The sequence below is a fragment of the Coregonus clupeaformis genome, unplaced genomic scaffold (genome assembly GCF_020615455.1).
Source record: "Coregonus clupeaformis isolate EN_2021a unplaced genomic scaffold, ASM2061545v1 scaf0369, whole genome shotgun sequence".
In the NCBI taxonomy this organism is placed as follows: Eukaryota; Metazoa; Chordata; class Actinopteri; order Salmoniformes; family Salmonidae; genus Coregonus; species Coregonus clupeaformis.
This window is the reverse complement of record NW_025533824.1, coordinates 216,849-288,937: the sequence shown is the minus strand read 5'-3', so window position 1 is coordinate 288,937 and position 72,089 is coordinate 216,849. Positions and strand designations below refer to the sequence as shown.

The 72,089-nt window shown below is 46.3% G+C and overlaps 1 protein-coding gene across 1 annotated transcript; it reads left to right on the top strand.

Annotated features, from left to right (window-relative positions):
* Positions 1-29,782: 29,782 nt before the first annotated feature.
* Positions 29,783-64,985, top strand: LOC121558378. Its single transcript, XM_041871774.2, has 6 exons — positions 29,783-29,940; positions 59,574-59,770; positions 62,160-62,314; positions 62,560-63,023; positions 63,169-63,377; positions 64,174-64,985. The coding sequence occupies exons 1-6, from the start codon at positions 29,925-29,927 to the stop codon at positions 64,390-64,392; spliced, it is 1,260 nt and encodes a 419-aa protein (XP_041727708.1). The 5' UTR covers positions 29,783-29,924; the 3' UTR covers positions 64,393-64,985.
* The last annotated feature ends 7,104 nt before the right edge of the window (positions 64,986-72,089 follow it).

The following is a 72,089-nucleotide window of genomic DNA, read 5'->3' as shown; positions in this document are numbered from 1 at the left end:
GTAGGAGGAAGCCCATGTAATGCTTTGTAGGTTAGCAGTAAAACCTTGAAATCAGCCCTAGCCTTAACAAGAAGCCAGTGTGAGGCTAGTACTGGAGTAATATGATCAAATGTTTTGGTTCTAGTCAAGATTCTAGCAGCCGTTTTTAGCACTAACTGAAGTGTATTTAGTGCTTTATCCGGGTAGCCGGAGAGTAGACCATTGCAGTAATCAAATCTAGAAGTGACCAAAGCATGCATTAGCAAGCATCATTTTTGGACGAAAAGTTTCTGATTTTTGCAATGTTACGAAGATGGAAAAAAGCTTTCCTTTAAATAATCTTGATATGTTCGTCAAAAGAGAGATCAAGGTCCAGAGTAACGCCGAGGTCCTTCACAGTTTTATTTGAGACGACTGTACAACCATCAAGATGAATTGTCAGATCCAACATCAGATCACTATGTTTCTTGGGACCTAGAACTAGCATCTCTGTCACAAATGCCACCATCCACTTCCTTATGTCTGAAACACAGGCTTCCAGGGTAGGCAATTTTGGGGCTATTTGTACAGCCGTGTCATCCGCATAGCAGTGAAAGTTGACATTGTGTTTCCGAATGACATCACCAAGAGGTAGAATATATAACGAAAACAATGGTGGTTCTAAAACAGAAATTGAGGAACACAGAAACTTACTCAGAGGACAAACTATCCAGAGATTAACTGATACCTTTCCGACAGATAAGACCTAAACCAGGCAAGAACTTGTCCATGTAGACCAAGTTTGGTACATCCAGAGGATAGGTAGCAGTTTATTATGTTCAACATAGGAGGGCCAAGACCAGGAAGTAGCTCTTTCGGTAATTTGTTGGAATAGGGTCCAGTATGCAGCTTGAAGGTTTAGAGGCCATGACTATTTTCATGAATGTGTCAAGCGAGACAGGATTAAAAAACGTGAGTGTCTCCATTGGTCCTAGGTCCTGGCAGTTCTCTGCAGTTCTCTGCAGACTCAGGACAACTGCGCTTTGGAGAAATATGCAGATTTCAAAGAGGAGTCCGTAATTTGCTTTCTAATGACCATGATCTTTTCATCAAAGAAGTTCATGAATTCATCACTGCTGAAGTGAAAGCCATCCTCTTTTGGGAAATGCTGCTGTTTAGTTAGCTTTGCAACAGTATACATTTTTGGGGGGGGATTGTTCTTATTTTCCTCAATTAGGTTGGAAAAATGGGATGATCGAGCAGCAGTGAGGGCTCTTCGATATTGCACGGTACTGTCTTTCCAAGCTAGTCGGAAGACTTACATTTTGGTGGATTTCCATTTCCGTTAATTTCTTGTGACAAATCTTTTTTGTTTTTAGGGGTGCGACTGCATCTAGGGTATTACGCAAGGTTACATTTTGATCCTCAGTTAGGTGGTTAACCAATTTTTTGTACTCCAACGTCCTTGGGTAGGTGGAGGGAGTCTGGAAGGGCATCTAGGAATCTTTGGGTTGTCTGAGAATTTATAGCAAGGCTTTTGATGATCCTTGGTTGGGGTCTGGGCAGATTATTTGTGGCAATTGCAAACGTAATAAGATGATGGTCCAATAGTCCACGATTATGAGGAAAAACATTTAGATTCACAATTTTTATTGCACGGGGCAAAACTAGATCCAGGGTATGACTGTAGCAATGAGTAGGTACGGAGACATGTTGGACAAAACCCACTGAGTCGATGATGGCGCCGAAAGCCTTTTGGAGTGGGTCTGTGGACTTTTCCATGTGAATATTGAAGTCACCAAAACATATTATCTGCCATGACTGCAAGGTCCGGTAGGAATTCAGGGAATTCAGTGAGGGACGATGTTATGGATAATGTTCTAGTACATATGTTATGAAATGATTAGGGTAAAACAGAATTAACATGATTGACACTTTGTAATCCAGATGCATGCCTGGATAGTGACTATAGTCAATACATTGTGTAACTGTCCTTTAACGTACGTATGTATATTATTTATCACGCCACCAATATAATGAGATAAGAGGCAAAGGCCCCACCTAGAGAAACGACACGTAGACCTTGAAAGTAAACAGTACGTGCCACTTGGACTTTGAAAGCTAATGGTGGCATGGCACTGAAAGATGTTAATAATTTAAATAAAGAGGAGTAACTATGTACTTTGTATAAGCATGAAACTGTATAAAAGCAGAGCTCCGAGTCAGGGCAGGCAGTTGCTCCATGGACCAGCTCAGCTTTGTTTCGTTGTAATAACGTATATTCTGAATTCACAGGCTCCGGTTTCTGAGAGATATTATTGAGTTAAATATATCTACCACAATGTATACGGTGCAGGAGGCCAGTAAACAGTAGCTATAAAAAATGATTGAAAAGGCTGAATAGAATTCATGACTAGAATCTCAAAAGATGAAAACGCAGATATTTTTGGGGGGTGAATTTACATTTGTTGTCGTAAATGTTAGCAACACCTCAGCATTTGCGGGATGTGCAGGGGATATGGTCACTAGTGTAACCAGGAGGAGAGGCCTCATTTAACACAGTAAATTCATCAGGCTTGAGACATGTTTCAGTCAGGCCAATCACATCAATATTATTATCAGTTAATAGTTAATTGACTATCACTGCCTTGGAAGTAAGGGATCTAACATTAAGTAGCCCTATTTTGAGACGTGAGATATCACAATCTCTTTCAGTAGTGACAGGAATGGAGGAGGTCTTTATTCCAGTGAAGATTGCTAAGGCGAACACCGCCATGTTTAGTTTTGCTCAACCTAGATTGAGGCACAGACACGATCTCAGTGGGGATAGCCAAGCTGACTACACTGACTGTGCTAGTGGCAGACTCCACTAAGCTAGCAGGCTTGCTAATAGCCTACTGCCTGGCCTGCACCCTATCTCATAGTGGAGCTAGAGGAGTTAGAGCCCTGTCTATGTTGATAGATGAGATGAGAGCACCCCTCCAGCTAGAATGGAGTCCGTCACTCTTCAGCAGGCCTGGTCCTGTTTGTGGGTGAGTCCCAGAAAGAGGGCCAATTATCTAAAAATTATATCCTTGGGAGGTGCAGAAAACAGTTTTCAACCAGAAATTGAGTTGTGAGACTGTGCTGTACAGCTCATCACTCCCCCTAACTGCTGATGTTGCGCTTGGTTGACTCTGACTGTTTCATTCTAACATCGTTGGTGCCGGCGTGGATAACAATATCCCTATACTCTCTACGCTCGCTTGTTGTAGCCTTAGCCAGCACCCTCTTCAGATTAGCCTTTACGTCGGTAGCCCTGCCCCCTGGTAAACAGTGTATGATCGCTGGATGATTCTTTTTAAGTCTAATATTGCACGTTATGGAGAAGACAATAACTAGGGTTTTCAATTTGTCAGAGCTAATGGTGGGAGGCTTCGGCGGCTCAGAACACATAACAGGTGGAGGAGAGACGGGAGAACAGGTTCAAAGTTTCTGTCGGCTGAATGACTGACACCAGTTGAGCTTGCCGACAACATTTCTTTCCAGAAGCCTTGAGAAAATTGTCCGGCGGTGGGGACTGTGCGGATGAATTTATATTACTATCTGTACTTACTGGTGGCACAGGCGCTGTTTCATCCTTTCCTACACTTAAATTGCCCTTGCCTAACAATTGCATCTGAAGCTGGGCTTGCAGCACGGCTATCCTCACCATAAGGCAATAGTTCTCCTGCATTTTATGAGTACAGCGACTGCAATTAGATGGCGTAGTGTTAATGTTACTACTTAGCTTTTTCGGCTGGTGGAGGTCCTGTAGAACCATGTCTAGATAAAGCATCCGGGGTGAAAAAGTTGAATGAAAAAAGTTGAGCGAGGAAAAAAACTAAGACGTTGGTAAATGTGTTAAATGCAGATTTTGATTAAACGGTTATTAAAACTAAAAACCGAAATGTTTCGCAGGTAGCCAAGTAGCAACAAACAGCACAGCAGCACGGAGACAAGTCCGGAAGTTGTGACTTAGGTGTGATCGAGGCATAACAGACGGTATAATATAAATCATACAAATACTGAGCTATATTGTATGAATAATAAAAAAAGGGAAATTATATTTTATACTAATACAATTGCTCAGAGAAATAGATTTTGTTTAAAAAGTAACTTAATATTTTTCTTAAAAAGATAGGTGTCAAAATTATTGGTATCCCTGTTTTCAATACCTTTTAATACCTCACCAATACCTTTTAATACCTCACCTATCGGCACTGAGCCTGTCGTATATGATGAATGGTGGTCATTATTGCTGTCAACAAGGAGTCCGCTTATGCTGCATCGTATTAGAGGCTTTTATTAAAATCACGAGGTTTACAGCATAAGTACAGACCCGCGGTGTCCGGAGAACGGCTCCTCCGATTGCTATGGCCGTTCTGACGTCTCATCGTTTAACCCCTATTTATAAACAATGCAAAAAGAGGGGTGGCTCCCTCTTCTGGCCAATCACCAGTTTACAACACACTTCCTGTCTATTATATGTGACATTATACTAAACATTGCCTTTTGATACTAACATAACCAACATTCCATTTCTTCATGAAAAACATTTAACAAAGGCATAATCTTCAGATACGATATTCCCCCCTTCGAGACGAACTAAACGTCTCGAAACCAAACAGAATAGGATTATGACTAGTAACAATTTATCTTATTGAGTATCTTTAACCTTAAACCAAACACATTCTCCTCTAGAGTGTAAATACCTTTCTATGAAATACCTGTTTATGAAGTGTGAATACATTACTATCTTTATGAAGTGTGAATACATTACTATGAAATATGAAGAAATCTCTATGGAGTGTAAGAGCGAAAAACTGTCCGGCAGCCATCTTTTCAGATATCCATCCATCAATCAAGACAGTAAAATTCTCTCACGGTCCCTCTGCCCCAGGCAACCACCGTCGGTACTCCAGATAACCTCATAACCCATGTAAATGCACTTGAAAGTATGATGCAATTAAATACACATGTAAGCCCCTGCAAACAAAATCCTATCCAATAACATCCATTGTACGGCTGGTCAACCCATAGGACCGTACAATGAATCTCTCCCTTCCTAGCCTCTCTGTCCCTAAACATTCACGAAATAAACAAAAACATCTAGGATCCTCCCATGTATTCAATAACATCAAACATCATTCTACAAAAATTAATCCCTAAGGCTATGACACAATTATGTATTACACATGTCTATATTTCATTGCAGACACTGGAATGTAGTCCCCTCTTCCAATGGACTTGTTGATGATGGAATCAGCCACACCCTCCTTGTTTCATCTCCTCCAGTCATATTGTCCCTTCATATTGTCTTTGTTTGAGTCACATGTTCCCCCAAATGCTTCTGGAATGAAAAGAAAAGAAACGACCAAACAGTATCCTTTGCAAAACAACCACTTTCAAATTAAACCTCAATTTCACCTAAGAATTTAAAAAATGATATATAAATGATGTATGAATCACATTATCCATTCCCCCCTTTGATTCATAAATCATACTAAAAATCATACTAATATTGAAAAAACAATTTGAAAAATCATCAAATAATCCAAAATGATATTTATCCATCAGTTCCACTTGTCCATCTTTATCCAGATCAGGAACAGTCAACACCGGCATCTGAGTGTTGTCTCCAGGCATCACTCTCCAACCTATCTCAATATCATAGCTCTCTCCAAGGTCAGTAACAAATTACAAACATCACACAGTGCTATCAAAGCTGCCATTAAAATGCAACCCATCACTGCCCCTACTGGCCTAACTGATCTTGCAACCAAATCCTCTCAGATCTCCCAAACACATCCCTTATAATGCATCTATAACCCCAGTGATATTATCTGAACTATCTGGACTCAAAGTATAACTAATATTTATCAATATGATCTTCCCAAATGTTACACCATACCATGAATGAAGTCCCCCCTTCTCCCTTAGACTTACCCTTCAATGATAGGCTTGAAGACTATGACATGTAGCCATGTCACCCTTTTAACCCTAGATTTAGCTGTGTCCGGTGCTATCCCTCTTATAATAGTAGAAACCTCATATGGAAGCTTCAACGTTGACATGTAACCAAATCCTGTCCATCCCTAATGTAAGAATATAGATGCTTTATCACCCCCAAACCCCTAAATATCTCTAAAATTCCCCATAGTCACATTGTCAGTCAAAAGCTAATCGTTTAACCATCAAAGTCCTGCTTTTCTACTACCTGGTACATAAAAAGTTACATTATATTTGTCCTCTCTAACCTTATGTTCGTGCTTATCTAAAGTCATCATATAACATCACAATCTGATATTCCCATAAACATACCCCTTATATCCTATGTTCTATAAAACAACTTTTAGCCCTCAATGTTTCACCTGAATACTTCAGGGTTCCGTTGTTACCTGATTTCCTTTCCATCTAACAAATGCACCCAAATTAATTCACTTAACCCAATTCCACCTACCCCTAGGCTTGAACCACTGTTCTGACAACGACATTATTTTATCTGTCAATGACTGTTGCTGATACCACAGTCATGACAAAGCATAAGACTGAACCATACCTGATAGAGGCCGCGCGACCGTCTAACATGTCTGGTACTGGAATTCCCAACAGCCATGGACCCTCAAGATTCCTCACTGATCTTACAGAATGAGTTAATCTATCTCTAATTTCCACAACAGAAGAACAAGCGGTACTGATCAGATACCTCTCCCTGTCTGTCATCAAAATCAAAGATCTCATCCTGTCCTCCATGATGAATCTATATTCTCTCTACTACTATCTGTTCTCCTATTTTAACCCCATTCGTACTATCATTGACAGCACTCTCCATCCGTAACATAACCCATGAGTCTAAAATTCCCCATTTAATTTCAGAAAAGTTGTTGTCGATGTCATACTCCCTCTTTTGCTATTGCCATCGTATCACTAATCCCTTCCAAAGTTACCATTAAAGTATTTGACTTAATTGCTGTATCAACCCTAATTACTTCTAGTGCAAAAGTTCCCATTATCCTCTGTGTATTATCTACTGTTGGAGTGACTACTGTAATCTACTCTTCCTGACCTCCTTTGGTGACTGTGGAACTTCAACCGATTTCAAATCTTCCATCATAAGCGTCACTTTACGAATTACATAGCCCTTTAACCCATAATTCTTAACCGGAACAACTTCTAATGCTTGCACTAGATAAGTATACATATATTCTCCCTGACCTTTCTCTGTAACATTACGCAACATAAGTGAACAGTCACTCCTAACATCTTCCACTTCATATCGTTGTACAAACTATCCCTCCTTTGACTAGGTGCAACAGCTTCTACTCCTGGTCCTGATAACAATACTTATTCTCCATAATTATCTCTCCATATGGGAGGAACGTCCCCATCCTAATCCCTAATAAGTATTCTTTCCCTAACATTGGTGCTGTATTGGTTCCCTTATAACCAAATGCGATATATTTATGGCTTTAATAACTATCAATGTTGAAAGAATTGCTTCTCTCTGTTGTTCTAATAAACTGAAGTGTGTGACGTCACGAGAGGCTACACAGCTTTCAGCGGGGTTGCTCAAGTAGTGCAAGGAGACAAGGTTCAAACAAAACAAGGATTTTATTATAGGTCTTGGGAAATTAACGAAAATATAACAAAATTCTGTTCTCTTGTGGCTCTTTAAGGGTTAACAGTTCAGGGATGTCTCTTCCACATCCAAAGTCATAATTCTCACTCGCTCAGATAACTTTTCCCCAGCCTTACTGTAGTCCACGTTGCAGCTAGTGGCCAACCCAGCAAAAAGTCCTTCCAAATGTCTCTCACGTATTTCCACAGGTGCATATATCCAAAGGTGAGTATTTCCCAAAGGTAAGTATCTCCAAATCCGTATATTCCTCATGGAAGTGGACGTGCAGCACTCTTGTCCTCCAGAGAGCCCAGGTTGGAGACTGTGTCTCTTCCCTTCCCAAACCTTCAGCACATCAGCTCCTCATTTGTTTCAGCTGCGTGGGAAGATTGGCCATAGAGGGGTGGAGTTCCCGACCATACCAGCAGATGGAGCCATAGCTGTCTGGGTTTGCAGCCACCTCAGGGGGATGTAACGTCCCTCCAGGACACAGCCTCTCGTGACATCACACATCCCCCTCCTCGGGACCGACGTCCTCGTCGGGGTAAAGGCAGCGAAGAAGGCATCACGCCGGGAGAGGGCGTCCGCATTGCCGTGGTGCTTGCCAGCCCTGTGGACAACAGAAAAGTTAAACGGTTGCAAGCTCAAAAACCATCTGGTTACTCTACTGTTTGATTCCTTGTTCTTGGCCATCCACTGCAGAGGGGCGTGATCAGATACCACCATGAAACGTCGGCCCAGGAGATAGAACCGAAGGGACTCCAGGGCCCAGACTACAGCCAGACATTCTTTCTCCACCGTTGAATAGTTCTTCTCTCTTGGAAGTAACTTTCTGCTTAGGTAGAGAATGGGATGTTCTTCACCGTCATGTGCCTGGGTGAGGACAGCACCCAGTCCCACCTCCGAAGCATCCGCTTGGACAATGAATTCCTTCTTGAAGTCTGGTGCCACCAGGATCGGACTGGAGCAGAGTGCTCGCTTCAGGTTGAGGAAAGCCGCCTCCGCCGCAGGGTTCCACTTCACCATTCGTGAGTGGCGTTTGGTCGTCAGCTCCGTCAACGGTGCAGCTATGGTAGCAAAATCTGCAATAAAGCGTCTATAGTAGCCAGCGAGGCCCAAAAATGACCTTACTTGCTTCTTGGTGATGGGCTGCGGCCAGTCCTGTATGGCCCGCAGTTTGGCTTCCTGTGGTTTGACCAACCCCCGCCCAATGGTGTACCCCAGGTAGTTTGTCTCACTGAAGGCCAGCTTGCACTTCTTCGGGTTTGCCGTGAGCCCTGCTTCCCTGAGCGAATCCAGCACCGCTTGTACCCGGGGTATGTGGCTGGCCCAATCCGGACTTTGTATAACAACATCATCCAAATAAGCCGCTGCGTACCTCTTGTGGGGCGCAAGGACTCGATCCATCAGGCGTTGGAACGTGGCAGGTGCCCCGTGGAGACCAAACGGAAGTCGGGTATACTGGTAGAGCCCCTCCGGGGTGGCAAAGGCTGTCTTCTCCTTAGACGCCGGGGTCAGGGACACCTGCCAGTAGCCTTTTGTGAGATCAAGAGTGGTTAGGAAACGAGCATGCCCCAAGGAGTCTATTAAATCATCGACACGAGGCATTGGGTATGCATCAAATTCAGACACTTCATTCAACTTTCGATAGTCATTACAAAATCGTACTGAACCGTCTGGCTTGGGAACTAGTACGATGGGACTTGCCCAGGCACTGTGGGACTCTTCGATTACTCCCAACTCCCGCATCTTCCTTACCTCCTTCTGTATAACCACTTTACGAGCCTCTGGCACGCGGTACGGGCGCTGGTTTACCGTTTGGCCAGGCATGGTGCGGATCTCATGTTGGACCACCTCTGTGTGACCGGGAAGGGAGGAGAAGACATCCTGGTTCTGCTCCACGAGTTCCAGGGCCATCTGTCGTTGATGTGGGGACAGATTTGGACCCAGCTGAACCTCTTCTCGCGCCGGTTCCTTGGTCTCTGTGGGGGGTAGACAGCTGAACAGCGCCTCTCTGGCGTGCCACTTCTTTAAAAGGTTAACATGATAAATCTGCTCAGTTTTTCTTTTATCTGGTTGCCTCACCTTGTAGTTTACTTCTCCCATGCGTTCAATGACCTCATATGGTCCTTGCCAGGTTGCCAGGAATTTACACTCAACGGTTGGCACCAGGACCAGCACTCTGTCCCCCGGCTTAAACTCCCTGGGTTGAGCAGATCTGTTGTAGGAGGCTTGCTGTTGCCGCTGACTGGCCTCCAGGTGTTCCCGCATCATGGGATAGATGGCCTTCATTCTCTCCCTCATAGCCCCGACATGGTCGATCAGTGTCCGCTGTTGGCATGGCTGCTCCTCCCAGGCCTCCTTGGCGATGTCGAGCAGTCCTCTGGGTCTGTAGGAAAGCAAGAGCTCAAAGGGTGAAAAACCAGTAGAAGACTGAGGTACCTCTCTCACCGCAAATAATATGTAGGGTAACAGCTGATCCCAGTTGCGCCCATCTTCCCCTACCGCTTTCCGCAGCATGGATTTTAGTGTTTTGTTAAAACGTTCGACTAGGCCATCTGTCTGGGGGTGGTAGACCGAGGTTCTCAGCTGTTTGATTTTCAGTAAAGCACAGAGTTCTTTCATCACCCTGGACATGAATGGAGTCCCTTGGTCCGTCAATATCTCTTTTGGGATTCCCAGACTAGTTGAGAGACGGAACAGCTCCTTGGCGATTTGTCTGGATGTAGCCTTCCTCAGCGGAATGGCCTCCGGGTACCGGGATGCATAGTCCAGAATGACCAGAATGTATTGATGTCCCCTGGAACTTTTCGGTAAGGGCCCGACTATGTCTAATCCAATCCTCTCAAAAGGAGTTTCGATAATGGGCAAGGGAATGAGCGGGTTTCTATATGTGGGCTTTGGCGCAACCTGCTGACACTCAGGGCAACTACGGCAGTAGTTCTCTATCTCTTTGTGTACTCCTGGCCAAAAGAAACGTTGCATGATTCTTTCCTTAGTCTTCTCTACCCCCAAGTGGGCCCCTAGCGGGTGTGTGTGTGCTAGGTTGAGTACTGTGGCCCGATAGGGCTGTGGCACGAGGAGCTGTTCATGCACTTCATCATTTTTCTTGACTATCTGATATACTAACCCCCGGTTTACTGCGAAATGGGGGTAAGTAGGGTTTGTCTTATCACCTAACACTACACCTTCTAATACCTGCACATTTCTTAAGGCATTTGCAAGAGTAGGATCTTGTAATTGAGCCGTACCATACTGGCCTGTGAGAGGGGAAGCTCTTGGGTGCCTGGGACGTCTTCTTCACTGGAGAACGGAGCACTTTCCTGGGCTGCGTTCTCTTCTCCCGTATCCGGACCAGTCTCGGTGTCGGTCGGGGCACCTGCCATCCCTATCAGAGCCCGGGCGGGAGTGAGTAACTCGGAGGATTGCACCGGAGCCTTCCCAGGATGAGTCTTGCCTCTCCGTTTCCGAGGTACTCGGGTTATCCTCTCCTGAGACTCTCTCCAGAGTGGGTAAAAGGCTGGGCAGTCTCGTCCAATTAGGACAGGGACGGGGAGGGAATCAACCACCCCCGCCGTCGTGTGTATGGTTCCCCGTGTGCTGGTCATTGTAAGTTCAGTAATGGGGTATTCTCTGGTGTCCCCATGGACACAGGAAACTGGGAGGACTTTTCCCGGGGTCAGACACGTTGGGCCCACCAAATCCTTACGCACCAGGGTGGCCCGGCTACCAGAATCCAGTAAGGCCTCCACATCATGGTGATTCACAGTTACCGGGCAGGTGGGGGGTCGATCTGGCCCGCCATCTACGACTCCCAAGAGCGAGGCAAAACGGTGTGTGGGTGCTGAGCTGGAGGACTCCGCAGTGGGCATAGGTTCATCGGCTGGTTTCCCACACTGCCAGGAGATATGTCCCATCTCCCCACACCGGTAAAACTGTCGAGTTTCCCCCTCCTGGTGTACTCTTCTTGGACCCGCCTGGTTTCTGGCTCCCCCTGGAGCCGGGATAAGTCCTGACGTGGCTGGGTTCGAGACCTTGGGGTCCTTTGGACGGGTTCTTCCCATTTGTGGTGGGGCCGCACTCCTGGGGTCTTTTCGGGAAGCATTCAGCATCTCCGCTGTGGCCTGGTACTTTTCCACAGCTTCCACGGTCAGATCAGCCGTGGTCAAGGCCTGTTGACTGATGAACCGTTTTGCCTCATAAGGCAGGGCGCGTAGGTAACGATCCACCACAACGGCCTCCACCACCGCCGCTGCTGTATTCCTCTGCGGATCCAGCCATTTCCTTGCGATTCGGACAAGTTCATGCATCTGCGCCCGAGGAGGTTGGTCTGGTTGGAAGGTCCAGCTGTGAAAGCGCTGGGCCATACCAAACTTTGTGAGTCCATATCTGCTGAGGATCTCAGACTTCAGGGCATCATAGTCAGTAACCTGGTCAGGGCCCAGGTCCCGGACAGCATTCAGCGATTCCCCGGTTAGAAAGGGGGCTAACAGACCAACCCACTGTTGCTTGGGCCAGGCTTCCCTAGTGGCCGTGGCCTCAAATGCATGCAGGTATGCCTCAATGTCATCGGTAGCTCCCATCTTAGATATAAAGTCACTTGCCTTTATTGGGCGGGTATTTTGGACCACCCTCTGTCTCTGCAACTGCAATTCCTCTGCCTTCAGAAGGTTGGCTTTCTTTTGCTCCTCCAAGAGAGCCACGTTTGCTTGCATCTGGGCTTGCTGGCCAGCAACAAGGGCTTTCAATATGTCCTCCATTTCAGTCGGCGGGGAGCCTACGGCCAACTTGGAAAACTGGGTGATCAAACCTTCGGTATCCTCCTCTGACATGCACTATTAACGCTTGAGCGTGCCTGTATTCTCCACCATCTGTGACGTCACGAGAGGCTACACAGCTTTCAGCGGGGTTGCTCAAGTAGTGCAAGGAGACAAGGTTCAAACAAAACAAGGATTTTATTATAGGTCTTGGGAAATTAACGAAAATATAACAAAATTCTGTTCTCTTGTGGCTCTTTAAGGGTTAACAGTTCAGGGATGTCTCTTCCACATCCAAAGTCATAATTCTCACTCGCTCAGATAACTTTTCCCCAGCCTTACTGTAGTCCACGTTGCAGCTAGTGGCCAACCCAGCAAAAAGTCCTTCCAAATGTCTCTCACGTATTTCCACAGGTGCATATATCCAAAGGTGAGTATTTCCCAAAGGTAAGTATCTCCAAATCCGTATATTCCTCATGGAAGTGGACGTGCAGCACTCTTGTCCTCCAGAGAGCCCAGGTTGGAGACTGTGTCTCTTCCCTTCCCAAACCTTCAGCTCATCAGCTCCTCATTTGTTTCAGCTGCGTGGGAAGATTGGCCATAGAGGGGTGGAGTTCCCGACCATACCAGCAGATGGAGCCATAGCTGTCTGGGTTTGCAGCCACCTCAGGGGGATGTAACGTCCCTCCAGGACACAGCCTCTCGTGACATCACAAGTGTTAATGTCCTTAGTTACTCCTAGTTTTCCCCAATATAAAAGTTGTCTTTGCTTGTACTTCCATCTATCACCACTAGTGTCACTTTTCCCCCAAATCTCAGTCCTTTCTCTCATCCCTGACTTTCAAACTTTTGATTACACAAAATACACCTATAATGACCTTGATCTTCCTACTCTACAGTGTCCTTCACCATTGTTCTCTCTCTTACTACTACCTTTGAAATTTAGCTTACTGTCTCAGAGTTCCTTCAACCCTAATCTACTCCTAACTTATTTTAATCTAATCTTTTCTCTCATAACATTTACAACTTTTCCCCCTGATTTTCACACAATCCCTTACCACCAAATGTTTAGAATATGTGATTGGGAAAGTTCCCCACCTGCTTCTGACTCATTACACACAGACTTGGCAAACGACTAAACACCTTTTAGCCTAGCCTGAAATCTCTTAGTGTAAGAATGTAACCCAGAATAAACAGTCACCCCTTTTAACTTTTCAGACAGATTGTCTAATAGACAGTCGTCTAGTGTACATTTTATTGTACAATTCAATTTAAACAATGCATCTCTTCCCAACACTGCCATAACAGTATCTTCTAATATTAGTACCTTAAGAGTAATTAACTGTTTTACTACCTCAAATCCCTATCCTAATTCGTTATCAATTAGTGAGATGTTTAACCTCTTTAGGCTGAACCCAGATAAGTTTTCCCCTATTCACTATCACTTCTAATGGTCGGTTGTTTTTACTTCAATTGTTGGCTATTTTCTCTTCTTCTCTAATCGATGCTCTCAGCTGATACCCCCCTTCCGGATATTCTAGGCAATTTAGAATATTTAGGGTTCACCTGGAGAACAGGTGATCTTGAATTGCCCCTGTATCTTCCTTAAAAATGTTATCTTGTTTCCTCCTGACTTGTTGCTGTGGATATGGAACATCTGGTACCCCCCTTTGGCTGGTACAATTGCATTTGATATTGTTCAGTTGAAGCTGTAACAGTGATTGTTGATTTGGTTCATTCTGATTCTTCATAACCAAAACTTATTTTCTCCTTCTCCTTCTCTTGGGATTATTTTCTCAGCAGGTTTTCTTGGTCCTCTTCCTTCTCGTCGTTGACATATCATTATTCTTCAACCTTAGTTCTAAGTTCTGTCCTCGAAATATCATCTTCTTACTAGTGGCCTTTCCTTTGGCCTCACTGTATTATTCTTCTCCTTCAATTCTTGAGATCTTCATCCAGTCGTGTTACTTCTTCTAAATTATTCGCTTTATCCAGGCATGATAAGCATCGGTATATATCTCTATTTCTTCTTTGCTAGTCATTGTAGGATAAAATCCTCTTGAACATAAAGCACCTTCAGTCTCCAACTCTTCATCGCTTTCTTCATCTTTACTTTCATCCGAGATCAAATCTCGTGTATCCTTCTTCCTTCAACTTCCAAACCTCATTCTTCTTTCCTCTCTTGCCAACTTCCTTCTGATCACAGAGTGACCTCTTCTCAATCACTCATCTTCATCATCCTCATCTCCTTCAAGTTCCATCCTCCTTAACCTCCCTCTTTTCTTCCAGACATCTCATTTTCTTCTGGATCTTGGAGTTTTGGATTCACCTTTATCGTCGTTTCTGCTTGTTCTCTATCTATTATTCATCTTCATCTCTGATGCAATAATCACCCTCTTGGATGATCACTGAAAGCTTCCTTCTCATAAGGTGGGTGTCTTTTTGCTGAATCCATATGTGAGAAAGGTGTACTAACATCTGCCATTAGTTTCTCCTAACACTACTTTAGTTAAAGAACTATCCTAATTAGTCAATTTTCCCCTATATCAACCCTTTTATATTCCTTTATTGTGAACTATCTTATTTTAGACTGTATAGCCCATGGCTTCCCCCACTCTAATTCTTTTTTAAATAAATCAATTAAAAATCATGAATAATTAAAACCAATCTTTATTCCTATATCACCAATTTATCAATTAGTGGTGGCTATCTTACCACAACCCATCAAATGCAAGTAAGTTAGTCAACTTCAAAGCAATCCCAAAAACAAAGCCTCTAACCCTACCATTACTCCAATTCCCATAACCCCTTGCTCTATCAGCATCTAATTATCTTAAATTTTACAGAATAATGTCCGTCTTTGATTCCCAACACAACTCCCATCAAACCCCAGTGATACAGAGCCTCCAAAATGCAATTTTATTCAAATCAGTATTTGCCAAGCCTATGTGAAATTGTCATACCACATATTTTGAATTGGAAGATTTTGTAACCTAGCCTGATATCTGATCCTCTGCCTGCGTCACACCTTGTCACGTCATGCACGTCAGTCACACGTTAGCCCCTCCTCTCTCCTGTCGTATCGTATTGCTCCTCTCATGACAGAAAAACAGACACAGAATCACATTTAGTAGTTAGTGCAATCCCTGAGTATTTCCAACCATTCAATATTCGTTCGTTCTACATTATTCACTCTACGACTAAAATCAGAACTAAATAGATCGCTCAAAAACATTTATTTTAATCCGTCATTTAATTATTTAATTCAATTTATTATAATCCGTTACCATATATCTAATTTATAAATTCAATAGATCACAAAACAAGTTTCCTCTTTAACCCAACCGCCGTTTAAACTAGAATGCTCGTGCTAAAATCTATCCTCTTTGTCCGTGTGTTTCTCTGTCTGCTCCTGCAGCTCCCAAATGGGACCTATGACCTTAACCAACCATTTTGTTTTGTAGGCTGAACACAACCGCATGTCGTAGTTTCAGCCCCGTAAAATCATGCACATGCGCACATCCCCTTTAATCCCATGCTTGCCATACAATAGAACGATAGCATTACGCTACAGCGTCACTATTTTATACCTTATAATCACACAATTACACATAACAGAGCTCACATTTGCGTGGAACTTTCAGTTCCACCACATACAAACAAGTTTAAGAGGCTTGAATCCATCGCAGTGGACCTCTAAGGTTCAGATTATCATGTAGCACGCAACACAATTAGCATTTAGCAATTAGCATTTAGCATTAGCCTTTAGCTAACTGCGGCCTACAACATGTAACAAAACCCGCATTGCGTCTTTAATTGATTACTGTTTCGTTTGCCCTAAATTTATTCTGCCGTGGGTATGGCTATTTAAGTGAGCGATCCTCCCCAATGCAGATATCCCGTCGGACAGAGCTGAGCAAGCCATCCCCAAATAAATGTTCAACCAAACCCCAGTCCCAGACTGACCTGCAAAGTCCTAACGCCTTTCCAGGATTTTGTGGCCCACCATGCGGTCGCCTCGTGTGTCACGAGGGCTTATCTAAACCTGCAATGCTCTAAAATTGTATACATATCTGAATTTCCCATTGTCACCCGTTACCAATGAAATCTATCTTAATGCTCTAAATTATCATTGTCACTCGTTACCAATGAAATATAAACTTCTCATTGCCAATCGTTACCAATGAAATATAAACTTCTCATTGCCTATTGTTACCAATGAAATAACATTTTAGCAGACTCCAGTCGACCGCAATAACGCCACCGAGGCAAGGTCATATGGAACATCTCTCCAGTGTACACAAGTCATATCCAATCTAACAAACTCCGAAGCGGTAAGAAAACACTCACCATTTTTTTTTTTTGGCCATGCTTCAGAGCGAGTCAGCCTGGCGATTGACTGAAACAAGGAAGAGACGCAAACCCAGTCCCTGTTTGGGCGCCATTATGTCGTATATGATGAATGGTGGTCATTATTGCTGTCAACAAAGAGTCCGCTTATGCTGCATCGTATTAGAGGCTTTTATTAAAATCACGAGGTTTACAGCATAAGTACAGACCCGCGGTGTCCGGAGAACGGCTCCTCCGATTGCTATGGCCGTTCTGACGTCTCATCGTTTAACCCCTATTTATAAACAATGCAAAAAGAGGGGTGGCTCCCTCTTCTGGCCAATCACCAGTTTACAACACACTTCCTGTCTATTATATGTGACATTATACTAAACATTGCCTTTTGATACTAACATAACCAACATTCCATTTCTTCATGAAAAACATTTAACAAAGGCATAATCTTCAGATACGATAAGCCTTTTTCTAAAATGTTTTGTAAGATTGGAGCACACATTGGGAGGGATCTTAGACCATTCACTCCATACAGAATCTTTCCTTTGTATGCGCTTATTGAATGCCCTCAATTCAAACCACAGGTTTTGAGATGGCGTTCAAGTCCGGAGACTGAGAAGGCCATTGCAAAATGTTGATTTTGTGGTCAATTAACCATGTCTTTGTGGATTTTGACGTGTGCTTGGGGTTATTGTCTTGCTGGAAGATCCACCAAGTTTCAACCTCCTGGCAGAGGCAACCAGGTTTTGGGCCAAAATGTCCTGGTACTGGGTAAAGTTCATGATGCCGTTGACCTTACAAAGGGCCCCAGGAACAGTGGAAGAAAAACAGCCCCAATACATCAATGATCCACCACCATTTTTGTTACAGTAGGTATGGGGTTATTTTCTGCTTATGCATCCTTATTTCAACACCAAACCCACCACTGGTGTGCCTGGCCAAAGAGCTCTATTTCCTGTCATCCAAGTGATGTAAATGCCTGGAGTTGCTAAACAACATTGGCACTTGGATTGGAACCAGTGCTATGGTCAGATGACATGAAAATAGAGCTCTTTGGCCACACACACTGGTGGTGGGTTTGGTGTTGAAATAAGGATGCTGTGCTGCCCCCTCCCAGATATGGAGTCCGCTGGCATCTATGAGATCACATACAACGGCATCATAAAGTGACATTGACATCCGTAAGGACCTGTACGCAAACAATGTCCCCCCAGTACCAGTACCATGACGATCAAGGTAAACTGTTAAAGAATATACCCAGTCTGAAATCAGCCCCCAATCCTACTTAATCCGCTGCAGGTCTGTTGTTGTAATGAGTTAATCTCAGTGTAATTTCCACAAATATATCATTTAGAGCAGGGGTGTCAAACTAATTAAATTAAGCTCCAGAGGCCGGCTGATTCTGGTGTCTACATCAGAGTAGTCAGGAAGAGAGACGTAACAACGGTAGTATCCTGAGACACACCTGTCCATGGACCTGTATGATTCCAGGTGAGGGTGTGTCTGGACTGACCCTTTAGGGGTAAACAGGTATCCCCATCTTCCCTGCACCAGGACACTCTGGGCTCAACCCTGAAGCTCACCACACAGGACACAGTGACAGAGCCAGAGATGGGAGCTCTCCACCAACAGCCATCAGACACAGAAACATCTGGTTTACATGTAATACTATCTGTGAATTAAAACAAACACACTCAAACACAGGGTTTATCAAAATAAAATGCATATTTTCAAATGATCCCAGTAAAACATGGAAATGGATGATTTACAAAGATGGCATCTCATGAGCCTTACCATTGACAATGACATGGATAGATAAATTATTGGACATACATAAGAAGATACTAAATATTGATGAGTCTGAATTAAAACAAACACACTCAGGCCTGAAATAAGGCATACATCCAAAGTTGTGGCAAAATGCCTGAAGGACAACAACGTCAAGGTATTGGAGTGGCCATCACAAAGCCCTGACCTCAATCCTATAGAGAATTTGTGGGCAGAACTGAAAAAGCGTGTGCGAGCAAGGAGGCCTACAAACCTGACTCAGTTACACCAGCTCTGTCAGGAGGAATGGGCCAAAATTCACCCAACTTATTGTGGGAAGCTTGTGGAAGGCTACCCGAAATGTTTGACCCATGTTAAACAATTTAAAGGCAATGCCACCAAATACTAATTGAGTGTATGTAAACTTCTGACCCACTGGGAATGTGATGAAAGAAATAAAAGCTGAAATAAATCATTCTCTCTACTATTATTCTGACATTTCACATTCTTAAAATAAGGTGATGATCCTATCTGACCTAAGACAGGGAATTGTTTACTAGGATTAAATGTCAGGAATTGTGAAAAGCTGAGTTTAAATGTATTTGGCTAAGGTGTATGTAAACTTCCGACTTCAACTGTATGTATGGCAGGACCAAATCGGAGAGATAGGTAGGAGGAAGCCCATGTAATGCTTTGTAGGTTAGCAGTAAAACCTTGAAATCAGCCCTAGCCTTAACAGGAAGCCAGTGTAGAGAGGCTAGCACTGGAGTAATATGATCAAATGTTTTGGTTCTAGTCAAGATTCTAGCAGCCGTGTTTAGCACTAACTGAAGTTTATTTAGTGCTTTATCCGGGTTGCCGGAGAGTAGACCATTGCAGTAGTTGATTCTAGAAGTGACCAAAGCATGGATTAGCAAGCATAATTTTTGGACAAAAAGTTTCTGATTTTTGCAATGTTACGAAGATGGAAAAAAGCTGTCCTTGAAATATTCTTGAAATGTTCGTCAAAGAGAGATCAAGGTCCAGAGTAACGCCGAGGTCCTTCACAGTTTTATTTGAGAAGACTGTACAACCATCAAGATGAATTGTCAGATCCAACATCAGATCTCTTTGTTTCTTGGGACCTAGAACTAGAATCTCTGTTTTGTCTGAGTTTAAAATAAAATAAAATCCCACCATCCACTTCCTTATGTCTGAAACACAGGCTTCCAGGGTAGGCAATTTTGTACAGCTGTGTGTCATCCGCATAGCAGTGAAAGTTGACATTGTGTTTCCGAATGACATCACCAAGAGGTAGAATATATAGCGAAAACAATAGTGGTTCTAAAACAGAACTTGAGGAACACCGAAACTTACTCAGAGGACAAACCATCCACAGAGACGAACTGATATCTTGCCGACAGATAAGACCTAAACCAGGCAAGAACTTGTCCGTGTAGACCAACTTGGGTTTCCAATCTCTCCAAAAGAATGTGGTGATCGATGGTGTCAAAAGCAGCACTAAGGTCTATGAGCATGAGGACAGATGCAGAGCCTTGGTCTGACGCCATTAAAAGGTAATTTACCACCTTCACGAGTGCAGTCTCAGTGATATGATGGGGTCTAAAACCAGACTGAAGCGTTTCGTATACATTATTTGTCTTCAGGAAGGCTGTGAGTTGCTGTGCAACAGCTTCTTTAATTTTTTTACATTTTCCGGGTCAAGGTTTGGCTTTTTCAATAGAGGCTTTATTACTGTTTATTAGTTTGGTACACATCCAGAGGATAGGGAGCCGTTTATTCAACATAGGAGGGCCAAGCACAGGAAGTAGCTCTTTCAGTAGTTTCATTGGAATAGGGTCCAGTATCCAGCTTGAAGGATTAGAGGCCATGAATTTTTTATGAATGTGTCAAGAGATACAGGATTAAAAAACCTGAGTGGCTCCATTGATCCTAGGTCCTGGCAGTTCTCTGCAGACTCAGGACAACTGAGCTTTGGAGAAATATGCAGACTAAAAGAGGAGTCTGTAATTTGCTTTCTAATGATCATGATCTTTTCGTCGAAGAAGTTCATGAATTCATCACTGCTGAAGTGAAAGCCATCCTCTCTTGGGGAATGCTGCTTTTTAGTTAGCTTTGCCACAGTATACATGTTTTGGGGGGGATTGTTCTCATTCTCCTCAGTTAGGTTGGAAAGATAGGCTGATCGAACTACAGTGAGGGCTCTTCCATATTGCACTGTCATTTCTTTCATTTACATTTTACATTTACGTCATTTAGCAGACGCTCTTATCCAGAGCGACTTACAAATTGGTGCATTCACCCTATAGCCAGTGGGATAACCACTTTACATTTTTATTTTTATTTTTTTTATTTTTTTTGGGGGGGGGTAGAAGGATTACTTCATCCTATCCCATGTATTCCTTAAAGAGGTGGGGTTTCAAATGTCTCCGGAAGGTGGTGAGTGACTCCGCTGTCCTGGCGTCGTGAGGGAGCTTGTTCCACCATTGGGGTGCCAGAGCAGTGAACAGTTTTGACTGGGCTGAGCGGGAACTATGCTTCCGCAGAGGAAGGGGAGCCAGCAGGCCAGAGGTGGATGAACGCAGTGCCCTCGTTTGGGTGTAGGGACTGATCAGAGCCTGAAGGTACGGAGGTGCCGTTCCCCTCACAGCTCCATAGGCAAGCACCATGGTCTTGTAACAGATGCGAGCTTCAACTGGAAGACAGTGGAGTGTGCGGAGGAGCGGGGTGACGTGAGAGAACTTGGGAAGGTTGAACACCAGACGGGCTGCGGCATTCTGGATGAGTTGTAGGGGTTTAATGGCACAGGCAGGGAGCCCAGCCAACAGCGAGTTGCAGTAATCCAGACGGGAGATGACAAGTGCCTGGATTAGGACCTGTGCCGCTTCCTGTGTAAGGCAGGGTCGTACTCTCCGAATGTTGTAGAGCATGAACCTGCAGGATCGGGTCACCGCCTTGATGTTAGCGGAGAACGACAGGGTGTTGTCCAGGGTCACGCCAAGGCTCTTCGCACTCTGGGAGGAGGACACAACGGAGTTGTCAACCGTGATGGCGAGATCATGGAACGGGCAGTCCTTCCCGGGAGGAAGAGCAGCTCCGTCTTGCCAAGGTTCAGCTTGAGGTGGTGATCCGTCATCCATACTGATATGTCTGCCAGACATGCAGAGATGCGATTCGCCACCTGGTTATCAGAAGGGGGAAAGGAGAAGATTAGTTGTGTATCGTCAGCGTAGCAATGATAGGAGAGGCCATGTGAGGATATGACAGAGCCAAGTGACTTGGTGTATAGCGAGAATAGGAGAGGGCCTAGAACTGAGCCCTGGGGGACACCAGTGGTGAGAGCACGTGGTGCGGAGACAGCTTCTCGCCACACCACTTGGTAGGAGCGACCGGTCAGGTAGGACGCAATCCAAGAGTGAGCCGCGCCGGAGATGCCCAGCTCGGAGAGGGTGGAGAGGAGGATCTGACGGTTCACAGTATCAAAGGCAGCAGACAGGTCTAGAAGGACAAGAGCAGAGGAGAGAGAGTTAGCTTTAGCAGTGCGGAGAGCCTCCGTGACACAGAGAAGAGCAGTCTCAGTTGAATGACCAGTCCTGAAACCTGACTGGTTTGGATTGGAAAGAAAAGAAAGAAGGGATACTGGTCTGTAGTTGTTGACATCAGAGGGATCGAGTGTTGGTTTTTTGAGAAGGGGAGCAACTCTCGCTCTCTTGAAGACGGAAGGGACATAGCCAGCGGTCAAGGATGAGTTGATCAGCGAGGTGAGGTAGGGGAGAAGGTCACCGGAGATGGTCTGGAGAAGAGAGGAGGGGATGGGGTCAAGCGGGCAGGTTGTTGGGCGGCCTGCAGTCACAAGTCGCGAGATTTTATCTGGAGAGAGAGGGGAGAAAGAAGTCAAAGCATAGGGTAGGGCAGTGTGAGCAGGACCAGCAGTGTCATTAGACTTAACAAACGAGGATCGGATGTCGTCAACCTTCTTTTTCAAAGTGGTTGACGAAGTCATCCACAGAGAGGGAGGAGGGGGGGATTCAGCAGGGAGGAGAATGTGGCAAAGAGCTTCCTAGGGTTAGAGGCAGATGCTTGGAATTTAGAGTGGTAGAAAGTGGCCTTAGCAGCAGAAACAGATGAAGAAAATGTAGAGAGGAGGGAGTGAAAAGATGCCAGGTCCGCAGGGAGTCTAGTTTTCTTCCATTTCCGCTCAGCTGCCCGGAGCTCTGTTCTGTGAGCTCGCAATGAGTCATCAAGCCACGGAGCTGGAGGGGAGGACCGAGCCGGCCGGGAGGATAGGGGACACAGAGAGTCAAAGGATGCAGAAAGGGAGGAGAGGAGGGTTAAGGAGGCAGAATCAGGAGATTGGAGGGAGAAGGATTGAGCAGAGGGAAGAGATGATAGGATGGAAGAGGAGAGAGTAGTGGGAGAGAGAGAGCGAAGGTTGCGGCGGCACATTACCATCTGTGTAGGGGCAGAGTGAGTAGTGTTGGAGGAGAGCGAGAGAGAAAAGGATACAAAGTAGTGGTCGGAGACATGGAGGGGAGTTGCAGTGAGATTAGTAGAAGAGCAGCATCTAGTAAAGATGAGGTCAAGCGTATTGCCTGCCTTGTGAGTAGGGGGGGACGGTGAGAGGGTGAGGTCAAAAGAGGAGAGGAGTGGAAAGAAGGAGGCAGAGAGAAATGAGTCAAATGTAGACGTAGGGAGGTTGAAATCCCCCAAAACTGTGAGGGGTGAGCCATCCTCAGGAAAGGAGCTTATCAAGGCGTCAAGCTCATTGATGAACTCTCCAAGGGAACCTGGAGGGCGATAGATGACAAGGATATTAAGCTTAAATGGGCTAGTGACTGTGACAGCATGGAATTCAAATGAGGAGATAGACAGATGGGTTAGGGGAAAAATTGAGAATGTCCACTTGGGAGAGATGAGGATTCCTGGGGGTATGCGAGAACACATGGTCAGACGAGGAGAGAGCAGTAGGAGTAGCAGTGTTTTCAGTGGTAATCCATGTTTCCGTCAGCGCCAGGAAGTCGAGGGACTGGAGGGTAGCATAGGCTGGGACGAAGTCAGCCTTGTTGGCAGCAGAACGGCAGTTCCAGAGGCTGCCTGAGACCTGGAACTCCAGGTGTGTGGTGCGTGCAGGGACCACCAGGTTAGAGAAGCAGCAGCCACGCGGTGTGAGGCGTTTGTGTAGCCTGTGCGGAGAGGAGAGAACAGGGATAGGCAGAGGCATAGTTGACAGGCTGTAGCAAATGGCTACAATAATGCAGAGGAGATCGGAATAAAATGAACTAAACATCAGGGAAAGGAGAGAGCGGGGCCTCCCTCACCACAACTCCCAAATATAACTCTCCCAACTTCCACCTCAGAGACTATAATTGTTTCACTGAAACACCCGAATAAAACTCTCCCAACTTCCACTTTAGAAATTAGAATTGTTGTAAACTACAGCGGTTCAATGTTTCAAGGAATAGACTCAACTTACTTTATTCAGTTAGCTAACTATGACGCCATAGCTAACTAGTATGCTAGCATCCAATAACACACGTTTTAGCACCAATACTTGGTTACAACAAACTACCAATAGTGTGTTAACACACTAAACAGATAATTCGTGTCCGTGTCTAGTTCCTTTCATAACGCAGCAATAATTAAACGTTGGCTAGCTAGCACAAAGATATTGTATTTAGCTGCTACAGTACTGCTAGCTGGTAGTGTTGGCTAGCTAGCAATGGCTGCTGTGTTGACTTTGTTTGAAAAACGGCGTCGCTGCGAACGAATGTAGCTGGCTAAAATTATATTGTATTTAGTTGCTATAGTACTGCTAGCTGGTAGCATTGGCTAGCTAGCAATGGCTGCTGTGTTGACTTTGTTTCAAAAACGGCGTCGCTGCGAACGAATGTAGCTGGCTAGCTAACCTCGATAGTTACTCTATACTACACCTTTATCTTTGATACAAATACAACTATGTAGCTAGCCAACATTACACTAATCAAATCGTTCCATTGTAATGTAGTGTGTCATATTACCTGCGGAGCGAAGTACAGCATGACTACATATATGTCAGAAGACTTCCAGTTTGGTGGAGTGCCATTTACGTTCCAATTTTCTGGAAGCTTGCTTCAGGGCTCGGGTATTTTCTGTATACCAGGGAGCTAATTTCTTGTGACAAATCTTTTTTGTTTTTAGGGGTGCGACTGCATCTAAGGTATTACGCAAGGTTAAATTTTGATCCTCAGTTAGGTGTATATATAATGAGATAAGAGGCAAAGGCCCCACCTAGAGAAACAACACGTAGACCTTGAAAGTAAGCAGTACGTGGCACTTGGACTTTGAAAGCTAATGGTGGTGTGGCACTGAAAGATGTTAATAATTTACATAAAGAGGAGTAACTATGTACGTTGTATAAGCATGAAACTGTATAAAAGGAGAGCTCCGAGTCAGGGCAGGCAGTTGCTCCATGGACCAACTTAGCGTTGTTACGTTGTAATAAAGTATATTCTGAATTCACAGGCTCCGGTTTCTGAGAGATATTATTGAGTTAAATATTTCTACCACAATGTATACGGCCCAGGAGGCCTGTAAACAGTAGCTATAAAAGATGATTGAGTAGCCTGCATAGATTTCATGACTAGAAGCTCAAAAGACGAAAACGCAGCCATTTGTTTTTGTGCATTTACATTTGTTGTCATCAATGTTAGCAACACCTCCGCCTTTGCGGGATGCACAGGGGATATGGTCACTAGTGTAACAAGGAGGAGAGGCCTCATTTAACACAGTAAATTCATCAGGCTTGAGCCATGTTTCAGTCAGGCCAATCACATCAAGATTATGATCAGTGATTAGTTCATTGACTATGACTGCCTTGGAAGTAAGGGATCTAACATTATGTAGCCCTATTTTGAGATGTGAGATATCACAATCTCTTTCAGTAGTGACAGGAATGGAGGAGGTCTTTATTCCAGTGAAGATTGCTAAGGCGAACACCGCCATGTTTAGTTTTGCTCAACCTAGATTGAGGCACAGACACGATCTCAGTGGGGATAGCCGAGCTGACTACACTGACTGTGCTAGTGGCAGACTCCACTAAGCTAGCAGGCTTGCTAATAGCCTGCTGCCTGGCCTGCACCCTATCCCATTGTGGAGCTAGAGGAGTTAGAGCCCTGTCTATGTTGATAGATGAGATGAGAGCACCCCTCCAGCTAGAATGGAGTCCGTCACTCTTCAGCAGGCCAGGCTGGGTCCTGTTTGTGGGTGGGTCCTGTTTGTGGGTGAGTCCCAGAAAGAGGGCCAATTATCTACCAATTCTATCCATTGGGAAGTGCAGAAAACAGTTTTCAACCAGAAATTGAGTTGTGAGACTCTGCTGTAGAGCTCATCACTCCCCCTAACTGGGAGGGGGCAGAAACAGTTACTCGATGCCGACACATCTTTCAAGCTAATTTACACGCTGAAGCTATGTTGCGCTTGGTTGACTCTGACTGTGTAGCTTGTTGTAGCCTTAGCCAGCACCCTCTTCAGATTAGCCTTTACGTCGGTAGCCCTGCCCCCTGGTAAACAGTGTATGATTGCTGGATGATTATTTTTAAGTCTAATATTGCACGTTATGGAGAAGCCAATAACTAGGGTTTTCAATTTATCAGAGCTAATGGTGGGAGGCTTCGGCGGCTCAGAACCCATAACAGGTGGAGGAGAGACGGGAGAACAGGTTCAAAGTTTCTGTTGGCTGAATGACTGACACCGGTTGAGCTTGCCGACAACATTTCTTTCCAGAAGCCTTGAGAAAATTGTCCGGCGGTGGGGACTGTGCGGATGAATTTATATTACTATCTGTACTTACTGGTGGCACAGACGCTGTTTCATCCTTTCCTACACTTAAATTGCCCTTGCCTAACAATTGCATCTGAAGCTGGGCTTGCAGCACGGCTATCCTCACCATAAGGCAATAGTTCTCCTGCATTTTATGAGTACAGCGACTGCAATTAGATGGCGTAGTGTTAATGTTACTACTTAGCTTTTTCGGCTGGTGGAGGTCCTGTAGAACCATGTCTAGATAAAGCATCCGGGGTGAAAAAGTTGAATGAAAAAAGTTGAGCGAGGAAAAAAACTAAGACGTTGGTAAATGTGTTAAATGCAGATTTTGATTAAACGGTTATTAAAACTAAAAACCGAAATGTTTCGCAGGTAGCCAAGTAGCAACAAACAGCACAGCAGCACGGAGACAAGTCCGGAAGTTGTGACTTAGGTGTGATCGAGGCATAACAGACTGTATAATATAAATCATACAAATACTGAGCTATATTGTATGAATAAAAAAAAAAGGGAAATTATATTTTATACTAATACAATTGCTCAGAGAAATAGATTTTGTTTAAAAAGTAACTTAATATTTTTCTTAAAAAGATAGGTGTCAAAGTTATTGGTATCCCTGTTTTCAATACCTTTTAATACCTCACCAATACCTTTTAATACCTCACCTATCGGCACTGAGCCTTTTTCTAAAATGTTTTGTAAGATTGGAGCACACATTGGGAGGGATCTTAGACCATTCACTCCATACAGAATCTTTCCTTTGTATGCGCTTATTGAATGCCCTCAATTCAAACCACAGGTTTTGAGATGGCGTTCAAGTCCGGAGACTGAGAAGGCCATTGCAAAATGTTGATTTTGTGGTCAATTAACCATGTCTTTGTGGATTTTGACGTGTGCTTGGGGTTATTGTCTTGCTGGAAGATCCACCAAGTTTCAACCTCCTGGCAGAGGAACCAGGTTTTGGGAAAAAATGTCCTGGTACTGGGTAAAGTTCATGATGCCGTTGACCTTACAAAGGGCCCCAGGAACAGTGGAAGAAAAATAGCCCCAATACATCAATGATCCACCACCATTTTTGTTACAGTAGGTGTGGGGTTATTTTCTGCTTATGCATCCTTATTTCAACACCAAACCCACCACTGGTGTGCCTGGCCAAAGAGCTCTATTTCCTGTCATCCAAGTGATGTAAATGCCTGGAGTTGCTAAACAACATTGGCACTTGGATTGGAACCAGTGCTATGGTCAGATGACATGAAAATAGAGCTCTTTGGCCACACACACCGGTGGTGGGTTTGGTGTTGAAATAAGGATGCTGTGCTGCCCCCTCCCAGAAATGGAGTCCGCTGGCATCTATGAGATCACATACAACGGCATAAAGTGATAATTGACATAAAGTGACATTGACATCCGTAAGGACCTGTACACAAACAATGTCCCCCCCAATACCAGTACCATGACGATCAAGGTAAACTGTTAAAGAATATACCCAGTCTGAAATCAGCCCCCAATCCTGCTTAATCCGCTGCAGGTCTGTTGTTGTAATGAGTTAATCACAGTGTAATTTCCACAAATATAGCATTTAGAGCAGGGGTGTCAAACTAGTTAAATTAAGCTCCAGAGGCCGGCTGATTCTGGTGTCTACATCAGAGTAGTCAGGGAGAGAGACGTAACAACGGTAGTATCCTGAGACACACCTGTCCCTGGACCTGTATGATTCCAGGTGAGGGTGTGTCTGGACTGACTCTTTAGGGGTAAACAGGTATCCCCATCTTCCCTGCACCAGGACACTCTGGGCTCAACCCTGAAGCTCACCACACAGGACACAGTGACAGAGACAGAGATGGGAGCTCTCCACCAACAGCCATCAGACACAGAAACATCTGGTTTACATGTAATACTATCTGTGAATTAAAACAAACACACTCAAACACAGGGTTTATCTAAATAAAATGCATATGATCAACAAATGAGATATTTTCAAATGATCCCTGTAAAACATGGAAATGGATGATTTACAAAGATGGCATCTCATGAGCCTTACCATTGACAATGACATGGATAGAATCAAAGCTCACAAAAGACAGGGCACAGTCTGTAAATTATTGGACATACATAAGAAGATACTAAATATTGATGAGTCTGAATTAAAACAAACACACTCAGGCCTGAAATAAGGCATACATCTAATTTGAATAAAAGTCTTCATAAATCAGGAACTGAATTTAGCTGCATGGAATTCTCATTTACAGTAACTAAGAGGCAAAGATGGATAGTGTTTGTATTGAATGAAGAAAGTGGATCTTACCATTTCCCATATCTGTTTTAACATTTGGAGAGTAAGGAGTACAAATATTATGATTATGAATACTGTCAAAACGTATGAAATGGCCTGTAGTTTACTTACTGTACAGTCAGCATACACTAGTCAGTTACTATTGTTCATGTATTCATTCAATATTATATAATGACATACTGAAGGTCAACATACTGGTGCTCAAATTAGGGCTTGACTCACTACCTAAAACACATTTTATGTTAAAGAGATTCTCAGGTACTATTGTATACATTTCTTTCCAGTATTTCTAAAATATGCTCTCATGAACTAAACTAGTCCCCGAAAATTGCATACTACTTCACATATGTGCCGGTATGTGCAGATATGTGCGCCACGTCATTGCACTCTCTCTCGCTCTGCATGCATCTTACTATCTGTCACTCAAATGGTGAGGAGCTAAAACTCATTGGCTGGAACTCGAATTGTCCAGCCAACTTGATACAACTGTGGGAAGCATTGGAGTCAACGTGGGCCAGAACGCTTTTGACATCTTGTAGAGGCAATGCCCTGATGAACTGAGGCTGTTCTGAGGGCAGAAGTGCACTGTACAATAGCAGAGGTGCACCATTAACACAAATTCCTCATTTAGCTAAGTTCGCCATATTGTACATGCCTCCCTGTTACTCTTTTTTTGTATGGTCACCAGCAGAGTGTACATGATCCCAATTTTAGCTTCAAGACACCGGCAATTTGAAAAAACGAAAATGTAGATTGTGCTGATTTATTGGCACATTGAACCATATGGCACACCATAGTTTAAAAACTCAGTGGATAGTGCTAAAACAATGACATCATATCTGAATTCTGCCATCTTTATACACTTTTGCCATTATCTGTAAGGTCCCTCAGTCAAGCAGTGAATTTCAAACACAGATTCAACCACAAAGACCAGGGATGTTTTCAAACTCAATATTAGGAAGGTCTTCCTAATGCTTTGTCCACATTTGAAATTTGAAACTAAATCAAACCAATTGTGACTGTTGTATTTTTTTATGAAATGACATGTAATATTACAAAGTTACTTCAAATTGCACAAATTATGTTATAATTATTTTGACATGAAACTTTTGGCGTGTTTTATCTCTTTAAAACATTAAACGGCTTCTTAGCCCAGCCCTCAGAGTTTTCAATAAAACGTCCCAGTCCGACACATTGATCACTACCACACTGACGACAGCGATTGCTAAATCATTAGTGAGATCTTTCATCTTTGTATTCTAACCTGTGAAACATCTTTGATCTTGCAGCTTAAATCAATTATTCGCTTTCGATTATATTTTCAGTAAAATTAAGACTCCGAAACGGAAAACTCCACTCATCAATCATGTCATCTGATACAGGTAAGACCTCACAGATTGTCAATCAAATTGTACATATTGTACAAATTGTCCCCTTTGTCTGCAACTCATGAATTTCTATTTGCCAGACCATTATGATAGAAAATGAGTATGGTATAGAGATAATACATTGAAATACATTTGCAAACAATTATTGAATGAATCCTTTCTGTAGGCTACAGTAATACATTAAATCATTCAAATTAGGCTACTATACCAGAGAGCATTCTTTACCCACATAGGATCAATAGCTTATTTTAAAGAATATTGAGTGAACAGCATTGTTTACAAAGTATCTTGAGAGATATTCTATTGGCACAAGCGCATCTGCCATCACCGATCTTTTAGTCTTTAGTCTGTTTTTTTTATTAGACTCTCTTATCCAGAGAGACTTGCAGTAGTGAGATGACGTATAGAATAGCATGAACTGAGTTATTAAAAGGACCATACAAAAAAAAGATTCCCATGTGTGCAAATCCTAAAAACGCTTCAGCTATACACTTTCACACTATAGCCTACGCTGATAAAGCAGATGGTGTCAGCAAACTAATAGCCTTTCTTGTAGGACTATTTCGTTTCAATCAAAACACAGGCCTACAGTATATCCTGCTGTGTGGGCTATTGGGTGTTGGCTGCATGGGAGAAAAAAAAAGCTATTATAGGGCGAATGCTACAGTATATAAGCCCTACTATTATATTCGGTTATGTAAAATACTGTAATGACCCAGCTGGGTCATAAAGTAAAAGAGAGACGGGCACCAGGTGTACAGGCAGAACACAGGTTTATTCCTAAATGGGCTATTGTTCAGGCCACAACCCACGCCGCTAAACCTCAAACATACACAAATAGAACATGTCAAATCAAGGGTCCCGAACAGAAGAGAGAGATGAGACCGTAACCCCTATTTAATCATTCCCAAAATCCCGCGGGATTACCCATCATACCCCCCAACCTTTCCATCTGTCCTGGCATATTTAACCCCTGCTAGTACCCATGAGAACGATAACACATCCATGAACACAGAACACAATACAGGGTCGTTACATAGCCCCCTCCTTTCTAAACCCTAGCCCCTAGGGTTACAAAACAAAATCCTTAAAACGACCCGGAGGTCGCATCAGTCTCTTGTGCCTTCCCTTGACTCTCACTGGTGGACCCCCAGAACACTCATCTGCCCCAATGTCATTTCCAGCACCCCCGAAGAGGCAGCCCCCGTCCCAGGCTCAGCTTGCATTAGAGTCTCCTCGCTAGACTGTCCCCGTGTGCTCACATCAGAGTCCTCACTTCCATTCCCTACCGTTTTCCTCCCTCTGTAGGGCGCCAATCGGTCCCGGTGGACCACCACCTTCCTGCCCCGTGGGGGAACCTCCACCCGGTACGTCACCTCCCCCCACTCTCTCTATCACCAGGCACGGCCCCACCCAGGCACTGTCCAGCTTTGGGCACCGCCCCTTCTTGCGCGTGGGGTTGTGAAGCCACACGCGTTCTCCCGCTCCAAAGTGCCTCCCCCTAGCGCGTGAGTCATAGTGGCGCTTTTGGCGCATTCCTGCGTTCTCGAGTTGCTCTCTTGCGAAGGTGTGAGCCGCTTCTAACCGGTTCTGCAGTCGACGAACATAGTTCGGGCCAGGCAAAACCCCGTCGTCGTTATCAGGAGGGTGGCCAAACGTCAGTTCGGCTGGGGTGCGCAACTCACGACCTAACATTAGTAGCGCTGGGGAGCACGCAGTCGATTCCTGAACAGCCGACCTACATGCCATGAGAATAAACGGTAAGTGGGTGTCCCAATCTCTCTGGTGTTTTGAGGTAACGATAGCCAGCTGTTGTGCTAATGTTCTGTTAAATCTTTCCACCAGCCCATCACTCTGGGGATGAAGCGGAGTAGTGCGCGTCTTCTCCGCGCCTAACCGTCTACACAACTCTGAGAACACCCGTGACTCAAAGTTTCTCCCCTGGTCGCTGTGTATAGACTGTGGCACCCCGAACCGACTGATTATTCCCCCTACCAATGCATCAGCTACTGTTTCTGCCTCCTGGTCTGGGAGAGCGTAAGCCTCTGGCCACTTGGTGAAGTAGTCCATAGCAGTTAGAATCCACCTGTTACCGCCGTCTGTGATTGGAAACGGTCCAACTATGTCTACCCCCAGTCTCTCCATGGGCTCCCCTACTGGGAATTGTTGTAGGAGGGCGTGTGACTGACCTGGAGGTCCTTTCTTAGCAGCACACTCATCGCACTGCCTGCAAAAGTCCTCCACATCCCTCCTGTGCCTGGCCCAATAGAAGCCTTTACGTACGCGCTTTAACGTTTTGGAGACCCCAAAATGCCCTGCGCCTACTCCCCCGTGAAGCTGCTGTAACACGCTCCCCTTGCAGCCTTTTGGGAACCACTACCTGCCACGTCATTTCTCCAGTAGCTGGCTTTTTCCACCCCCTCTGGAGCACTCCCTCAGCCACTCTAAGGACTGAGAATTTAGCCCAGAGTCCTTTGGTGACTGGTGATAGAGGGGCTACTTCCCCCCCATGGCGGTCGTCTTCTCTCTTCCACCCACCCCCAGCACAGGACGCAGCTCTGCGTCCTCCTCCTGGCGACGCCTCCACTCCCCGACGTCCACAGCCTCAAGCTCCCGGCACTCTGTCACCCTCAGCTGACTCACCGTGGCGGTGACTCCCTCCTCCATGCACAGTTCCCTCTCTCGCTCCACCCGTTTGGCGCAGTACCCACAGCCGTCCTCAGCACACGGGCGGCGGGACAAGGCGTCTGCATTGCTGTGGCGAAGGCCGGCCCTGTGCTCCACCTGGAAGTCGTAGGGTTGCAGCTCCTCCAACCAGCGGGCGATCTGACCCTCTGGCTCCTTGAAAGAGAGAAGCCACTGCAGGGCGGAGTGATCCGTCCGCACCACAAACGGCAGGCCCCCCAGGTAGTACTTGAAATGGCGTACTGCTGCCACGACAGCCAAAAGCTCCCTCCTTGTCACGCAGTAGCGTTTTTCAGCCTTATCAAAAGTTCTGCTGTAATAAGCTACTACGTGCTCCCCGTCAGAACCACGCTGAGCCAGCACGGCCCCCCAAGCCCTCATTGCTTGCATCGGTGTCCAGAATAAACGGACGGTTTGGGTCTGGTGAGGACAGGACAGGGGCCTCCACCAGGGCACGTTTGAGGGCCTCAAACGCCCGCTGGTGCTCTTCGGTCCACTGAAAGACAGTGTCCTTCTTGAGAAGGTGGTTCAAAGGAGCTGCTATCCCCGCAAACCCTTTCACAAACCTACGATAGTAGGATGCCAGACCCAGGAAGCTCTTAACCTCCTTTTTTTCCTTTGGAATTGGCCACCCCCTCACAGCCTCCACTTTGTCTGGCAACGTGCTGATACCCTCACCACCCAGCTGATGACCCAGGAACGCCAACTCCCTTTGCATGAAATGGCACTTTTCCGGGTGTAATTTTAGCCCCGCCCCGAGATCCTCTCCAGCACTCGCCTAAGTGCCCCCAGTGCCCCCTCAAACGACGTGCCATGTACCAATATGTCGTCTAGGTACACGACACACTCGTCTCTCGGAACCCCCGCCAGCACTCTGTCCATGAGCCTCTCAAAGGTGGCAGGAGCATTACAAAGCCCGAAGCACAGCACCTTGAACTGCCAATGGCCCCTATCCGTGGAGAAGGCCGTTTTTCACGTGCCCCAGGCGAGAGGGGCACCTGCCAGTAGCCGCTGCGCAGATCAAGGGAAGAGAACCACGAGGACCCTCTGACGTGGTCTAGCGACTCATCGATCCTCGGTATGGGGTAAGAGTCTTTAATGGTGACAGAATTTAGGCCCCTGTAGTCCGCACAAAACCTAAGTTTACCCCCTTTCTTAGGCACCATGACGACCGGCGCGGACCACGGGCTATCTGATGGCTCAATGAAATCAGCCCGCAACATGTCAGCAATAGCTGTGGCTGCTGCTTCCCTCTTGGCAAGGGGAATGCGACGGGGCCGAATTTTAATGGGTTGGTTGTCCCCAGTGTCGATGTCGTGCTGAACCAGGTGCGTTTGCCCTACCTCATCTTCCCCCCAAGCGAAGCTATCTTTAAAGTCAAACAGCAGCTGCTTTAATTGTCTCTGTTGTCCCTCGTCCAGACCTTGACAGTTTTTCAGCCACACAGCCTCAACGGCGTCGATAACTTCCTCCTTCCCCCGTCGGGCTGATGGGGTGAAGGAGCCAGTGTGTTTTGGGCTACTGGGATGCCTGTGCTTGCACCATTATGGGGAGTGAAGGTCGTTGCCGCCGGAGACAGCTGCTGGGATGGAACAACGACCAAGGGAGCAGCCGGGACGACCAGTGGAGTTTCGGCAAGCTTGGAGGAAGACGGAGGGACAGCCCTGCCCCCTGCTGGCCCTCCCGTAGGCGACATTCCCACTGTGGGCCCCCCCGACAGCCTCAAAGTGCCCGAAGCTAAGTCCAACTGAGCCCCACAGTTTTTCAAAAAGTCCATTCCCAGTATACAGGGGTCCTGTACCGCTGCTACCCACACCGGACACCCCACAGTTCTCCCCCCCCACAGTCACAGACACCCGACACTTCCCTAACATGGGGGCTAGCTCCCCCGTGACAGTCCGTAGCTGGACAAAGGTCGGCTCCACCCGCACCCCAACAGGTAGTATGTCTGGTCTCACCAGGGTTACTGTAGAGCCCGTGTCGACCAGGGCCAAACATTCCACCCCCTCTACCTTGACGATGACATTGCAGAAGTCCCCAATGGTGGTACGTCCCACCACAACTACCGGACTAGGAAACACGGTGGCCGCTACACCCTGGGGAAGCAGGTCCCCACCCTCTTGCCTGCACTGCTGGGTACATCTTCTGCTTACTGTGGGTTCGGGGCGGAGGAATGGGCCCGCGCTGCCCCCTGCGCGAGAACCCGCTGTCGTTTCCCTGTTGACTGGAGAATCTGCCACACTCCCGCTGAATGTGGCCAGTCTGGCCACAACCCCAGCAGACAATGGAAGTTGAGCTGACACTGCGATGTTGTCTGGAGCCCTTCTCAATGACAAGCGAAGCGGTCTCGACTAACCCTCCCAACTCGTCGACCCACTCTGGTTTGGTGACCCCCAGCACCCCGGCCGCCGCTGCTCTCACCTCTGGTTGACTGGCAACCTCCACTCTCACTCCCTCACCCCAGATCAGCTCCCTCTTCCTGGCTATCTCCACTGCAGCCCGCAGAGATGCTGGGTCCGACATCTGCACATGCTTACCCAGTTCGGTGGGGGAGAGCGCTCTAATGATACTGTCCCGTGCCAGCTCGTCTTGCACCCCAATCGACATATTTGCATAAGCCCGCCTGGTCAGGCTCAGAATATCACTTGCCAACGCCTTTAATGATTCCCCCTGAAGTCTCTTTTTGTTATTCAGTTCAATCCGCAGCATGTTGGGCTGTGCATCGCTGCCGAAACGGCCCCCCAATGCCTCCACTAGCGCACCGTAGTCGCCCCTCTCGTCCGGGGCTAGCGTTAGCAGGCATTCCGACGCCTCCTCTGACAGGCTCAGGGCAAGCTGTAACCCTTTCGTCTCGTCAGACCACCTCCCGGCTCTAGCCAACAACTCGAATTGAGTGAAAAAAACTTCCCATTTACCTTGTCCATTGAACTTTGGGAGTTTAGCCGCTACCGTGGCTAATGGCAATAGGGCGCTGCCATCTCTGTTTACATAAGGAGGTCCAGCCATTTCCGCACGCGGTGACGTCGATATCTCCGTCGCCGTGACGTCTGTTCTGGTCGAGCGGTTTGAAGGAAAACCCGCCCGTTCTGCCATCTTGCTGACTGACAATTTAACTCCCGCCATGTGGCTCTCCAGCTCTTCTACAGCCGTCATCGCCTGACCCTCCCGACCGGGTACACCCGAGCCCACAACGGCCACTTTGTCCGACTCTTCCTTAACTTTCCGCCTCGCCCCGATCATCCTGACCGTAGATGCGAGTCACGCTAAAGCTAACCATGGCCTATACTGAAACAGCTAACTCGCCTAATCTCGATCTATCCCGTCGTTCGAAAGCACTTCTGACACCAATGTAATGACCCAGCTGGGTCATAAAGTAAAAGAGAGACGGGCACCAGGTGTACAGGCAGAACACAGGTTTATTCCTAAATGGGCTATTGTTCAGGCCACAACCCACGCCGCTAAACCTCAAACATACACAAATAGAACATGTCAAATCAAGGGTCCCGAACAGAAGAGAGAGATGAGACCGTAACCCCTATTTAATCATTCCCAAAATCCCGCGGGATTACCCATCATACCCCCCAACCTTTCCATCTGTCCTGGCATATTTAACCCCTGCTAGTACCCATGAGAACGATAACACATCCATGAACACAGAACACAATACAGGGTCGTTACAATACTAATGAATCATTATGTGAACATGCGAGACAATGATTCAGCTTTGATCTAACTTCACTGTTCAGATTTTTCGTTATTTAGCCCTCCGAAAAGGCTCACCAGGAAGCACACAATGTCATGACTCGTGTTTTGTCCTTAATTTTATTTTAAATCATATGACCACAGGTCATAAACCTGAATTACAACAAACAAATAATGACAATATATTATTCAAATATATAATGTAAATATTATTCATATAATATAATAATAATGTAAATAATGAAAATCAAATAAGCCTACAACACCATCAAAAATGTGGCTAATCAGGCTTAAACCAGCATTGACTACATCACCCAGAATGCCTAGCGCCAGAGGAGCATGCGCACAGCGACTCCGCCGTTGCCACGGATGCTGCCACAGGACACAGAACCCATGCCACCACATGCCTTGTCCAAAGGACCCACCCATGCACAAACGCAACACAACGCGGCACTCCACCATGGATCACCGAACCAAACCACCGCTATCACCACCGCCACCAGAAACCAGCAGAGTGCTCTGAACAATCAGCACAACGCAAATGGCTGATAATGATAGCCTAATGCTATACAGCATCTGGGTCGCTGAGCTACCGCACCCAGCGAGCCACAAGTTACTCTCGGCCAATTAACACCGACACAGTGAGGTAAACGTTCAGTGCTCAAACATATAAGTGCCTTAAACATTAATACTAGACTGTGAGTAGTTCGCAGTTACATACCAACGGGCTGTGTGCTCCTGATGATTGTCTGTCGTGAAATGATTACCAGGTGCCATAATTTAAGTCTCTAGTGAAGCTGCGCATGCGCACATAACGTAACATATCCGAGCATCTAAGAAACTTAAAGAAATCACTCATTCCCCATTTAATTGAACACATCAGACCCATTTGCTTCTCTTTTATCTATATATATATATATATATATATATATATATTATTATTTTCTTTTTTTTCTTTTCCTGAGTGAGCTAGAAGTCTCAACACCTCCCACTTGGCCGACTGATCAAAGATCCAAGGAGGGCACAGTCTCTTGAGTCTCTCAGTGAGAATTTCAAACTAAAGGCATTTACAAACAAATATGTATTAACTAAGGAGGTAGGCTCCACCACCTTTCCTCCTACTGAGTGTAGGTTTGCCCTTGAAGCACTCAGTTGCCTCCCAGGGTTACCCGCTAGCTAAGCAAAGAACACAGAGTCACAGTCTTTGGGTACCCATGGCGAGGACTTATCTTACCACCTCTTGGTCTTCAGCAGGAATCAAGATCACCAACCTCCGCACATCCCTGCGAATGACGATTGTCGTGTGCATGTTAGAGTCCTTTCTCCGGGCCCTGGGAACCATGGGAGCAGGAAGACCCATGCAGGTTGTTATGTCAGCATCCCGGACAACCCCCTTCTCGTCTGGATATGTTGTAGCAACCCGGCCGAGCCGGAACTGACCCCTTAGGGCGTTCTGGTCCGCAATCCAGACTACGTCTCCAACCTTGATACTTCTCTCTGCACGGTGCCACTTGTGTCGTATGAACAAGTTTGGTCCTGCCAGTTCACTCCATTTCTTCCAGAACCTGTCGACTCCAGCCTGGACAGCCCTCAGTCTGCGCCAAGAGCGGGTTTCCATGTCGATTCCGTGTATGTCTCCTCCCTGTCCGGTGCGCCCCAGGATAAGTGAGTTGGGGGTCAAGTACTCCACTGAGTCCTCTTGTTCCTGTGCCCTGGCGTCGATGGGTCGCTCATTAGTCAAGTTGGCTGCAGAGTAGAGAAGGGTCTGGAACTCCCCCCAGGTGTAGCAGCCAGTTGTTCCGCCAAGACTGTTAAGAGCTCTTTTAAGGAGCTTGACAGCTGCCTCTGCTGCTCCATTCCTGTGTGGCGAGTCTGCAGGATGAAAGTCCCATTGCCACTCTGTATTATTTCTGGCAGCCTTGTCTTCAACGGATGCCTTCTGCAAACAGGCCAGGTGCTTGTGTAGCTCCCTCAGAGCAGGCCTGGCGCCCACGAAGTTTGTGCCTCTGTCTGACCATAGCTTTTTGGGATGCCCCCTCAGAGCAGTGAACCGGGAGTAGGCCTGAAGAAAGCTCTCAGAAGACTGGTCGTCGACGAGATCAGCATGGACGGCTCTGGAAGTCATGCAACAATACACGACTCCCCAGACCTTTTTCTTGGTTCTTTTCTTAACAGCGTCCCTCACTTCAAAGGGTCCAAAGAGGTCTAGTGTAGTATACTCGAATGGGTTCGCTCTACTGGTACGTTCCGGAGGAAGAGCGCTCATCACTTGCTGGCACAGCCGGGCTCTTTGCTTCTTGCAAGTGATGCACCTGTTAACCACCTTCTTCACTGTCCTCCGACCTTGCACAACCCAGGCCTTTCTTTTAGTGTGGAGCAGTGTGGCAGCCACCCCTTCATGATTCGCTTCGTGAGCTTCCCTCGCAAGCAAGGCCCCCAGCCACGACCGGAACGGGATTAAAGGTACAGCGGTTCCGTCTTCATTCCAAGACTGGACTCTACCACCACAAAGTCCGAGTCCATTGTTGTCATCTTTAATCACAACAAGGCGGTTTAAGGTCGTATCCTGAAAGTTCACGCCGTCTTGGGCCGCAAGGGCTAGATCTTGGAAAGCCGCCGTTTTCTCTCCCACAGACAGCCTGGGGCCCCTCACCTCCCACTTTGCTGAGCTCGAGGCTTGGTAGCTTGTCCTCAGCCAGGATTCTGCAGCCCTTCGAACCCAGGCGATTGTTCCACACAATTTAGACAAGCTACTGAATCGTTCGGGCCCAACAAGGTGCACTAGAGCTACACCCCAGGGCTTCCTCGTTGGCCTCTCTACTGCTGGAGTTGGACCTTGGTCTTTCATCTGCGGTTGCGGTGCAGAGTCTTGCAAGTTTGCCCCAACATCAGTATTGCTGGGGCCTGAGAATTTCTCTGCCTGAGACCTGGTGACTACAGCTGAGAACGCTCTTCTCTGCAACCTTTTAACGTCATCAGCCACGCTGGTCACTATCTCACTGGCCGTTTTCACAGGCCACTCAGCCTCAGGCCAACTCAGGAACTCTGGGCCTTGTTGCCACTCTGACCCTTCATCGAGTTCCTCAGGAGTTGCTCCCCTTGTGATGATGTCTGCTATGTTCAGGTTGCCCTCAATCCACCTCCAGTCTTCCACTGGTCCAGCCTTCTGGATTTCTCCGATGCGGTTAGCAAAGAAAGTTTGGTAGCCATAGCTATCCTTGTGAATTGCTCCCAGGATTGTTTGGCTATCCACGAAGTGGACCCAGCGTGCGACCTTGATGCGGCAGTGCTTTACAAGGTATTTTCTCAGGCGGATCGAAAAGACAGCACCACATACCTCTGCTTTAATCACGTCTCCTTTCTGGTTGAGAGGGGTCAGCCTTCCAACAGAGATAGAGCACCACGCCGTAGGAAGCCTCACTCCCATCTGAAAACGTGACTCCCATTGGATGGCCTATGGTTCCGGTTGGTGTGAGGCTTCTTTCGAACCTGATCTGGGCAAGTCTCACATATTCTTCGAGGAGTCTTATGGAAGCCTCCCGTAGTTTTGGTGAGAGTGGGTCATCCCAAGTGTCCTTAACTGGACTGCTTATACTCGCTTCTTGGTAAGCTTCTCTCACAAGCATCACCCCTTTCTGCTTTGCGGGTGTGGCAAGACCAATGGGGTCGTAGAATCCAGCGATCTGGCTTAGCAGCATCCGACGGGTCAATGGGTTTGGAGTTTTACCTCTGACTTCCTCTTCGCGCAAATCGACTCCTGTCCTCATCTTTCCTCTCTTCTTTGAGAAATTTACGGAGATCATCACATGAAGTTTGTCAGTCTCTGGTTCATAGCCGACTCCAAGTGCTTTGCTTTCTTCGTCCCGCATCTGGTTGGGTAACACCAGCGTTTTGGGCACACTCACAGTTGTCTTACTGATACTGGCATCAGTTGTTTTTGCAGACCTCCCACTTTGGCCTGATAAGACCCATGGCTTAAGGGAGAAACCTCCAGCCTTTAAGATATTTTCCACTCCTTTGGTGATTTTCTCCAGTATCCGCAAGTCATTGTGGGACATCAAGATGTCATCCACATAACTATCTTCTACCACAACTCTGCGCTCCTCAACCATGGCTGCAAACTGGGGCAGGTTGGCTGTTTCTCTCATTGCCACCTGGGCGATACAACCAGCAGGTTTATCGCCAATGTTGACCCTGACGACAGCAAAGACTTCGATCACCTCCTCAGGATTGTCTCTCCAGAGGAATCGATGGAGGTGTACTTCTTTGTCTTCTAGCCAGACAGAGTTGTACATTTTTTTTTCACATCGCCCAGTGCGGCGTACAACCCAGTCCTGAATCTCAGAAGCACGCCCCTTATCTGATTTAGAACATCAGGACCCTTGTACAGTAGGTCATTTAAAGTTATTCCCATGAATTCTTGGCTACTGTTCCAGACGATTCTTACAGGGGTAGTGGTTGAGTGAGGATTAGGAGCAACTAAATGACTGATATACCACTTAGGTCCCTTCCAGCTATCGATTTCCTCTTGGGTGACTTTAACGGCAGCCCCTCTTGAGACCATATCGTGGATTTGCTCTCTGTACGCAGCCTTTCATTCCGGCTCCCTCTCCAGTCGTTTCTCAGTGTTTAAAAAGGTCGCTTCCACTGCACGTCGATTGTCAGGCAGCGTTGCGGGGTCTCCTTTCCACGGGTAAGCTGCGTCCCAGTGAGGGGATTCGCTGTGCTTGTCAGCTTGCACGTAGGTGAGACATTCCTTTATTTTCTCCAAGTCTCTTTCCTCTCCTAGGGTCATTTCCTTGCCTCCAGGGGGGCACCTACCGCATCTGCAGCCACCACACTGAGGGTCACAGGCAGCGCCAATACTGTCCCACTTGAACCATTCAAAAACGTCTTTGTTGGTAGTTGCAGTGTTTCGGAGGATTGCGTCTTCTCCTTCCACCGACACTCCACTGGGTCCTTCCGTCTTCACGAGAATCTCTTTGTACGCCCTTGAAGCGGTTCTCATTGACCTAGCGAAATGTGTTTCAGACCTGTGCACTGCTAGGTCTATCACTTCAAAGAGGTCAGGATGCGTTCCACCAACAGTCTTCCCAAGGGGGCCATCCCAGAGGACGAGGTCTCCAACTACTCTGACTGGCTGTGGGACCAGGCGACCCTCCCTGTGGCTAATCAACAGGTCGATCTTTTCGGGCCGGACCAAGTCCTTGAGTGGAACATTTGGAAAGAACTTCTGCAGTTGCTGTGGCGTGACAGCCTGGTTCACCTTCGCAACGTCCTCCAAGCCGTAACAAAGGAGTTTGTGCTCTGCTATTGTACCTTTGGGAGTTTTTACTCTCAGCCTTAGGGTATACTTCTTGGTAGTAATGGTTTTCTCCATCCCTCCAACACCTTGGACAATCAACTTAATGTTTTCACCGTTTAGCTTAAGACGCTCCGCGGCTTTATTAGAGATGTAATTAGTATCTGAAGCGAGAGCAATCAACGTACCGACTAGCTGGCCAGAATTTGTCGTCACATCCAACAGCATCATAATGACAGGGCCCTCTTTTGGCTCACAACCAGTGCTAGCACATACTTTTGTCGTGATCTTATTTGAAAAGGCTTCTTTGAACTCTGTTCGCAGCTCTGGTGAAAGTTTGGCAAAGAGCTCCTCCTAATGTCTGCTCTACTCAAAATTACAACCAAATAATTGCAGCCTTACCGCAAAAATGGAAGAGGAAAGTGGAAGGGGGAGAAAGTAAGGAACTTGTCTGTCGGCCTTGCATTAAAGAACACAATTGGTTAAGGAAAACTGTGATAAATAAAAAAGTATATCAGTATCACTTAAGGACCAAAGGATTGACAGCCGTCCCATATAGATTGCAAAATAGTTGGGAAGAGATCTTTGATGTACCGATCCCATGGCATAGTGTTTATGAACTGACACGCAAAACGACACCGGATTCAAAAATTAGAATCTTTCAATTTAAATTATTATATAAAATTCTTGCTACCAATAGAACGTTATTTATATGGGGATACAATCTTCCCAGCTCTGCAGATTTTGCTGTGAAGAGACGGAATCATTGGATCATTTGTTTTGGTTCTGTCCATTTGTAGCTTGTTTTTGGACACAGGTCCAGGAATGGCTAAAGGATTGCAATATTTACCTGGAACTAACCTTGCAGATAGCATTACTGGGTGATCTGAAAAGTCATAGTCAATCAATCAATAATATAATAATACTTTTAGCAAAACTGTTTATTTTTAATTCACAATCTGTAGAAGCAATGAGAATAGAAAGGTTCAGAACTTTTGTAAAACATCACAGTATGGTTGAAATATATATGGCAAATAGAAATCCTATATGGACGGTGTTAAGAGATAGATGGGAGGTATTGAATAGAGTTGAAGGATGGGACTAATAACAAATAACAACAAATAATAACAAAGATAGCTAATAATGTAAGCATACTGTGTCCATAATAAGTATATAGGTTGTATGTTGGGAGCTTTTGGGAAAGAGCACAGTTAGAAAGATATGGCATATAGAAGCAAACCGGATGGACATCATGAAAATGATCGGAGAGGTTGAGAGTAGAAGAAGTTCAGGAGCAAAAAAAAATTAAAATTAAAAAAAATAATATATATATATAATAGAATTATTGTAAAATTAACTCTGTCCATAAGGTGTAGATAGTAAGTATAGACCGGAAGTAGAGGCCTGGGCATTGTTGTTCACTAATTTACTCCAAGTAGGGAAAGGATGGTGGGGTTGAAAAGTAATAAAGGGGAGTATATATATATTAAAAAAATAAAATAAAAAAACATGGGGGATTGGATGTGATGCAGACAATTACATTGATAGAAGATACAATCTATCTGCAATATTAAGCTGATCCATTCCCCCAAAAAAAAAAAAAAAAAAAAAAACATGGGGGATTGGATGTGATGCAGACAATTACATTGATAGAAGATACAATCTATCTGCAATATTAAGCTGATCCATCCCCCCCCAAAAAAAAAGAGCTCCTCCTGTTTGTTGGTTAGTCCAAGCCCCCTTTTCCCCAATTTTGCCTCGCTCTGCTCTCCGCTCTTTTCCTCTTTCTTCTTGATCTGTGGCTTTGGACAGAGCAAGTAATTGTGGTCTGAAGAGCCCTCTTTCTGACAGTCATCCTTTGAGCATAGATACTTTTGTGTGCAGCCGCCATCGTCACCATGAAGGCGCAAGCACTTAAAGCATGCTCCTGCTCTCCTAAGCTGAGCCTTTTTGCCTGTCAGATTGAGCTTCTTGAAGACCTTGCAGGCGAACAGCCTACCTCCGTGCTCGTTGTCTCCACATGTGATGCATGAGCTTGGTTGAGAGCCCTTTAGGGTGTTTCCTGATGTGGCTCTGGTGAATGCCCTCCTTTCTTTTTTCTTTTCGCTTAACCTCTCAGTATTGTCCGCCGGGCTAGGCTGTAGCTGGTCTAGCTCCTCGAGAATGTCCTCCTGCTTTTTCAAGTATTGCAGTAGACAGTCGATGTGGTTGCGTGGTGAAAACCCGCTTCCAGGGTCATTTTTGTGTGTTATCCACTTTTCTTTCAGGGAGTCAGGAAGCTTACTTTCAATCGACTGCACAACCACTCGGTTCTTTACAGCATCTTCCTCCCCTAAGACTTGTAGGTCACGAAGAGCTCTCTCCACGGCTTGAATCAGTTCGATTGTCTTCCTCGGATGGTTTCCTTTAATGGGGAAAAGTCCTTGCACTTCTTGTGCAATCAGCAGCACTATTTTTGGCTTATTTCCGTACTTGTTGTCCAGGAGCCTGAACACGTCGTTGGCGGATCCACAGCTGGACAATACGAGGTCCCTCTTGACTTTTTCATCTAGGCTTCCCAGGAGATGGAATTTCCTCACATTTTCCAATCCATGAGGGTTTCCCAGACGTTGCAAGTCCTCCCATTCAGCTTTCCAGCGGTAGTAATCCCTCATATTACCAGCAAACATGGGCAAGCGTGCACGTTCTAGGCTGATCTGGGGCCTGTAGTTGTAAGCCCCAACTGGCTCCTCCTGCTCCACAATTGGTTCTCTTCCCAGTTTCTCTTCGTTGTCAGATTGAGAACCGCCTTTCCATGCCCACTCATCCCACAGTTTTTCACGCCTTTTCTTCAACTTCCGGATCTGGTCCTTTGACTCTGTTGCCTTGGACCGAGGGATCAAATCTTTCCACTCATCCAATCCTTGTTCGAAGTTGTAGACCTCCCGTTCCAGGTTCCTATGAATCAATTCACATTCCCTCCTGGTCATATGGTGGTGATCGGTTGCCTCGGCCTGGTCCATGGCTGATCCAGCCTCTTCAGTGAGGGTGGTAATTTCCGCCTCAGCGAACCTTGTCCAGAAGTTGATCAGAATGATTTGTTCAGTTTCATCAAACTTACAGTCACATTCTGCTGTTTTTCCGTCAATGTTTTCCGCCTTCTTTTTGACTTCATCGTCGTCCACTTCTCTCAGGGCCGTGGCATACTCAAAACCTGCATCTCTGACTCTGGAGTGATCCACTTTAAAGTTCCTCCACTCACTTCTCATTTCACTTTCCCCCAGTGCACTAGCTCTGGAGGCGAGGTAATTGGCTCTTCTAGTGAACGCAGTCTGGGCTGCTGACCGCTTCTGTTTTAGCCTCTTCAGCTCCTCCTCTGATGCTGCCATCTTGCCAACTTTTCTAGCGTTTAACTCAAGTTCAAGTGTTTTCCGCCAACTGGGTTTTAAGTAGTCCTTTACTCTATCCTCTTCTTGGCTTTAACTCATTAATGATTTGCCTAGTAAGTCAGCAGATGAGCAGACAGCTTTATGGGTGGACTGTTAGCTTATCAGAAGTTAGTCTCATGACGAATGTTCTAGTCCTTGCATTATCCATGTAAAAGGAGAACCATGGTTTATGACTGTTCGGATTTTTCGTTATTTAGCCCTCCGAAAAGGCTCACCAGGAAGCACACAATGTCATGACTCGTGTTTTGTCCTTAATTTTATTTTAAATCATATGACCACAGGTCATAAACCTGAATTACAACAAACAAATAATGACAATATATTATTCAAATATATAATGTAAATATTATTCATATAATATAATAATAATGTAAATAATGAAAATCAAATAAGCCTACAACACCATCAAAAATGTGGCTAATCAGGCTTAAACCAGCATTGACTACATCACCCAGAATGCCTAGCGCCAGAGGAGCATGCGCACAGCGACTCCGCCGTTGCCACGGATGCTGCCACAGGACACAGAACCCATGCCACCACATGCCTTGTCCAAAGGACCCACCCATGCACAAACGCAACACAACGCGGCGCTCCACCATGGATCACCGAACCAAACCACCGCTATCACCACCGCCACCAGAAACCAGCAGAGTGCTCTGAACAATCAGCACAACGCAAATGGCTGATAATGATAGCCTAATGCTATACAGCATCTGGGTCGCTGAGCTACCGCACCCAGCGAGCCACAAGTTACTCTCGGCCAACTAACACCGACACAGTGAGGTAAACGTTCAGTGCTCAAACATATAAGTGACTTAAAGATTAATACTAGACTGTGAGTAGTTTGCAGTTACATACCAACGGGCTGTGTGCTCCTGATGATTGTCTGTCGTGAAATGATTACCAGGTGCCATAATTTAAGTCTCTAGTGAAGCTGCGCATGCGCACATAACGTAACATATCCGAGCATCTAAGAAACTTAAAGAAATCACTCATTCCCCATTTAATTGAACACATCAGACCCATTTGCTTCTCTTTTATCTATTTATATATATATATATTATTATTTTCTATTTTTTCTTTTCCTGAGTGAGCTAGAAGTCTCAACATTCACTAAAAGAGCACCATTGTGAGAAGTGATAATCTTATATTTGTAATAATAATAATAAGTGATGAGTAGGACTATTAGGCATAGGAAACAGATCTTGATCAGGATTATTTTAACCTGTTAAGGATCTGAACCTTTTTTTCAATTTTCGCCTAAAATGACATACCCAAATCAAACTGCCTGTAGCTCAGGACCTGAAGCAAGGATATGCATATTCTTGATACCATTTGAAAGGAAACACTTTGAAGTTTGTGGAAATGTGAAATTAATGTAGGAGAATATAACACATTAGATCTGGTCAAAGATAATACAAACAAACAAACATGTTTGTTTTTCGTTTTTTTTGTTCCATCATCTTTGAAATGCAAGAGAAAGGCCACAATATAATATTGCAGGTTAGGCGCAATTTAGATTTCAGCCACTAGATGGATGTGTGAAAAGATTCAGATTGATCCAGTGAAGCATTGCAATACTGGACTATTTTGTATCAAGTCTGCCCTAATGTGCCAAATTGGTCAATTTATATATTTTCAAGTACATAACTATAGAGAACATACAAAAATGATATGGTAATACAAAATGTAAGTTTACACACTCCCAGGAATGTCATACATGATGGATCATTAGCTTAAACACTAACTTTCACACATCTAGATGGCCGGGCGGGGTCGGTGTGGAGCCAGAGACAGCAGGGGTTCAAACTGTAGAACCCAGTTTCTACATTTGAATATAAAATTGATTTTATCAAACAAAACTATGCTACATTTTATCTCTGGGACCCTTAGGATGACACATCAGAGCAAGATTACCTTCAGAGGTGAATGCATCAAACCAGTTGCCATGATAAGATTTTGTTGATGTGCACTCTCCTCAAACAATAGCATGGTATTTTTCACTGTAATAGCTACTGTAAATTGTACAGTGCGGTTAGATTAACACGAATTTAAGCTTTCTGCCCATATAAGACATGTCTATGTCCTGGAAAGTTTGCTGTTACTTACAACAGTCATGCTAATCACATTAGCGCATATTAGCTTAACCATCCCGTATACAGGACACCGATCCCGTAGAGGTTAAGCGATTTAAGCGCCCTTCGAATCGTGGTTGTTAAAGGACAGCACAATAACCAAGTGGTCACATATCATTATGGGTTCCACTGCGCAAGAGGGCTCTGTGGAGTTTTATAAACAGCAAGGCAGACATGCGGTTAATTTGCATCTTAGATCTTATTGGTGTGAGGCTGGCTGCTGCAGCCTGGTCTCAAAGCATTTCGCCTTATTCTGTTTGTAAATCCAAGACATGACATTTAATATGATATGTTACATTTTGTATGGTTTCCAACAGCCATTTCATTTTACATTTTACATTTTAGTCATTTAGCAGACGCTCTTATCCAGAGCGACTTACAGGAGCAATTAGGGTTAAGTGCCTTGCTCAAGGGCACATTTACGTCATTTAGCAGACGCTCTTATCCAGAGCGACTTACAAATTGGTGCATTCACCCTATAGCCAGTGGGATAACCACTTTACAATTATTATTATTTTTTTTATTTTTTTTTGGGGGGGTAGAAGGATTACTTTATCCTATCCCAGGTATTCCTTAAAGAGGTGGGGTTTCAAATGTCTCCGGAAGGTGGTGAGTGACTCCGCTGTCCTGGCGTCGTGAGGGAGCTTGTTCCACCATTGGGGTGCCAGAGCAGCGAACAGTTTTGACTGGGCTGAGCGGGAGCTATGCTTCCGCAGAGGAAGGGGAGCCAGCAGGCCAGAGGTGGATGAACGCAATGCCCTCGTTTGGGTGTAGGGACTGATCAGAGCCTGAAGGTACGGAGGTGCCGTGTCACGAGTTGCTAAGCCAGAACCCAGAAGCAGACCAGGACAAGGTAAGTTGAAACGAAGGTGAGTGTTTATTACAAATTCAAGAGTGATGCTGAATAATCCAGGGAACAGAGCGGGCGGCGTTGATTAGTTGTTGGGGGTGCAGTGGTTGATCCCATCCTGGGTCGGCAGCCGCCGACCACCAGGCAGAGGTTGGATGAAGGTTCCGGACGGGTGACTGCAGATGGAACAAAACGGGGGTAAGTAAGCAACAACCCAACAAGGTGCAAAAACAACAAAACTAACGCTAGGCTCTAAGACTGATACTCTGGTAAACCTACTGTTCATGGCTAACGATCCGGCAGGGAATGGATGTTAGGCCAGAGCCTAAGAAGGGTGATGATCAGGACCAGGTGTGCAGATTGCTGATGGGATGCAGGTGCGGAAATCAAGAGAGCTCCCCGGAGCGTTCCCGAACCCTCGGGAAACTGGAGATCACGAACAGAAAAACTAGTCACCAGACAGGACCCGACTCAGACTGCCGGGATCGTTACAGTACCCCCCCTCCGACGAACGCCACCGGGCGGACTCCCGGAGCGCCAGGATGGAGGCGGTAGAAGTCACTGATGAGGTCAGCATCTAGGACCTGTCGCCGCGGAATCCAACTCCTCTCTTCAGGACCATACCCCTCCCAGTCCACGAGATACTGGAAACCCCGGCCCCGCCGTCTGGAATCCATGATGCGACGCACCGTGTAGGCAGGACCACCTCCGATCATCCGAGGAGGAGGAGGAGGAGGCGGAGGAGGCAACAGAGGACTGAGGAAAACAGGCTTGAGGCAGGAGACATGAAAGGTGGGATGGACTCTGAGCGTCCTCGGGAGTTTGAGTCGAACTGCCACCGGATTGATCACCTTCTCCACCACAAACGGACCAATGAACTTCGGTAACAACTTCCTAGACTCAGTCCGTAACGGAAGATCCCGTGTGGCCAACCAGACCCTATCTCCGATGGAATAGGTGGGAGCGGGGATCCGGCGACGATTCGCCTGGAGCTGATACCGGTCCGAAACTCTAAGGAGTGCCTTTCTGGCCCGATGCCAGGTCCGGTGGCAACGACGAATATGGGCCTGAACAGAAGGCACTGAGAGCTCCTTCTCCTGAGAAGGGAACAGGGGAGGTTGGTAGCCATACAGGCACTGGAAGGGAGACATCCCAGTGGCAGATGTAGGGAGAGTATTGTGGGCATACTCAACCCAAGGCAACTGAGAGACCCAGGAGGTGGGGTTGGAAGAGACCAGGCAGCGTAGCGTGGATTCCATTTCTGGTTGGCTCTCTCCGCCTGACCATTGGATTGGGGGTGAAAACCAGATGTGAGACTGACTGTAGCTCCAATGGCCAAACAGAAGGACTTCCAGACAGCAGAGGTAAACTGAGGGCCACGGTCGGAAACGATATCACTGGGCAAACCGTGGACCCTGAAAACCTCCCTAACCAGGATCTCGGACGTCTCCGAGGCAGAGGGAAGCTTGGCAATTGGCACAAAGTGGGCGAACTTGCTGAATCTGTCCACGATAGTCAGAACGACCGTGTTCCCCTCAGAAGCGGGCAACCCAGTGACGAAGTCCAGGGCCAGATGCGACCATGGTCGCCGGGGAATAGGAAGGGGGTGAAGTAGTCCAGAGCTGGACCGATTGGTACTCTTATTCTGCGCACACACTGGACAGGCAGCAACAAAACCCCGAGTATCCTCGGCCATGGCAGGCCACCAAAAACGTCTGCGAAGAAACGCCATGGTCCGAGCCACGCCAGGGTGACAAGCCATCTTGCTGGCGTGGGACCATTTGAGGACAGCAGGGCGAACCGACTCAGGCACAAACAACCGACCGGGTGGACCGTTACCGGGACCGGGCTGAGTCCGAAGGGCCGCCAGCACCTCCTCCTCAATCTTCCACATAACTGCTCCCACGACGCAGTTCCGGGGGGAGAATTGTCTCGGTCTTGGACCCACTCTCCTCCGTCTTGGAGAACATCCGGGACAAGGCGTCCGCCTTGCCGTTCTTAGATCCAGGTCGGAACGTCAGGGAAAACTTGAATCGTCCGAAAAACAACGCCCACCTGGCCTGGACGGGAGTTGAGACGTTTAGCCGATTGCACGTAAGCAAGATTCTTGTGGTCAGTCCAGACAATAAACGGTTGCTCCGCCCCCTCCAACCAGTGGCGCCACTCCTCCAAGGCAAGTTTCACCGCGAGAAGCTCCCGGTTACCCACATCGTAATTCCTCTCCGCAGGCGAAAGGCGACGGAGTAGTAGGCGCAGGGATGGAGTTTACTGTCCGTGGAGCATCGCTGCGACAGGATGGCGCCAACTCCCACATCAGACGCGTCCACTTCAACGACGAACTGACGGGCCGTGTCCGGTTGAGAGAGAATCGGTGCGTTGGTGAATCGCCTCTTCAAATCCAGAAACGCTCGATCCGCCTCCGGATTCCACTTGAAGGTCCTGATACTGGAAGTCAAGGCAGTTAACGGAGCGGCCACACGGCTGTAATCCCGGATGAATCTGCGGTAGAAATTCGCAAACCCCAAAAATCTCTGGAGCTGCAATCTCGTACCGGGCCGGATCGTTCTGTCACGAGTTGCTAAGCCAGAACCCAGAAGCAGACCAGGACAAGGTAAGTTGAAACGAAGGTGAGTGTTTATTACAAATTCAAGAGTGATGCTGAATAATCCAGGGAACAGAGCGGGCGGCGTTGATTAGTTGTTGGGGGTGCAGTGGTTGATCCCATCCTGGGTCGGCAGCCGCCGACCACCAGGCAGAGGTTGGATGAAGGTTCCGGACGGGTGACTGCAGATGGAACAAAACGGGGGTAAGTAAGCAACAACCCAACAAGGTGCAAAAACAACAAAACTAACGCTAGGCTCTAAGACTGATACTCTGGTAAACCTACTGTTCATGGCTAACGATCCGGCAGGGAATGGATGTTAGGCCAGAGCCTAAGAAGGGTGATGATCAGGACCAGGTGTGCAGATTGCTGATGGGATGCAGGTGCGGAAATCAAGAGAGCTCCCCGGAGCGTTCCCGAACCCTCGGGAAACTGGAGATCACGAACAGAAAAACTAGTCACCAGACAGGACCCGACTCAGACTGCCGGGATCGTTACATGCCGTTCCCCTCACTGCTCCATAGGCAAGCACCATGGTCTTGTAACGGATGCGAGCTTCAACTGGAAGCCAGTGGAGTGTGCGGAGGAGGGGGGTGACGTGAGAGAACTTGGGAAGGTTGAACACCAGACGGGCTGCGGCATTCTGGATGAGTTGTAGGGGTTTAATGGCACAGGCAGGGAGCCCAGCCAACAGCGAGTTGCAGTAATCCAGACGGGAGATGACAAGTGCCTGGATTAGGAACTGTGCCGCTTCCTGTGTAAGGCAGGGTCGTACTCTCCGAATGTTGTAGAGCATGAACCTGCAGGATCGGGTCACCGCCTTGATGTTAGCGGAGAACGACAGGGTGTTGTCCAGGGTCACACCAAGGCTCTTCGCACTCTGGGAGGAGGACACAACGGAGTTGTCAACCGTGATGGCAAGATCATGAAACGGGCAGTCCTTCCCCGGGAGGAAGAGCAGCTCCGTCTTGCCAGGGTTCAGCTTGAGGTGGTGATCCGTCATCCATACTGATATGTCTGCCAGACATGCAGAGATGCGATTCGCCACCTGGTTATCAGAAGGGGGAAAGGAGAAGATTAGTTGTGTATCATCAGCGTAGCAATGATAGGAGAGGCCATGTGAGGATATGACAGAGCCAAGTGACTTGGTGTATAGGGAGAATAGGAGAGGGCCTAGAACTGAGCCCTGGGGGACACCAGTGGTGAGAGCACGTGGTGCGGAGACAGCTTCTCGCCACGCCACTTGGTAGGAGCGACCGGTCAGGTAGGACGCAATCCAGGAGTGAGCCGCGCCGGAGATGCCCAGCTCGGAGAGGGTGGAGAGGAGGATCTGATGGTTCACAGTATCAAAGGCAGCAGACAGGTCTAGAAGGACAAGAGCAGAGGAGAGAGAGTTAGCTTTAGCAGTGCGGAGAGCCTCCGTGACACAGAGAAGAGCAGTCTCAGTTGAATGACCAGTCCTGAAACCTGACTGGTTTGGATCAAGAAGGTCATTCTGAGAGAGATAGCAAGAGAGTTGGCTAAAGACGGCACGCTCAATAGTTTTGGAAAGAAAAGAAAGAAGGGATACTGGTCTGTAGTTGTTGACATCAGTGGGATCGAGTGTTGGTTTTTTTGAGAAGGGGTGCAACTCTCGCTCTCTTGAAGACGGAAGGGACATAGCCAGCGGTCAAGGATGAGTTGATCAGCGAGGTGAGGTAGGGGAGAAGGTCACCGGAGATGGTCTGGAGAAGAGAGGAGGGGATGGGGTCAAGCGGGCAGGTTGTTGGGCGGCCTGCAGTCACAAGTCGCAGGATTTTATCTGGAGAGAGAGGGGAGAAAGAAGTCAAAGCATAGGGTAGGGCAGTGTGAGTAGGACCAGCAGTGTCATTAGACTTAACAAACGAGGATCGGATGTCGTCAACCTTCTTTTCAAAGTGGTTGACGAAGTCATCCACAGAGAGAGAGGGGGGGGAGGGGGGGGGAGGGGGGGGGATTCAGCAGGGAGGAGAATGTGGCAAAGAGCTTCCTAGGGTTAGAGGCAGATGCTTGGAATTTAGAGTGGTAGAAAGTGGCCTTAGCAGCAGAAACAGATGAAGAAAATGTAGAGAGGAGGGAGTGAAAAGATGCCAGGTCGGCAGGGAGTTTAGTTTTCTTCCATTTCCGCTCCGCTGCCCGGAGCTCTGTTCTGTGAGCTCGCAATGAGTCATCAAGCCACGGAGCTGGAGGGGAGGACCGAGCCGGCCGGGAGGATAGGATAGGAGGCAGAGAGAAATGAGTCAAATGTAGACGTAGGGAGGTTGAAATCCCCCAGAACTGTGAGGGGTGAGCCATCCTCAGAAAAGGAGCTCATCAAGGCGTCAAGCTCATTGATGAACTCTCCAAGGGAACCTGGAGGGCGATAGATGACAAGGATATTAAGCTTAAATGGGCTAGTGACTGTGACAGCATGGAATTCAAATGAGGAGATAGACAGATGGGTTAGGGGGAAAATTGAGAATGTCCACTTGGGAGAGATGAGGATTCCTGTGCCACCACCCCTCTGACCAGATGCTCTCGGGGTATGCGAGAACACATGGTCAGACGAGGAGAGAGCAGTAGGAGTAGCAGTGTTTTCAGTGGTAATCCATGTTTCCGTCAGCGCCAGGAAGTCGAGGGAATGGAGGTTAGCATAGGCTGGGATGAAGTATGATATGTTACAATTTACAATTCATATTATATGTTATATATATATTATATGTTACAAATTTACAAATCATACAATATGTTATGAATTTGCTAAAGTTGCTATATGTTATGAATTTGCAAAATGTATGATATGTTATGAATTCTAGCTAGGTGGCTAAAGTTAGCTAGCTGGCTAATGTTAGCTAGGCTAGGGGTTAGGGTTAGGGGTTAAGGTTAGGGTTAAATTTATGAGTTAGGTTAAAGGGTTAAGGTTAGGGGAAGGATTAGCTAACATGCAAAGTAGCTAAAAAGTAGTAAGTAGTTGCTAAAATGATAAATTTGTCCATGCTGAGATTCGAACTCTCAAGCTTTGGGTTGCTAAACATTAGCGTTATACATCCACCCTGACCAACCATCCTATTTTTGTTTTTGCCTTAAGTAACCATCTGTCTTATGTAACCACATCTAACATAACATATTATACTAATTTGAGTGTCCTGGATTCAGATTTACTATATTACGTCTAGTCTATGAGACCAGGTGGATCAGTTTGTCTGCATACACAATAGAGGTGGTAGCCTATGTTTCTGTAAGCTATAAGCCACGTTTCAACCACAAGGCCTGTGGGCCAAATCCGGCCAGTCACACATTTCTATCCAGCCTGCGCAATGATTTGGGTTGTCAATTCGTTTTGGTCAGCTTCCATACCACCAGTGATGCGCTGCACTACAAGTCACAGCAAGCACTGCCAAAGTGCTGCATGCCAAAGCTTGACAATGAATAACCAAAAAGCAAAACCTGCAACAAAACACCATGCAAAGGAAAAAACGTAGGCCTATTACAGCAACATTGGAGCAGTAGCCTAGGCTGGCTACTCAACTAGGCCTACAAGAGGTTTTGAGTGCACCATACAGCAATGCCAGATTCAACCGCACTTGTGGTCCATGTGATGCAAAAAATAATAATATATGTTTTACATTTAAATGTTACAACAACCTTTTCTGTCTTTGTTCTGGTTATGTTTAATTTGGCCCATTTCAAAGTGGTCAAGCCTCCGAACGACAGGCCTCTGCACACACCCCTACAGTTATTCATCATTCGAGCCACCCGTCAGAGAGAGATAGAAGACACTATGGCAGCACTACGTCCCTGCTCTTAAAATGTTCAGCTCTGAAAAAGATCTGATGTGAAAAGATCTGATGTGATGGGTCAAAAGATCAATTAGTGGATAAAATATCAGGATTGGGCTGCCTGTGTAAACGCATCCATGATGGCACCAAGAGCTCGATGGTCATAGAGGGTCCATTGTAGGTGAAAAACAGTTTGCCAAACTACATATCTATGGCTCTGGTCTGTCCTAGGAGTGAAGGTAAATAGTAGGCCTGTTCTCTGCTATCTACCTTGTTTTTATCATTATTTTGGGTAGAGGGAGGGTCACCTGTGTCTTTTTCAAGCGTTTAGGGAGGTCATGTCAAAATATACAGTATTTTGCTTAAGGGAGGGTCAATTTCATTTCAGAGAGGTCTGATTTTCTCCATGCACCCCTTACATTATAAATAACGTACAGTACCTAACCATTCAGTTAGGGGAAGTGACCTAACTCCCAGTTAGGGGAAGTGACCTAACTCCCAGTTAGGGGAAGTGACGAGCTCTACAGCAGAGTCTCAGCACTCAATCGCTGGTTGAAAACTGTTTTCTGCCCCTCCCAAAAGATAACATTTGTGGATAATTGGCCCTCTTTCTGGGACTCACCCACAAACAGGATCAAGCCTGACCTGCTGAGGAGTGACGGACTCCATCCTAACTGGAGGGGTGCTCTCCTCTTATCTACCAACATAGATAGGGCTCTAACTCCTCTAGCCCCACAGTGAAATAGGGTGCAAGCCAGGCAGCAGGCTGTTAGCCAACCTGCCAGCTTAGTGGAGTCTGCCAATAGCATAGTCAGTGTAGTCAGCTCAGCCATACCCATTGAGACTGTGTCTGTGCCTCGACCTAGGTTGGGCAAAACTAAACATGGTGGTGTTCACCCTAGCAATCTTATTAGGATAAAGACCTCCTCCATTCCTGCCATTATTGAAAGAGATCGTGATACCTCACATCTCAAAATAGGGTTACTTAATGTTAGATCCCTCACTTCAAAGGCAGTCATAGTCAATGAACTAATCACTGATCATAATCTTGATGTGATTGGCCTGACTGAAACATGGCTTAAGCCTGATGAATTTGCTGTGTTAAATGAGGCCTCACCTCCTGGTTACACTAGTGACCATATTCCCCGTGCATCCCGCAAAGGCGGAGGTGTTGCTAACATTTACGATAGCAAATTTCAATTTACAAAAAAAAAATGACGTTTTCATCTTTCGAGCTTCTAGTCATGAAATCTATGCAGCCTACTCAATCACTTTTTATAGCTACTGTTTACAGGCCTCCTGGGCCATATACAGCGTTCCTCTCTGAGTTTCCTGAATTCCTATCAGACCTTGTAGTCATAGCAGATCATATTCTAATTTTTGGTGATTTTAATATTCACATGGAGAAGTCCACAGACCCACTCCAAAAGTCTTTCGGAGCCATTATCGACTCAGTGGGTTTTGTCCAACATGTCTCTGGACCTACTCACTGCCACAGTCATACTCTGGACCTAGTTTTGTCCCATGGAATAAATGTTGTAGATCTTAATGTTTTTCCACAAAATCCTGGACTATCGGACCACCATTTTATTACGTTTGCAATCGCAACAAATAATCTGCTCAGACCCCAACCAAGGAGCATCAAAAGTCGTGCTATAAATTCTCAGACAACACAAAAATTCATTGATGCCCTTCCAGACTCCTTCTGCCTACCCAAGGACGTCAGAGGACAAAAATCAGTTAACCACTTAACTGAGGAACTCAATTTAACCTTGCGCAATACCCTAGATGCAGTTGCACCCCTAAAAACGAAAAACATTTGTCATAAGAAACTAGCTCCCTGGTATACAGAAAATACCCGAGCTTTGAAGCAAGCTTCCAGGAAATTGGAACGGAAATGGCGCCACACCAAACTGGAAGTCTTCCGACTAGCTTGGAAAGACAGTACCGTGCAGTACCGAAGAGCCCTCACTGCTGCTCGATCATCCTACTTTTCCAAATTAATCGAGGAAAATAAGAACAATCCAAAATTTCTTTTTGATACTGTTGCAAAGCTAACTAAAAAGCAGCATTCCCCAAGAGAGGATGGTTTTCACTTCAGCAGTGATAAATTCATGAACTTCTTTGAGGAAAAGATCATGACCATTAGAAAGCAAATTACGGACTCCTCTTTGAATCTGCGTATTCCTCCAGGGCTTAGCTGTCCTGGATCTGCACAGACTCTGCGAGGGCCTGGGATCGGGAGAGACACTTAAGTGTTTTAGTACTATATCTCTTGACACAATGATGAAAATAATCATGGCCTCTAAACCTTCAAGCTGCATACTGGATCCTATTCCTACTAAACTGCTGAAGGAGCTGCTTCCTGTGCTTGGCCCTCCTATGTTGAACATAATAAACAGCTCTCTATCCACCGGATGTGTACCAAACTCACTAAAAGTGGCAGTGATAAAGCCTCTCTTGAAAAAGCCAAACCTTGACCCGGAAAATATAAAAAACTATCGGCCTATATCGAATCTTCCATTCCTCTCAAAAATTTTAGAAAAAGCTGTTGCGCAGCAACTCACTGCCTTTCTGAAGACAAACAATGTATACGAAATGCTTCAGTCTGGTTTTAGACCCCATCATAGCACTGAGACTGCACTTGTGAAGGTGGTAAATGACCTTTTAATGGCGTCAGACCGAGGCTCTGCATCTGTCCTCGTGCTACTAGACCTTAGTGCTGCCTTTGACACCATCGATCACCACATTCTTTTGGAGAGACTGGAAACCCAAATTGGTCTACACGGACAAGTTCTGGCCTGGTTTAGATCCTACCTGTCGGAAAGATATCAGTTTGTCTCTGTGAATGGTCTGTCCTCCGACAAATCAACTGTACATTTCGGTGTTCCTCAAGGTTCCGTTTTAGGACCACTATTGTTTTCACTATATATTTTACCTCTTGGGGATGTTATTCGAAAACATAATGTTAACTTTCACTGCTATGCGGATGACACACAGCTGTACATTTCAATGAAGCATGGTGAAGCCCCAAAATTGCCCTCGCTAGAAGCCTGTGTTTCAGACATAAGGAAGTGGATGGCTGAAAACTTTTTACTTTTAAACTCGGACAAAACAGAGATGCTTGTACTAGGTCCCAAGAAACAAAGAGATCTTCTGTTAAATCTGACAATTCATCTTGATGGTTGTAAAGTCGTCTCAAATAAAACTGTGAAGGACCTAGGCGTTACTCTTGACCCTGATCTCTCTTTTGACGAACATATCAAGACTGTTTCAAGGACAGCTTTTTTCCATCTACGTAACATTGCAAAAATCAGAAATTTTCTGTCCAAAAATGATGCAGAAAAATTAATCCATGCATTTGTTACTTCTAGATTAGACTACTGCAATGCTCTATTTTCCGGCTACCCGGATAAAGCACTAAATAAACTTCAGTTAGTGCTAAATACGGCTGCTAGAATCCTGACTAGAACCAAGAAATTTGATCATATTACTCCAGTGCTAGCTTCCCTACACTGGCTTCCTGTTAAGGCAAGGGCTGATTTCAAGGTTTTACTGTTAACCTATAAAGCGTTACATGGGCTTGCTCCTACCTATCTTTCCGAGTTGGTCCTGCCGTACATACCAATACGTACGCTACGGTCACAAGACGCAGGCCTCCTAATTGTCCCTAGAATTTCTAAGCAAACAGCGGGAGGCAGGGCTTTCTCCTATAGATCTCCATTTTTATGGAACAGTCTGCCTACCCATGTGAGAGACGCAGACTCGGTCTCAACCTTTAAGTCTTTACTGAAGACTTATCTCTTCAGTAGGTCATATGATTGAGTGTAGTCTGGCCCAGGAGTGTGAAGGTGAACGGAAAGGCTGGAGCAACGAACAGCCCTTGCTGTCTCTGCCGGGCCGGTTCCCCTCTCCACTGGGGTTCTCTGCCTCTAACCCTGTTGCAGGGGCTGAGTCACTGGCTTGCTGGTGCTCTTTCATGCCGTCCCTGGGAGGGGTGCGTCACTTGAGTGGGTTGAGTTACTGACGTGATCTTCCTGTCTGGGTTGGCGCCCCCCCTTGGTTTGTGCTGTGGTGGAGACCTCTGTGGGCTATACTCGGCCTTGTCTCAGGATTGTAAGTTGGTGGTTGGGGATATCCCTCTAGTGGTGCGGGGGCTGTGCTTTGGCGGAGTGGGTGGGGTTATATCCTTCCTGTTTGGCCCTGTCCGGGGGTTTCTTCGGATGGGGCCACAGTGTCTCCGGACCGCTCCTGTCTCAGCCTCCAGTATTTATGCTGCAGTAGTTTATGTGTCGGGGGGCTGGGGTTAGTTGGTTATACCTGGAGTACTTCTCCTGTCTTATCCAGTGTCCTGTGTGAATTTAAGTATGCTCTCTCTAATTCTCTCGTTCTCTCTTTCTCTCTGAGAACCTGAGCCCTAGGACCATACGTCAGGACTACCGGGCATGATGACACCTTGCTGTCCCCAGTCCGCCTGGCCTTGCTGCTATTCCAGTTTCAACTGTTCTGCCTGCGGCTACGAAACCCCTACCTGTCCCAGACCTGCTGTTTTCAACTCTAAATGATCGGCTATGAAAAGCCAACTGAGAGACCTGAGCCCTAGGACCATACGTCGGGACTACCGGCCGTGGTGACTCCTTGCTGTCCCCAGTCCGCCTGGCCTTGCTGCTATTCCAGTTTAAACTGTTCTGCCTGCGGTTATGGAACCCCTACCTGTCCCAGACCTGCTGTTTTAAACTCTAATGATCGGCTATGAAAAGCCAACTGAGATTTATTCCTGATTATTATTTGACCATGCTTGTCACTTATGAACATTTTTGAACATCTTGGCATGGTTCTGTTATAATCTCCACCCGGCACAGCCAGAAGAGGACTGGCCACCCCTCATAGCCTGGTTCCTCTCTAGGTTTCTTCCTAGGTTTTGCCTTTCTAGGGAGTTTTTCCTAGCCACCGTGCTTCTACACCTGCATTACTAGCTGTTTGGGGTTTTAGGCTGGGTTTCTGTACAGCACTTCGAGATATTAGCTGATGTAAGAAGGGCTATATAAAATAAAATTGATTGAAAAATTGATTGATTCACCAAAACTCAGTATCCAACCTAGTCCTCTGTGTATTCAATGTTGATGTTTTCTTCACTTTCACCTTAGCTGTAATTCCATCCAACCATCAAATGGACAGCCCAGATTTCATTAGAGACCTGCTGCCTGCTGCAGAGAAGACAGCCCTGCTGTACAATGTCTCCTACCTGTGCCTGGCCAAATTCCCCTCTCTGGAGAGAATCATCAGAGCCAATGCTGTTGAGGCCCAAATGCTCTTCTCCTCCTCTGAGGCTCTACTGCTGCTGGTATTTCAATCTTACTGTTTATAGCCTTGTAAACTCTGTTAATTTATCATTAGATGACCTAGTTGACACTATACTCGTAGACTAAGATTATTATTTTTTACAGCAGTTTAGTTATGCTAATGAATGGAAGGTAGGACATCATTGATTTTGTACAGTGTTGAATTTTTTATTTTTTTTAGGGGGTAGATCAGCTTTAATATTGTAGATAGATTGTAACTTCCATCAATGTAATTGTCTGCATCACTTCCAATCCCCCATATGTTTTTTCCCTGCAAATATATATATATCTATCCTTTGAAAAATATATATTTATCTTTATTACTTTCCAACCCCACAGCACCTCCCCTAATTGGAGTAAACTAGTGAACAACAACTCTTAGTCCTCTACTTCCAGCTTATACATACTATATACATTTTATGGACACAGTCAATTTTACAATAATTCCATTTAGTTTGTTTTTACTCCTGAACTTCCTTTACCTCAACCTCTCTGATCATTTTCATGATGTCCATCCGGTTTTCATCTATATGCCTTATCTTTCAAACTGTGCTCTTTCACAAAAGTTCTTAACCTATAACCTACAGTGGGGGAAAAAAAGTATTTAGTCAGCCACCAATTGTGCAAGTTCTCCCACTTAAAAAGATGAGAGAGGCCTGTAATTTTCATCATAGGTACACGTCAACTATGACAGACAAAATGAGAAAAAAAAATCCAGAAAATCACATTGTAGGATTTTTTATGAATTTATTTGCAAATTATGGTGGAAAATAAGTATTTGGTCAATAACAAAAGTTTCTCAATACTTTGTTATATACCCTTTGTTGGCAATGACACAGGTCAAACGTTTTCTGTAAGTCTTCACAAGGTTTTCACACACTGTTGCTGGTATTTTGGCCCATTCCTCCATGCAGATCTCCTCTAGAGCAGTGATGTTTTGGGGCTGTCGCTGGGCAACACAGACTTTCAACTCCCTCCAAAGATTTTCTATGGGGTTGAGATCTGGAGACTGGCTTGGCCACTCCAGGACCTTGAAATGCTTCTTGCGAAGCCACTCCTTTGTTGCCCGGGCGGTGTGTTTGGGATCATTGTCATGCTGAAAGACCCAGCCACGTTTCATCTTAAATGCCTTTACTGATGGAAGGAGGTTTTCACTCAAAATCTCACGATACATGGCCCCATTCATTCTTTCCTTTACACGGATCAGTCGTCCTGGTCCCTTTGCAGAAAAACAGCCCTAAAGCATGATGTTTCCACCCCCATGCTTCACAGTAGGTATGGTGTTCTTTGGATGCAACTCAGCATTCTTTGTCCTCCAAACACGATGAGTTGAGTTTTTACCAAAAAGTTATATTTTGGTTTCATCTGACCATATGACATTCTCCCAATCCTCTTCTGGATCATCCCAATGCACTCTAGCAAACTTCAGACGGGCCTGGACATGTACTGGCTTAAGCAGGGGGACACGTCTGGCACTGCAGGATTTGAGTCCCTGGCGGCGTAGTGTGTTACTGATGGTAGGTTTTGTTACTTTGGTCCCAGCTCTCTGCAGGTCATTCACTAGGTCCCCCCGTGTGGTTCTTGGATTTTTGCTCACCGTTCTTGTGATCATTTTGACCCCACGGGGTGAGATCTTGCGTGGAGCCCTAGATCGAGGGAGATTATCAGTGGTCTTGTATGTCTTCCATTTCCTAATAATTACTCCCACAGTTGATTTCTTCAAACCAAGCTGCTTACCTATTGCAGATTCAGTCTTCCCAGCCTGGTGCAGGTCTACAATTTTGTTTCTGGTGTCCTTTGACAGCTCTTTGGTCTTGGCCATATTGGAGTTTGGAGTGTGACTGTTTGAGGTTGTGGACAGGTGTCTTTTATACTGATAGCAAGTTCAAACAGGTGCCATTAATACAGGTAACGAGTGGAGTACAGAGGAGCCTCTTAAAGAAGAAGTTACAGGTCTGTGAGAGCCAGAAATGTTGCTTGTTTGTAGGTGACCAAATACTTATTTTCCACCATAATTTGCAAATAAATTCATTCAAAATCCTACAATGTGATTTTCTGGAGAAAAAAAATCTCAATTTGTCTGTCATAGTTGACGTGTACCTATGATGAAAATTACAGGCCTCTCTCATCTTTTAAGTGGGAGAACTTGCACAATTGGTGGCTGACTAAATACTTTTTTCCCCCACTGTATAAATGGATTATGGACACAGTATGTTTTACATTAGTTATCTTGTTGTTATTAGTTGTTATTAGTCCCAACCTTCAGCTCCATTCAACCCCTCCCATCTATCTCTTAACACCATCCATATTGGATATATATTGGATATCTATTTGCCATATATTTGTCAACTGTACTGTGATGTTTCACAAAAGTTCTGAACCTTTCAACAGTGTGTTAGCACCAGTGACAACATGGTCAAGACATTATTACCTATGCTGGTGGCTGCTGTAAAGAAAAATAAACCAGTAGTTGCTGTCAAATTCCTGGCGAAGGCCAATCAGTGGATCCATGATCTCATCAAAGAAGTTGAAAGCATTGTAGAAGGGTAAGCCAATATATATGTTAGAGTGCATTCTGTTCAGCCCTGACTGGGGATTAAACTAGCAGCATCAACACATGCAATTCAAAGCCAACCATCTTAGCGAGCAGAGCAAGAGATTTTTACATACACTTTAAACATTAAACATATAGATCATACCACATAGAAGGTAGTTCTAGGAAAAATATTTCAAAGTGTTGACAATGAAATATGTAAAAGATTTGATCATGTTCTCTTACTACTTTATTTAGCTACAAGAAACTCAACAATGGGGTGGCGACCGTCACCAGCGATGTTATTTCCACCAAAGTCGAAACAGAGGACAAGAAGAGAAAGCTGACCCAGGAAGAGGAGAGGCAAAATAATAGTGTCAATGAATACAATAGGAAGCTAAGTGACATCCAGTCAGATCTGAACGAGGTCAATAGAAAAATCGACGATGCTGATACAGAGCTGCGTGAGTTGGTTAACGGCATTGCCAGTAGAAACAAGAAGTTTGGCATAGCGGCTGCCGTGGTTCCCTTCCTAGGAATGATAATCGATGCTATCCAGAAGGGAATCAATGACCCTGGTGATAGTGCGGCCATTCAGTTGGGCATGCAGAAGATGAATCATCTTCAGCAGGACAAGACCCGTTTGAGTAGGAACGAGTGGGAGGCCCAAACGTTGCTGATGAAGTCCCAGATGGTGCTATCCAGAGCCACATTTGAGCTGGGTAAGGAAGGACATTAAGGACTCCACTGCTTTGTACATGGTGGTCATTCCTTTCTTTCATGACATTACCTCTGCTATTGGGGAACTGAATAAGATGACATAAATAAGAGGTATGTCAATGCTGTTGTTTGTATTTGTTTTTCCAGGTTCTGTTCCTGATCCTGTCCATCTGGCTGAGGTTCAGACCTGCCTGACCCGGATCCAGCAGATTCTGCTGCAACTCAAAAGCTTCTGGGAGAAGATCGGAGTCATGGTGACCAATCTGCAGCAGAAGACCTTCGCTGGGGAAGACCTGATTGATGTTCTCTCAGATTTTAAGGAGGAGTTCTTGGATTCCTTGCAAGTAGCTGAAGAGGTGAATAAATACATGTTCTCTGCTTGCACTCTGCCAGAATAATGTATCATTGTTTGTACTTCATATCATTACCTATGTGAATTAGCCTGCTAAAGGGTAATGTAACTGAAGCGGGTGATTTGGATGGAGTCAGGCGCAGGAGGTGTAAATCACAGAATAATTGTTTATTCGGCCAATACAGCGGTTCGCAGCAATGCGTAAAACATCTACAGTTGCGATTTAACGGCGCACTGGGGAAAACAAAACACTCGGGTGAATATCCTGGCGATATAGTACATAATGCTCCATCGAGCTATGACACCTCCACATGGAAACAATCACACACAAAGACATGGGGGGCAGAGGGAATACTTATATAGGGACTGATGAGGGGATATGAACCAGGTGTGTGTAAAAAAACAAGACAAAACAAATGGAATGATGAAAAGAGGAGCGGCAGTGGCTAGAAGGCCGGTGACGACCAACACCAAAGCCTGCCCGAACAAGGAGAGGAGTTAGCTTCGGAGGAAGTCGTGACAATAACTCAAAGAAGGGCATGCTAAAATCCTTTTCATACAACAACACTACCAATTTAAGGCAACAGCCTTAAAATGTCTTAACATCTAATCTTCAAAATCACAAGGATAAAGGTTAAATTAGGTCAGCATTTCTCAATCCATTGGTGGAGGGCTTACATGGTGGGAAAGAACAGAAATGTGCACAGCCTGGGGTCTCCCTGGAATGGATTGTGAAACTGAAGGGAATCCAACCTTGATTGAGACCATAGCTAATTTCTCTCCCTTGGTTTACCCCATAGGCTTGGAAGACGTTTGGAGGGAGATGCCAGAAAGTCATGGGTATGTATAGTGTCCAGTCCAAGGATGCCTACAAGTTCCTGGAGACCAACCCATCCTCTCTCAACCAGCAAGAGTGGCAGGAAATGTATGATGCTGTGACAGCCAAGCTGTATTCCTTCTACCCTGCCCAGCAGGCCCAGCAGGCCATTGATGACCAGCAGGCTGCAGAGAGTAACTAATGTTTGCATCCACTGTCACCAGGTTAACATTAAATGAGTTTTTTTTGTTTGTCTTATATTGACATTGGTGACACCTAGGATTTGTGAGCATAATCAATAGTTCACATGCTGTGTTGGGTAACTTTCCATTATTATGTTGATTATTGTTGATTATTGTGTTGATCTTTGATTAGAGCTAATCTACTATGCTAACAGTATAATAACAAACTGGCAATGGTTCAACTATCTTCTTGGAGTAAACTAATGTTGTGGGTAGCAGGCATGTTTGTTATTTTTCTTTGTGGAGCAATGGAGTGTTTTAAGGCTTCTGGTCTGCTCAAAGACTTCAGTAGTTCAACTTTGTGCAGAGCTTGCAGGCACATGAGCTGATCTACATAAATATGTGTATGCTACCATATTGATAAGTAATCATATATAATCACAATGTGTGTTTTTGGTATGTCAGTATCAGTATACTATCATGTATAATTAGTTTTAATGGCTATATTCTCTGCTGCTTATCTCCTGAAATCTGTCCCCCAAGAAAACTAAACTAAATCTAATCAAAATCAAATTAAACTACAATGTTCTTTGATGCATTTTATTATGGAATAAAGCTGAATAAGAGCAACCATGGTGTCTTAATATGTTCTCAAAGATGACCTAGGACTGACCTTGGCCCATTGTGTTCAAGAAACTAAGGGTAGAAGATAGTTAATGCGTGAACCAGGGATTAGCTGTATCAGAGAAACTTCAGGAGAGAAATGTAGCTTGGGCTAAGGCTTACTGATTCTACGTCTGTGTCACGGTTTCGGCCAAGGCTGCTCCTCCTCCTTGTTCGGGCAGGCTTCGGCGGTCGTCGTCTCCGGAGTACTAGCTGCCACCGTTCTTTGTTTTCGATGTTTGCTTGGTTTGGTCTGTTTAGTACACCTGTTCATGTTTAGAGTTGATTATGTGTCCTATAAGTTCTCGTGGTTTCTGTCATGTGTTGTGTGTAATTGTTTTCCTGTCGTTTGATGCAGTACTGTTTGCCAGTCGCTCTTTGTTTACCGACGCACTATTGTTTTGTGCGTAGTTTCGGTTTTGGAGTGTTTTACGCACTGTGGCGTATTTCGCCTCCGGGTTGTTTGACCCGTGTTGTTATTTTGGAATTTCTAGTAAAGTCTGGATTGACTTAGCTCCTGTGTCCTGCAATTGATTCGCACCACATCCGCATCAGAGAACGTGACAGAATTACACACCATAAGATGGAATCAGCAGGAGCAGCTGCAGCACCTGGGTCGCTTGAGGAGCATATCCGCGGCCAGGATGACCAGATCCGACAACTGGGGACCGCTCTGCAGGACGTCATCAACACCCTGCACCGATTGGAGTCCAGAAGAGTACCCACACCTCCACCTACCTTACCACCACCATCGGTCGGTCCGCCAGTCCCAGGCCCGGAACCCAGTGGGATTCGGCTCTCACTCCCGAGGGCGTATGACGGCACAGCTGCCGGGTGTCAGGGGTTCCTCCTGCAGGTGGAGCTCTACCTGGCCACTGTACACCCGGTGCCCTCGGGACACGAGAGCGTTTCCGCCCTCATCTCCTGTCTCACGGGCAAGGCGTTGGAATGGGCCAACGCCGAGTGGAGGAGGATAGACGCCACCACCATCTCCTACGCGGAGTTCTCCCGTCGCTTCAAGGCTGTGTTCGACGATCCACCTGAGGGCAAAGCGGCGGGGGAGCGTCTATTCTACCTCCGACAGGGGAGGAGGAGCGCACAGGCGTTCGCACTGGAGTTCCGGACTCTAGCGGCAGATGCAGGGTGGAATGAATGGGCCCTCATCGATCATTTTCGATGTAGCCTACGGGAGGACGTTCAGCGTGAGTTGGCCTGCAGGGACACCAATTTCACCTTCGACCAGTTGGTCGACATGTCCATCCGTCTGGACACCCTGCTGGCCACCCGTGGATGTCCCGAGTGGGGTCCGTCCATTCCATCCTCCAGCACCTCCGAGCCGAGCCCCATGGAGCTCGGGGGTGCTGACGCTAGAGAAAGGAGGAGAAGGAGCCCGAGGGGGGCTGTCCCCTGCACCAACTTCGGCCGTGGAGGGCACACTGCGGTCAGGTGCTGGGGAGGGTCTCCAGGAGGAGGAGACGACAGGCCACGCACTGGGGAGCATTCCCAGGTGAGTAGACGCCCCACTTACCCAGAGCTCTCTGTTGTGCACTTTTGTATACCTGTTAGTTTTCCACAGGTTGCACCTCATTCCCAGCATAAGGCGCTAGTAGATTCAGGCGCAGCTGGGAATTTTGTTGACCGGAAGTTTTGTTTAGATTTAGGGATTCCCCTCCTGCCTGTCGACGATCCTTTTCCCGTTCATGCTTTAGATAGCCGCCCGTTGGGGTCAGGGTTGATTAGGGAAGTCACAGCGCCACTTAGGATGTGTACGCAGGGGGGTCATGAGGAGACTATTCAGCTATATCTGATCGACTCTCCTGCGTACCCGGTGGTGCTGGGAATTCCCTGGTTAAGTACCCATAACCCTGCCATTTCGTGGCAACAGAGAGCTCTTAAGGAGTGGTCTGCTCAGTGTGAGGGGCGTCTGGGTGTTTCCGTGGGGGCGACCTCGGTGGAAAGTACAAACCAAGTGCCCGCATTGCACATTCCACCTGAATATGGGGATTTGGCACTTGTGTTCAGTAAGGCGAGGGCGATGAATGGAAAACAGCCTTTAGTACCACCTCGGGTCATTACGAGTATCTCGTCATGCCATACGGGTTGATGAACGCTCCTTCGGTCTTCCAATCATTCGTGGATGAGATCTTCCGGGACATGCAGGGGCAAGGTGTGGTCGTGTACATTGATGACATTCTGGTGTACTCTCCGAGCCGAGCATGTAGCCTTGGTGCGTCGAGTGTTGAGGAGGCTGTTGGAGCACGACCTGTATGTCCAGGCAGAGAAATGTCTGTTTGTCCAGGAGTCGGTCTCCTTTTTGGGTTATCGGTTGTCCGCGTCAGGGGTGAAGATGGAGGTGGACCGTGTGTCAGCCGTGCTCAATTGGCAAACCCCAACCACTGTTAAAGAGGTGCAGCAGTTCTTGGGCTTTGCGAATTACTACCGGAGGTTTATCCGGGGTTTTGGACAGGTGGCAGCTCCCATCACGTCTCTTCTGAAAGGGGGTCCGGCGCGCTTGCAGTGGACAGCTGAGGCGGACAGGGCTTTTGGGAAACTGAAGGGCCTGTTTACTTCGGCTCCGGTGCTGGCGCATCCGGATCCCGCCTTACCATTTCAGGTAGAGGTGGACGCGTCTGAGGCCGGTATAGGGGCTGTTCTATCTCAACGGTCCGGCACGCCACCTAAACTCCGCCCCTGTGCTTTTTACTCTAAAAAGCTCAGCCCGGCGGAGCGAAATTATGACGTAGGGGACAGGGAGCTGTTAGCCGTGGTACAGGCCCTAAAGGTGTGGAGGCATTGGCTTGAGGGGGCTCAACACCCTTTCCTCATTTTGACTGACCATCGGAACCTGGAGTACATCCGGGCAGCTAGGAGACTGAACCCTCGCCAGGCTCGTTGGAACATGTTTCTAGCCAGGTTCGTATTTAAAATCACGTACATCCCTGGGTCCCAGAACGGTAAGGCAGACGCCCTGTCCCGGCGGTATGATACAGAGGAGAGGTCCGTTGAGCCCACATCCATACTACCGGAGTCTTGTCTAGTGGCACCGGTTGTATGGGAGGTCGATGCTGAAATCGAGCGGGCGTTGCGTACCGACCCTAGCCCTCCACAGTGTCCTGTGGGTCGGACGTACGTTCCGCTCGAGGTTCGGGATCGACTCATTTATTGGGCTCACACGTCACCCTCCTCTGGACATCCTGGTATTGGCCGGACAGTGCACTGTCTTAGTGCTAAGTACTGGTGGCCCACGTTAGCCAGGGATGTGAGGGTTTATGTCTCCTCCTGCTCGGTGTGCGCCCAGTGTAAGGCGCCTAGACATCTGCCTAGGGGTAAGTTACAACCCCTGCCCGTTCTACAACGACCATGGTCTGACCTCTCGGTGGACTTCATCACTGACCTTCCCCCCTCGCAGGGGAATACCACTATACTGGTCGTTGTGGACCGGTTCTCTAAGGCCTGTCGTTTGCTCCCTATGCCGGGCCTTCCTACTGCCCTACAGACCGCCGAAGCGCTATTCACCCACGTTTTCCGGCACTACGGGGTACCCGAGGATATTGTGTCTGATCGAGGTCCCCAGTTCACCTCCAGAGTCTGGAGAGCATTTATGGAGCGTTTGGGGGTCTCGGTGAGCCTTACCTCGGGTTACCATCCTGAGAGTAATGGGCAGGTGGAACGCGTGAACCAGGATGTGGGTAGGTTTCTTAGATCATACCGCCAGGGCCGGCCGGAGGAGTGGTCACGGTATGTTCCTTGGGCAGAAATAGCCCAGAATTCCCTACGCCACTCCTCAACTAACCTAACCCCTTTCCAATGTGTGTTAGGTTACCAGCCGGTTCTGGCACCATGGCAGCAGAGCCAGATCGAGGCTCCTGCGGTGGATGAGTGGGTGCGGCGCTCGGAGGAGACGTGGAACGCTGCACACGTCCATCTGCAGCGGACCATCCGTCGTCAAAAGGCGAGCGCCGATCTCCACCGCAGTGAGGGGCCGGTGTACGCACCTGGTGATCGAGTCTGGCTCTCTACCAGAAACCTGCCCCTCCGCCTGCCCTGCCGGAAGCTGGGTCGGCGGTTTGTGGGGCCGTTTAAAGTCCTGAGAAGATTGAACGAGGTGTGTTACAGATTACAACTGCCTATTGAGTATAAGAATATTAACCCCTCGTTCCATGTGTCTCTTCTCAGGCCGGTGGTAGCTGGTCCACTCCAGGAAGATGAGATCAGAGAGACTCCTCCGCCGCCATTGGACATCGAGGGGGCACCGGCGTACACTGTGCGGTCCATCTTGGATTCGAGACGTCGGATGGGGGGTCTCCAATATCTCGTGGAGTGGGAGGGGTACGGCCCGGAGGAGCTGTGCTGGGTGCCGAGGAGGGACATCTTAGACCCGTCTCTTCTGACTGAGTTCCATCGTGGTCATCCCACGCGCCCTGCTCCGCGTCTTCCTCGAGGCCGGGGTCGGCGCACGGCTGGAGCCGCGCGTCAAGGGGGGGGGTACTGTCACGGTTTCGGCCGAGGCTGCTCCTCCTCCTCCTTGTTCGGGCAGGCTTCGGCGGTCGTCGTCTCCGGAGTACTAGCTGCCACCGTTCTTTGTTTTCGATGTTTGATTGGTTTGGTCTGTTTAGTACACCTGTTCATGTTTAGTGTTGATTATGTGTCCTATAAGTTCTCGTGGTTTCTGTCATGTGTTGTGTGTAATTGTTTTCCTGTCGTTTGATGCAGTACTGTTTTCCAGTCGCTCTTTGTTTACCGACGCACTATTGTTTTGTGCGTAGTTTCGGTTTTGGAGTGTTTTACGCACTGTGGCGTATTTCGCCTCCGGGTTGTTTGACCCGTGTTGTTATTTTGGAATTTCTAGTAAAGTCTGGATTGACTTAGCTCCTGTGTCCTGCAATTGATTCGCACCACATCCGCATCAGAGAACGTGACAGTCTGACTGTCAGTCCTTCAGACACTTGAGAAATAGATGTCTATCCCTGGCTAGATAAGCAAAATCTTAATGCTTCTTGAACTATGTATCTGAGAATGGTGGGAATCCAGCTGCCTTCTGGAAGGTAGTGAAATCTCTGAAACAAAACTCCACACTCTCATTACCCCAGCAGGTTATGACTGCTTTTGGTCCCATAGCTTTTAATAACCACTTTGCCTAAGCGGACCACCTATTTGATAAAAATAGCTTCTGAAATCTCTGATTCCAGTAGAGGGAGTCCTTTATTCACCTTGAGCCAGGTTGCAGAGAACGATACATTCCCAGATACACGTTCCTCATTTTCATTTAAACCATTTGATGTCTATGATGTGCTAAGTACCTTATTGAAAATAAAAATCCACTGGGGCTGATTCACTTGATCCCTTTTTGATGTAGCTTTCTGTCCCACTTATTTCAGAATCATTAACATATATGTTTTACTTGACCATTGTTTCTGGGGTTATCCCTGAGATCTGTAAAATGGCAGAGATCTTTCTGACTTGGATAACTATCGTGTAATTTCCAAGCTATCTTGACTTGCCAAGGTTTTAGAGTCCCTGGCCAACTCTCAGCTTAAAACTTTTTTAACTTCTCATTCTATTCTTAATGAGCACCAATCTGGTTTTAGACCTGGACATAGCACTGTTTCAGCAGCTACATGTGCTATATTGTTTAACTTTAGACCCTAATATTAATTAAGCGACCTTATTTATTGACCCGTCGAAGGCATTTGATACCGTTGACTGAAATAGGCCTAGATCAGGCATCTTGCAATTGGTTCAAGAACTATCTAATGGACAGGACACAATGTGTGCTTACTGACTGCATCAAATATAGTTTTCTCAATGTTACGAAAGGTGTGCTGCAGGGGACGACTTTGGGCCCTGTTCTCTTCACTATTTATATGAATAATATTGGTCTATCTATTAAAACCTGTAACATTAATCTCTACGTAGATGATACAGTTATTTACTCCTGTGCCCCCTCAGTACAGCAGGCCATTCATGACATTCAGCATGGTTTTGACTCAATAAAAACATTGCTTACTGATCTTAAACTAGTGCTAAATGCTAATAAAACCAAGTTTATGATGTTCTCTAGGTCTTGTAATATTGACTCACATATTTACACATTGAAGGGAGCCTAAATTGAGAAGGTTCCCATTATATGCATAGCCGCGGGAGGTAGGGGTGATGGGGGTGCTGCAACATAATCAAATAATCTCCCAAAATGATATTACTCATGTACACTAGGGCTTTATTTGTGGATAAAAAATGTGTCAAGGGGAAGAGACAGAGAGAGCTCCACATGTGGAACATACACTGATACACAAAAATAAACACCACCAACACCAGCAAGCACATAATCCCGCATGTAAATGTCTGAAATCTCTCCTATGAAACTCTGCTCAGAGTCAAAGCTGCCTAAGAAAATGATGGAGTCTTGCCCGAGGATAACCTTGCCTCCAGGAATCAGTGTGTGCCCTTGTTTCAGCACCCTCCACACATGTAGAATGCTGCCAGGTCAGGCACAGGTGTGTCTGGAAGGTGCTGAGTTGAGGAAGGACAATGAGGCTAGTTAAAACCGGAATTTTTACCATTCAAGTATATGGCCATTGAAATGCCTGCAAGCTGACTTTCGTAGTTAGTTGAACAGTGTTTCCTCCGACACATTGGTGAGTCTAACTTCTGGGTTAAGCGAGCAGTGTTTTAAGAAGTAGGTGGCTAGGTGGGTCATGTTTCGGAGGACTCATGTCTCGACCTTCACCTCTCCTGAGCCCGTTGAGGAGCTGCAGCGATGAGACAACGTTGTAACTGGCAATTGGGGAGAAAATGGGGTAAAGAACTAAAGAAAATATTACAATAAAATGCATTGGTATTTATGCAAATATAGTTGTAGTTTGGAAGATTAATTAATGAAGTGGCAGCTGCATTCATGTAGATGATGTCGCCAAGGTTTAGGACTGGTAGGAACGTTGACTGAATGATCTGCTTTCTACTATTAAGCGAGAGGCACTACCTTTTCTATAGAAGAATACCCATTTTATTCAGCTTCTTAGTTAACTCATCTATATGTTTTTTAAAAGACAACTTA

What these genes read in the sequence shown, in the direction of transcription:
- LOC121558378 (XM_041871774.2), top strand. An exon ending in GTTGAAAGCATTGTAGAAGG is followed by an intron (nt 62,315 to 62,559) that starts GTAAGCCAATAT and finishes TACTTTATTTAG; the next exon opens with CTACAAGAAACTCAACAATG. An exon ending in CCTTGCAAGTAGCTGAAGAG is followed by an intron (nt 63,378 to 64,173) that starts GTGAATAAATAC and finishes TTTACCCCATAG; the next exon opens with GCTTGGAAGACGTTTGGAGG.